We start from the raw sequence: 72,089 nt of genomic DNA, 5'->3' as shown, positions 1-72,089 counted from the left end.
ATTGATTTGGCTCGGGCACTCAGCCCATTTCTATTCCACCATACCGTATGGCCACGCCGGATTTGAAGGAATTGAAGGAACAATTGCAAGATTTGCTTGATAAAGGATTCATTAAACCTAGTGTCTCACCCTGGGGTGCACCTGTGTTGTTTGTGAAGAAGAAACATGGATCAGTGAGGTTGTGCATAGACTATCGGCAGTTGAACAAGGTCACTATCAAACATAAGTATCTGTTGCCGAGGATTGATGACTTATTTGATCAGTTTTAGAGTGTCAAGGTGTTTTCCAAGATTGATTTGAGGTCTAGCTACCATCAGTTGAAGATTAAGGCATCTGATGTCCTTAAGATAGCTTTCTAAACTCGGTATGGGCATTATGACTTCCTAGTGATGTCATTTGGGCTGACAAATGCCCCCGCGATATTTATGGATTTGATGAATCGGGTGTTCAAGCCCTATTTGAATTATTTTGTGGTGGTATTCATTGATGATATCTTGATCTACTCCCGTAGTCGAGAGGAGCACGAGCTACATCTTCGAATTGTACTCCAGACCTTGAGAGATAGCCAGTTATATGCCAAGTTTTCAAAGTGTGAGTTTTGGCTAGACTCGGTTGCCTTTTTGGGGCACGTCGTATCGGCAGAGGGCATAAAAGTGGATCCTAAGAAAATTAAGGTAGTTCAAAACTGGCCTAGACCTACTACAGCTACAGAGATCCGGAGTTTCCTGGGTTTGGCAGGTTATTATCGCCAGTTCGTGGATGGGTTTTCATCCATAGCAGTCCCATTAACCAGATTGACCCAGAAGGGTGCCCCATTTAGATGGTCGAATGAGTGTGAGTTGAGCTTTCAAAAGCTCAAGACTGCTTTGACTACAACGCCAGTGTTGGTATTGCCCACAGGTTCAGGATCTTACACGGTGTATTATAATGCATCTCATATCGGGCTCGGTGCGGTATTGATACAGGATGGCACGGTGATTGCATATGGATCGCGGCAGTTAAGGTTTCATGAGAACAATTACCTGTACATAACATAGAGTTGGTAGCCATTGTTTACGCGCTAAAGATTTGGAGGCACCATCTTTACGGCGTGTCATGTGAGGTGTTTACGGATCATCGGAGTTTGCAGTATTTGTTCAAACAAAAGGATTTCAACTTTAGGTAGAGGAGATGGTTGGAACTGTTGAAAGACAATGATATCACTATTTTGTATCATCCGGGGAAGGCCAACGTGGTGGCCGATGCCTTGAGTAGAAAGGTTGTGAGTATGGGAAGCCATGTGTATATTCTAGTTGGTGAGAGGTCGCTTGCTGCAGATGTTCAGGCTTTGGCCAATCAGTTCGTAAGTTTAGATGTTTCAGAGCCCATTCGTGTTTTAGCTTGCACAGTCGCTCGATCTTCGTTGTATGCGCGCATCAGAGAACGTAAGTATGATGATCCTCATTTGCTTGTCCTTAAGGACACGGTGCGTCACGGTGGTGCCAACCAGGTTACTGTGGGAGATGATGGGATTTTAAGGATGCATGGTCATATTTGTGTGCCCAGTGTGGATGGACTTCATGAGTTGATTCTTGAGGAGTCCCATAGCTCCTGGTATTCTATTCATCTGGGCACCGCGAATATGTATCAGGATTTTCGGCAGCATTATTGGTGGAGGAGGATGAAGAAGGATATAGTTGATATGTAGCTCGGTGCTAAATTGTCAGCAAGTAAAGTACGAGCATCAGAGGCCTGGTGGTTTGCTTCAGAAGTTAGAGATACCTAAGTGGAAGTGGGAGCATATTAATATGGATTTTGTTGTTGGACTCCCACGGACTGAGAAGAAGTTTGACGCGGTATGGGTCATTGTGGACAGGTTGACCAAGTCAGCACACTTCATTCAAGTGGCAGTTACCTATTCTTCAGAGCGGTTAGCTGAGACCTACCACCGCGAGATTGTCCGTCTTCACAGTGTGCCCATGTCTATCATTTCTGATCGAGGTACGCAGTTCACCTTGCACTTTTTGAGAGCCGTACAGCGTGAGTTGGGTACGTAGGTTGAGTTGAGTACATCACTTCATCCCAGACAGACAGACAGTCCGAGCGCACTATTTAGTTATTGAAGGATATGCTTCGCACTTGTGTTATGGATTTAGAAGGTTCTTAACAACCATCAGTCGAGCATTCAGATGGCTCCTTATGAAGCACTATACAGGAGGCGGTGTCGTTCGCCAGTTGGTTGGTTTGAGTCGGGAGAGGCTCGGTTGTTGGGTATAGATTTGGTACAGGATGCCTTGGATAAGGTCAAGATTATTCAGGATCGACTTCGCACAGCTCAGTCTAGGAAAAAGAGTTATGCCGACCGTAGAGTTCGTGATATTGCATTCATGGTTGAAAATAGGGTATTGATCCGGGTTTCACCTATGAACGGTGTGATGAGGTTCGGAAATGAGGGCAAGTTGAGCCCCGGGTACATCAGACCCTTTGAGATTCTTGAGAGAGTGGGTGAGGTAGCCTACAGGCTTGCACTACCACCTAGTTTATCATCAGTTCATCTTATGTTCTATGTGTCCATGCTTCGGAAGTATTATAGTGATCTGTCCCATGTGTTTTAGATTTCAGCTTAGTCCAATTGGACAAGGATTTGACTTATGAGGAGAAGTCAGTAGTTATTCTAGCCCGACAGGTACGACAGTTGAGGTCTAAGAGTTATCCTTAAGTTCGAGTGCAGTGGAGAGGTCAACCGATTGAGGCAGTCACGTGGGAGTCCGAGTCGGACATGCAGAGTAGATATCCACACCTTTTCACCAGTCCAGGTACTTTTTTATTTCTGTTCGAGGACGAATATTTATTTTAGAGATGGAGAATGTGATGACTCGATAGGTCATATTTAATTTTAACCTTCATTTCTGTATTCCAAGACCTCGAATAACTCCATTTAGCCTTCCTCGATTAGCACGCACAGTCCGTGTCTTAATCCGAGAGGTTTTTATGTGAAAAATTGATTAAAAGGTGATATTATGCTTTAAAACTCATTTGAGTTGACTTCAATCAATGTTTTGAGCAAACATGCCCGGATCAGTTTTTTGCCAGTCCCGGTTGGTCCGTATCGTGATTTGGGACTTGGGGGTATACCCGAAATTGAAGTTGGAGGTCCCTAACTTGAATTATTGTCATTTGTCGAAAACTAGAAATTTAAAGGTTTAAAGATTCTAAAGTTTGACCACAAATTGACTTTGTTGATATCGGGTTCGGATTGCGATTTCGAGAGGCTGAATAACTCCGTTATGTCATTTGGAACTTACATGCAAAATTTTAGGTTATTCCGGATTGATTTGACATGTTTCGGCACGAGTTATAGAATTGAAAATTTCATAAATTCTTTAAGTTCGAATCGAGGTGCGATTTGTAGTTTTGGTGTTGTTTGACGTGATTTGAGACCTCAAGTAGGTTCTTGTTACGTTATGAGACTTGTTGGTATATTCGGACGAGTTTCGGCTCATTTTTGGTCAAGAAGGAAGATCTGCTTCTGGTAGCTGCTCCTGCGGAATATTTGGTCGCTTCTGTGATGTAGGCACATGCCTGTTCCTTCGCTCCTGCTGAGATTTTTGGCACAGGTGCGGAATCACATGTGCGAAGGGCGAGACCGCTTCTGCGGTCATTTGGGCGTGTCCGTGATGTTGCAGGTGCGACATTTTCTTGCGCAGGTGTGAAACTCTGTCTGGAAAGTTGGCTTCGCAAATGCGATCTCGCACGCACGCACACTAGTCCACATGTGCGAAAGAACTAGGCAGAATGCTTAAGTTCGGGAGGGGGGGTCGATATTTTTGTTCATTTTAAGAGTTTTAGACCTCAGTTTTGGGTGATTTCAGAGGGATTCTTCATGAGTTTGAGTTGGGTAAGTATTCTTTATCCGAAATTAGTTATATTTCTTGATTTCATACTTATTTACATCATTAATTAGTGAATTGAATGGAAGAAAATGGAATTTTTGAAAAAGCTTCCAAAAATAAAAAATGAGGATTTGAAGGGCGATTCGATATCGGAATTCGATAATTTTTATATGGTTGAACTCATATCAAAACGGTTGTTCGGATTTCGTAATTTATCGGCTCCGAAGTGTGGGCCCTACGTTGACTTTCGGTTGACTTTTGTTAATTTCATTCAATAATGATTTAAATTGAACTCCTTTTATTCGTGAGTAGTTTCTAAAACTTATTTTGAATCGGTTGGTCAATAATTTGCTAGATTTTGTTGATTTGGAGGTTTGTTCGAAAGGCAAGTTCGTGGTTGAATTTTGAGTTGATTGCTGAGTGAAGTAAGTGTTGAGTTTAACCTTGATTTGAGGGAATTAGGAACCCTTGAGCTAGGTGCTATGTGAATTACATGTGTAGCGGCGTATAGGCGAGGTGACGAGTGTCTATACGCCGTCAAATTCTTGTTTCCATGCTTTCCCGTATTTTATTAATTGCTTTATTTCGGGACTTAACTGTTATTTTACGTGTTGCCCCTATCTTCCTTCCTTAATATTATGTCTTGATTCCATGCCTTAATTCCTACATGCTTATTTGGCCTTCATGTCATAATTGCTACTTGTCATTTAGCATTTTCTTGTATTAAATTGCTCATCCCCTCCCTGATTCCATATTTATTTATTACTTGTCCCTATTTGTTTCCCTCATATATCGAAATTGCCGTATGCCTTGTTGCCTTACAGTTTCGTATTAATTGTTGCCTTCATTGAAGTAGTTTCACTTATAAGTATTGTTAATTTATATTGTTTGGGGAACGGGTTGCACGCTGCAACGGAAATTGAAAGAAAATTTATTGAAAAGGCTGAATAAAGATGGATTATGATATTGAGAGACGATTATATGGAGGGGTCCGGTTGCGCGCCGCAATATATTTATTTAAAATTTATATTGTGGGATTGGGTTGCGCGTCGCAACGTATTTATTTAAAGTTTACATTGTGGGATCGGGTTACACGCCGCAACATATTGATAAAAGCAATAATTGATTGTGACTGGTGATTTGGCCTCGATTGTTGTGATGAGTTATATGACTAATTATTCGGGATTCTCTGCTCGCTGATTTGAGCTTCGTTGATATGAGTTACCTGCTTCACCTTTATTCTTGTTTTTCTGTTATTATTATTACTGCGTACAAGTTAATATAAGCGACCTGCCTTAGCCTCGTCACTAATTCGTCGAGGTTAGACTCGGCACTTACAAAGTACATGGGGTCGGTTTTACTCATATTATACTATGCACTTCTTGTGCAGATACCGGAGTTGGTCCCAGCGGCGTATCGTAGACTTGCTCGGATTCAGCTACCCAGAGGAGACTTGAGGTATAGTTGCACGGCGTCCGCAGCTCTAAAGTCCCCTTCTACTTTATCTTAGTTGTGTATTTTCTCTTAGACAACTTTACTTTCATTCAGGCCTTTATCTGTATTATTTTAGTAGCTCTTATACTTGTGACACCAGATTCGAGGATGTATTTAGATATTTCAGTTGTTATGATTTTCCTTACTTTATTTCAGTTTCATCACAGTTATTTCAGTAATTGACATCCGTTTAATGGAATTTGTTTTAAAATGGCTTAAGATTATTCTAACGTTGGTTTGTCTAGCAAGTGAAATGTTAGGCGTCATCACGATCCCGAGGATGGGAATTCCGGATCGTGACAGTTACTATATTATTTGGTTATGATTTTAAATTCAGTATTATTTTATATAATTTTTAGTATAATTTTATACCAACTGCAAGGTGTAATAATAATACAGGTAGTAGATATACCTGGATTAATTTTCATAAATACGAAAATACCCATGATTTAATTAACACATCATATTTCAGACAAATCTTTTCTTAATTTCTTCTCTCGGCTTTCTGTAACCTTCAAACTGGAGCCATATGTTATTCTAATGAGAAAGCTAAACAATGTTAAGATAGTACATCATAATCCTAATTTCATCTTTAAAAAATGTGAGCCATTACGTGTTCTTATTTTATCTGCATGAAATATGAGAAAATAAAGTTATTCACCGTATGTTATCAGGTTGAGAGCTCTCCAAGGAAATATGAAGTATGGACCCCGTGAGGTTCTTTACTTCTGTATGTCTTCATCTTATTAAGCTAACATAGATCTTATTGTGGTTTCAGTGACATATATGAATAATAATAAAGGTTTCGTGGTATTATAAACACTAGAATAGAGGTATTCCTTTATTTTGTCAAAAGCTTTAATTCTGGAGGGCTTCATCCTATTTTTCCTACTAAATTTTTGTTTAAAAATTTGTGTTTCGGCTCACAAGTGGTTATATAAGAGAAAGCTAATCTATATATCGGCTCACACTTGGTTATACAAGAAAAAGCTAATTTAGAAGCTTTCTGAGGATGCATAGACAACAAGGGAGCAACTTCTTGAAAATATCTTAAAATCTTGTGGTACGAGATATGTAAAATTTTAATAAAAAGCATACTCAACCGTTAATAGTATACAGATTCTTCTAAATCTTGTGATGCACTATATCTAAAAAAAAACGATAGACAAACAAAGCTTCAATTTGTGGGGGTATAAAGCCCTAGAGTCTTCAAAATAAAATCCTACATGGTTGTACCATCAACAAGTACTAGAACAACATCAAAAGCACTACAACCTTTAAAGCGCCATATCAACAAGAGTTTTAGATGTAAAACTCAGTACATTACCATCACTTATATATAGCGTGTATTAGTGAATTCAATATGTGAAGAAAATTAATATATCAAAAACTTTTGAAGATTAAGTGTAGGACCAACTCATTGTAATTGATATGAATAAGTGTCCTCGATGGGAAGTTAGGAGCATTGCAAAGGTTTTAAATCAACTCTATCTTGTTAATGATTAAATATAAATTATAAAAATATCATTCAGTAAGAACATAATTTACATAAATTCACCTAGCTATTACGAAACCCAACTTTGATTCGGCTGAACCTATTTCTAAAGAAAGTAATCAAACAACTTGTATGGACTATCACATTGCTGATGGTTTAAGAAGGTTGCACACGATTAAAAAAAGTTTAATCCAATTTCATGTTATGCAAGGTGCATTATTATTCAACTTAAGTGCTGACATTAGAGGAAAACTTTAAATTAAACAAATATTTTGTATCGTTGTAATATAAGTATACATAACATATCGACAAAGAAAGTCAGTCTAATTGAACAATTTTTAAATTAATCTCTTGTTAAGTATGATAAATTTTGCTACTCGACTATAAATTCTACTGGTCCATCAACAAAATGCTTATCAAGTTTTGTCATTTCAAGTTCTTCAATATTAGTTAAATTTCATGTCATGCATGTTAATAATATGCTATTCTGAAATTGATTATGCATATTACTACTCTTACATGTTTTCAAAAGCTATAACTTAGATTGTGGAATCATAATGTTCTAGTGTAAGGGTAAATTGCACAAGAAGATAATATCCAATCAAATATAGGGGTTAAATAGCAAACATATTGTAAAATTGACTTACAATAACGGTCAAATGTTTTACTGATCATATTAAAATGAATGATACATACCTTAATATCACGATATGTTATGTTTGGTATGCAATTTATTTTCTTATTACCTTTATGTTTGATTTGATTACAATCTATATGAAGGATCATCATGTCATTTGAGGGTATTATATACTAATGAATTATGAAACTCGATACTAACAACAATATCTGTTGGGAATAACCCCCCACATAAATAATATTCACGGTAATAAAAGTGGAATAATAACGAAGCACCTAGATACGGTAATTAACAAGAATAAAAGAGTGATAACAACACCAGGATTTTTACGTGAAAAACCCTTTTGAATAAGGGAAAAACCACGACCCCGAGAGGAGCAACTGATATCACTATAGCAAGGAATTTTACACTTTGTAGGTTCGAGTAAAATACTCCAAAGATCACTACAACACTCAAAAGAAATAACTCTCTTTTGATATTCTCACATTACTACAATATCGTTCACTCTCTATTTTTCTCATAAACTATTTTTTTATACCCTGTTTGTGATGCCTCACTCTTTCTTTCACTCTTTGTTAGCATGTAGAAATGAGAGCCGAAACTCTCCTTTTATGGTGTTGAGTGCCTACCATATTTGACAATTTGCAGATTTGCAAATCAAATAAGTCATAATGAATTTGACAATTTTTCTTCCTTTTCTTTTTTTCATTTATGGGGATGGACCCCACAAATCTCTCATTCCATACCCATTCACCTGAATGAGGTAACACTGAACTTCTAGCTTGAGTGCATGCCGACAAGTTCGTTGCACAATTTGAACTTGTCTCTTGGTACCACCTTGGTCAGCATATCTATGGGATTCTCACTTGTAGAAATCTTCAAGACTTTTAGAGATGCATTCTCTACCATCTCTTGAATCCAGTGATATCTCACGTCGATGTGTTTGGTCCTTGCATGGTACATGGAGTTCTTGCTAAGATCTATTTCACTTTGACTGTCACAATAGACGACATACTCCTACTGATGCAATCCAAGCTCTTGAAGGAATCGTTTTAACCATATCATCTTTTTGCCAGCTTCAGCAACGGCAATATACTTCGCTTCAGTTATAGAGAATGCGACACACTTCTGCAACCTTGACTGCCATGATATATCTCTCCCTGAACATGTAAACAAATATCCAGTAGTGAATTTTCTATTATCAATGTCACCTGCCATATCAACATTTGTATAGCACTTCAAGATTAGATTAGATCCTCCAAAGCACAAACAATCTCCCACGGTACCTCTCAGATACCTGAGTATCCACTTGACTTCTTCCTAGTATTCTTTTCTAGGATTTTAAAGAAACCTGCTGACAACACCAACTGCGTGAGCAATATCAAGTCTTGTGCATACCATTGAATACATCAAACTTCCGACGGGAGAGGAATAAGGAACTTTGGTCATGCTCTCCTTTTCCTCCATTGTTGTAGGGCACATATTCTTGCTTAGCTTTAGATGACTAGCAAGAGGCGTGCTGACTGGCTTAACATTGTTCATGTTGAAGCGTTCCAGTACTCGTTCAATGTACTTCTCCTGAGACAGCCATAATTTTCTGCTTGTTTGCTCTCGAACTATCTTCATACCCAGAATTTGTTGTGATGGTCCCAAGTCCTTCATATCAAATGACATGGACAAATCTCCCTTCAATTTTGCGATCAACTCCTTATCTTTTTTTATAATTAAATTGTAATCCACATACAACAACGAAATAATAAAATTATTGTTAGAAAATCTTTTAAAGAATACACATGGATCAAAATATGTATTTATGTAAGTTCGACTTCATGAATTAGTCAAACTTCTTATACCACTGCCTTGATGCCTGCTTCAACTCATATAGACTCTTATTCAGTTTGCACACCATGTGTTTCCTTTCAGCTACTTTAAATCCTTCTAGCTACTCCATATAGATCTCCTATTCCAAATCTCCGTAAAAAAATGTAGTTTTCATGTCCAACTGCTCCACTTCAAGATCTAGGCTAGCTGTTAAGCTCAAGATTGTTCAAATATAAGTCATTTTGACAATATGTGAGAAAATTTCATCAAAATCAATACCTTTATTCTATTCAAAGCCTTTTACCATTAATCGAGCTTTGTATCTGACCAGCTTGCCATTTTTATCTTTCTTGAGTTTAAAGACCCATTTACATTTGAGTGGTCTTTTACCCTTAGGAAGTTCAACCAGCTTGTACGTGCCATTTTTCTACAGATATTTCATCTCTTCTTTCATGGCTTTCATCCACTGGTTATTTTCTAGATGGGATAGCACCTCCTTAAGACTTTCTGGCTCCCCTCATCACTGATAAGGACACACTCTGTGGAAGGGTAACTGCATGACTCTACCCTTGGCCTCTTTGATCTCCTCAGAGGTTGAGGTTGTTCTTCCTCCTAAGTGGGGTACTCCACTTGCTCGACATCATCATCAAGTTGCTCCCCCTGCTTAATAACCTCACCATGTTGCTCCCCTGCTCGGTAACCTCGCCGGTCCTACTTTTTGCACTTGTGGGATTGTTAGAAGTAGAAGTAATGGTAACAAGGTTAGGGATTATACCATTTTGGGCCTTCTCTGACTGGTCATCTACAACTCCAACTTCACTTTCTCGGAAGATTACATCTCTGCTTCTAATGACCTTTTTCTTTATTGGATCCCACAATCTGTACCTGAACTCTCCATCTCCATATCCGATGAATATACAGGGAACGAATTTATCATCCATCTTTGTTCTCTGCTCCTTTGGTACATGTGCAAAAGCTCTGTAACCGAACACTTTTAGATGTGAGTAGGACACCTCCTTGTTGGTCCAAACTCTCTCTAAGATGTCAAACTCCAATGGAAGTGATGGACTCCTATTGATTAGGTAACAGGCTGTCTGAACTGTTTCACCCCAGAATGAATTAGGCAGTTTAGCTATTCTGAGCATGTTTCTCACCTTTTCAACGATGGTACAGTTCATTCTCTCAGTTGCACCTGTGTTGTGGGGTTCCAGGAACTATTTTTTCACGTCTGATCCCATGGTTCGAACAATACTCTTCAAATTCCCTTGAAATGTACTCACCTCTACAGTCACTTTGAAGATGCTTTAGCTTTTGACATGTCTCCCATTCCACCAGAGCATGAAATTTCTAGAAAACTTGAAACACCTAATCTTTGGTTTTCTAAATATAAAACCCACAATTTTCATGAAGCATAATTAATAAAAGTGACAAAATATTTGTTACCGCCCATAGATTCAATTTCTATAGGACCAGAAACATTAGAATACACCAAATCAACTATATTTAATTTTCTTTCTAACGATGTCTAAAATGAGACTCTATGTTGCTTACCAAATAAACAATAATCACAAGGTTTTACTGTTGTACCTTTGGCATAAGAAATAAGTGATTTCCTCGCAAGAATCTGCAATCTCATCCTGCTCATATGACCCATGCTTTTGTGCCACAAATTTATAGAAATTTCATCTTGTGCCACGTTTGACGAGCGCAAAAACACACTTAAATGATGCTCGCTAACCAAAGATAGTATAATAAAATATTGTAACCATAAGAATTGGATTTAAACAGTATTCTCGTAGTTTCTAGCTTGATTGATATCCAGGAGGATCGACAATTAAGATTTATATGGTTAAGAATTGCTATTAACTAAGAATTTAAAGTTATTGACTAGTGACAATCGAGACAAGGAATAAGCAACTAAGGTTATCAGTGGGAGAAGATAGGGTTTTGACAGGATAAGTGCAAGATAATTATTCGAGATCTAACTCTAGATAATTTACTTCCAATGTTCAAGTGAGTATCTCTAATTCACTCTATTATTACTTCAAACGTTCAGCAGAAACTCCTCTCTCGATTAAGTCTTAACCTCACGGGATGAACCAACTTAAGCACTGTGAAGATATGCAAGAATGCGTAGTGGATTGGTCTTTAGGAAAATCTCTTTCGATTATTCTCCTAACTAGGTTTTAATCAATGATTCAACTAGCCTCTTTCGATTACTTAGAAGAATCTATGAACTCAACCAACAATATAAAGCAAAGATATCACAAGTTATGCCGCTCTCGACTACATGAACTAGTGAATATAGATGCATCAATTATATCTTTCAAAACGATTAAATACATAAAACTAGAGTTATAATCCACAAACAATCATCAATACATTATTTCCATCAAACCCTAAAGGGAACTACTCCATAGACATGGAGAAATTCATTACAAATATAATTAAGGTATAGAAAAATATAGATTCGATACAAACTCGGGTCTTGAGTGAGGAAGGAATGATGAAATACTTGTGCTTGTGTTCTTCCAACTCCTCCTTAGCTTCCTTAGGTCGAAACGTCCCCCTAAATCATTTTTTCTGATGTAGTTAAGCCGTCTCCAAAACAAACCCTGATGAAACTACCCTTTCTTAGCTGAAATAGGAAATCACGCTAATATTTTCGTACTACCGCGCCTCGCGCCGCCCCATGTGGCATGATTGTGGGAAATTCCAGAACGTTTGGCAAAATCTTATCTAGCCATCTTTTTCATTGCCGCGTCGCGCTGCGTCGCTCCCCATGTAGCGCGACTGTGTATTTTTCTCACAGTAAATTTGTTTATTCATCTTTTGACATCCGAAATTGTTCCTTGACCCGCGAACATGATCCCAACTTAATTACTTGGGATTATACTAAGACTTCAAAGCTCCAACTTGTTCGATTTAACTCCAAATTACCTTAATAGCTCAGAATTGTTTCCTGTAAAGCCTAAAACACACAATAAGTGCAATACATTAACATACATGCCCAAACACAAGTAAAATATAGTAATTTGAGTGCAAACTGTGACTAAAACACATGATTGTATCCTACCATCAACACCCCACACTTAAATCATTGCTCGTCCTCGAGCAATCAAACTGTACTTCACATAGACACGACCTTTTTAAATAATTCCCCTAACTTATCTGTAACGACCCGGTCGTTCGTTCTGAGAGTTATAGCCCCGTTTCCCCCATCTATCCTTATTTATGTGTTGTTCAGCTGTGTTGAGTTGTATCGGGTTAGTTGGTTTGGGTCCTAAAGGAACTAGGAGTGAAATAAGACACTTAGTCTCATAATTGAGAAATTTAAGTTAGAAAAGTGGACTAGATATGGATCTATGTGTAAACGACCTCGGAATTTAATTTTTATGATTCCAATAGCTCTGTATGATATCTTAGGACTTGTTGGTATATTTGGTTAAGGTCCCGAGGGGCTCGGGATGATTTCGGATGGTTAATGAGAAGTTTGGAAGTTGGAAATTTCATAAGATTAAAGTTTCAAGTGAGTTCGCATAAGACCTAAATTCCATTGAGCATAACTCTCATTATACAGAGTGTTATATGGTTTATTACCTATCAAATGAAATATCTTTGAGTCTAGTTTCTAACGCTTTAAACCGTTCGTCATTTGGATATTCCTACAAGAAGTTATGACCAAATTACCAAAGGCTGGCGGATCGCGTCCGAAAGAGAGGTTGGCAGTGAAGTGCTGCCATAGCGTCCAGGTCCGCATCCAACCTTCAAAGAGGAGTGCAGTGGGGATGCGAAGCATCCAGGGCCGCATCGGAAACCCAGAAATATGGGCCTATAAATACAAGGTCGGGGAAGGGGGATATTTTGAGTATTCGGGGGTTAGGGTTCTTGAGGTGAAGGGACGATTTGGAGCTCAAATCAGAGAAGCAACACAACTTAGAGAGAAGAAACTGCAATGATAGCAGATGAGGCAGCCCGTAGAGCATTTGAGGAGACTGTCAACAATGATGGGGATTAAAGATTCAATCTAAATAGACCCTTGATTGAAGATCAGTTCGAGAATACATTACCCATGTCCGGTAGAGCATTGAGTGATTATGCCATACTAGTATACAATCAGGGTATGTCGAGTGTGAGGTCTCCACCAGTAACAGCGAATAACTTCGTGTTGAAGCAAGGCTTACTTCAAACTATCCAAAGCAACTGTATTTTCAGAGGAAAGGTGAACGAAGATCCTAACACTCACTTGATGGACTTTGAAGAAATCATGAACACATTCCAATACAATGGAGTATCAAAGGATACAGTCTACTTAAGGGTATTCCCCTTTTCACTGAAGGATGACGTGAACCACTGTCTTCGTAGCTTACCAATGGGGTCGATCAGAACATGGGAAGATATGACTAGAAAGTTTCTTGACAAATACTTTTCAGCTGCAAAAGCAGTGAAATTCATATGGGAAATTCACAACATCTGCCAGACGGACACTAAAATAGTTTTCGAGGGTTGGGAAAGATTCAAGGAGATAGTGAAGAAGTGTAAGCATAATGTGATTGAATTGTGGATGCAACTTCAGAACTTTTGGGATGGACTGACACCCCCCTCACGATGAACTCTGAACACTGCAGTTGGAGGTCTTTTAATGAAAAAGACTCCCAGGGAAATTGTGGTAATTCTTGATGAGCTATCTGAAGATGCAAACTAGTGGCCGGCTAAGAGTAATGATAGAAGAAATATAGTCGGGGTTCATCAAGTAGATTCTAATACAGCGGTGTAAGCCCAACTAGACGCCATGGACAAAGAGATAAGAAAGCTGGCCTTAGCCAAGGTCCAGAGACAACCATCAATAATTTGTCCCTTATGTGGAATGGGTCATCCAATGCATGAGTGTCAGGCCGTAGCTACAGATGAAGTGGTATATGTTGTGGGGAGTTTTGATAGAGGCAACTACCAGGGTGGTAATAATTTCAAATCTATGGGACAGAGGCACCCAGGTTTTTCTAGGAATTCACCAAATGGTAGCCTGAACTCATGGCAACAAAGTAACTCTAGACCCCAGGGACAAAGAGCTCCAAGTTTTCAAAATCAACAGAGGTAGCAGTATCGACCTTCACAGTCTAATTAGTCTAGCATGGATGATTTAATGAAGCTCTTCATTATCAAGACAAATGAGAGGCTTGACGCCTATGGTGCAACTATCAAAGAACTGGGCACATATTTTTGAAACCTGGAAAGACAGGTTGGGTAGTTAGCTATTGTAATGCCTGGGAGGGTCCCAGGAATGTTCCAGACTGATACAGAAAGAAATCCCAAAGAAACAGTAAATGTTGTAACTTTGAGAAGTGGGCAAGTGTTGAAAGATCTCACCCCAATCCAAAAAGGTATGAAAAAGAAAGTAGGGAGCAGTTGAAAAGTGAGGTTGATAAGGAGAAGAAAGGCCAGACGGAAGCTGATAAAAAGAAGAAGGAAGAAAACTCGGGAAGGGAGGAACCCGAGGAGAGGAAGCATATTGTCACGACCCGAAAATTTTCACCGACGGGACCGTGAGAGCGCCTAACATTTCACTTGCTAGACAAGCCAACGTTAAAGAATCATTTACCAATTTCTTATTTTCGTTCAGTAATTAACATTTAATTAAGTACAATAAAATATAACAAGTGCGGAATATCATAAATTCTTATTAACTACTACCACCCGGATCTAGAGTCACAATTCACGAGCATTCTAGAACTTACTACAAGTAATAGTCTGAAAGAAATATAACTGTCTGAATGAAAGAAAATAGTATGACATAAAAAGATAGACGGGGACTTCAAGGTCTGTGAACGCCGACAGATATACCTTGAGTCTCCGGACAGTGGACCAATAGCAAATCTCGATCAACCTGAGCCGGTATCAAAATCTGCATAGAAAGTGCAGAGTGTAGCATCAGTACAACCGACCCCATGTACTGGTAAGTGTCGAGCCTAACCTCGACGAAGTAGTGACGAAACTAAGGCAAGGCACCTACAATCAACATATACAATTTAATAGTGTATACGCAAATAACATGAATGATGAACTAAACAGAAATTGTCGGGAGGGGAGACATACTGAGGGGAATACAAGATAAAGAACTACAACAGAATGATCACCGGAGTAGTCAATATACCATGAATCAACATGAATAGTGAATACAGTAAAGAAGAATGCGCGGCATCACCCTTTGTACTTTTACTCTCAACCTCACCATAAAATTAATAGAAATGGCACGACATCACCTTTCATGTTTTTACTCTCATATCATGGTACGACATCACCCTTCGTGCATTAACACTCACAATATGGCACGACATCATCTTTCGTGCATTAACACTCACAATATGGCACGACATCACCCTTCGTGCATTAACACTCACAATACGGCACGACATCACCCTTCGTGCATTAATACTCTCCCTTACCATAATGCAATGCATAAATAACAACATGGAGATAGAATAACAAGTACAAACCTTACTTCAACATTTGGTTCCATAATATCAATCTTAACTTTGAAATAAAAACTCAATTATCACCAGAAAATTCTATAAACATGATAAGAACGATAATTTGAACAACACTAGTATAACATGTTGTAATTTGGCATAGGAATGTGACAATATCAGAAAAATAAAGAAACAGGTAAATTGGCGGCGTATACGTACTCGTCACCTCACATATACATCGCTCATATAAATTTCACTTAGAAACTAATCTAAGGTTCCTAATTCCCTCAAGACAGGGTTAGACACAACATTTACCTCGCTCCGAAGACCACTTAATTCTCAATCACAACCTTTCCTTTGGAATTCACCTCCAAATCACTCGTATCTATTAAAAATCACTCAATAATATCAAATATTGCTAAAGAAATCAATTATATTGCATAAATTAAATTTACCAATTTTTTCTCCAAAAAGTCAAAAAATTGACCCCGGACCCGCTTGGTCAAAACCCGAGGTTCGGACAAAAATCCTTTTACCCATTCACCCCCGAGCCCGAATATGTAATTAGTTTTGGAATCCGACCTCAAATTGAGGTCTAAATTCCCAAATTCCCGAAATTCCTATTTTCTACCCTAACCCTAATTCTACCATGAAACTCTAGATTTCTAGGTTGAATTCTAGTGAAAAGAAGTAAAAGATTGAAAGAAACAAGTAAAGGAACACTTACCTATGATTTGGGGAAGAAAAATGTCTTTGCAAAATCGATCTAGGCCTCATATCCTTTTGAAAACGAGAAGAAAAATGGCTGGAGTTCGAATTTAATGCTCATTGCCCAGCGACCTTCGCACCTGCGCATCCGCATGTGCGGACGGGGTGCGCTTCTGCGGAAAAGGGCTGGGCCAACTGGGGCCGCACCTACGGACAGGGTTCCGCTTCTGCGGTCACGCTCTTGCGGAGAAAAGTCTGCATCTGCGGAAAAATGAAGTCCAGGCCTGGGTCGCACCTGCGACCAAAGGCTCACAGGTGCGGGCACACCAGATTTGGTGCACCAGCAACCTTGTTGAGGTTTGAACTCAACTCGCGCATCACCCGAATGGCACCCGAGCCCTCGGGGCTCCAATCCAAACATGCACGTAAGTCTAAAAATATCATACGGACCTGCTCACGCGATCAAATCACCAAAATAATACCTAAAACTCTAAATTTAGCACCAAATCAAATAAGATTCTCAAGAACACTTTAAAAATTCTATTTTCTCAACTGGACGTCCGAATCATGTCAAATCAACTCCGTTTCTCACCAAATTTCACATACATGTCTTAAATATTATAATGAACCTGTACCGGGCTCCGGAACCAAAATACATACCCGATACTAACAATGCCAAATATCAATCAATTCTTAAAAATAAATAATTTCCAAACTTTTAATTTTCATCAAAAATTCATAACTCAAGTTAGGGACCTCCGTATTTGATTTCGGGCATACGCCCAGGTCCAATAATTCAATACGGACCTACTGGGACTGTCAAATCATGGATTCGGGCCCGGTTAACCAAAAATATTGAACAAAGTCAACTAAAATGAACTTTTAAGACAAAAATTCTTATTTTCATTAATTTTTAACATAAAAGCTTTCCGAAAACCTGTCCGGACTACGCACGCAAATCAAATAGGGTAAAAAGTTTTTGAATACTATATTTTTCTAAACAAGAAGAAAGTTTTTGAATGCTATACTTAGTCACCATATGTTCCACAATATAAAAGAGAAAATAACTGATCTTTGAACTTGTAACTACAACTTGAAATCAATAAGAAATTTAGAAGCACAAAAGCAAGCACACCAATTGATGTAAGAAACTGAATGCATAGAGACCTAGGCCTTACCATCAATAATCATAATGATAAACATAAACGTGGAGAAAAACAATAACAACAACAATAACAACAACAACCCAGTAAAATTCTACTAATGGGGTCTGGGGAGGGTAGTATGTACGCATACCTTACCCCTACCCCGAAAGAGTAGAGAGACTGTTTCCGAAATACCCTCGGCTCAAGAAAATAAAAAGACAAAAGGACAAAAGGAGACAATATTAGTATCACCACAACAATCATAGAAAAAATAAAAACACCATGAAATCCAGAAGAAAGATGCAAAGCAAAAGCGATAGCTAGTAAATAGTACATGCACTGAAAAGCGAAATAGTAAGACACAACATTGCCACTAGCTATCTTAGACAAAAACCCTACATGACTAGTCTCACAATGGTATGAAGTAAGTCAAGACTCAACTACCTCCTAACCTACAACCCTAATGTTCGACCTCCACATCTTCCTATCAAGCGTCATGCCCTCGAAAATCTGGAGCCTCGCCATATCCTGCCTGATCACCTCTCCCTAATATTTCTTAGGCCGCCCTCTACCTCTTCTCGTGCCCTCCATAATCATCCGCTCACACTTCCGTACCGGAGCATCTAGGCTTCTCCTCTGAACATGTCTGAACCATCTAAACCTCGCTTCCCACATCTTATCATCAATGGGAGCTACGTGCACCTTCTCCCGAATATCATCATTCCTAATCTTATCTATCCTAGTGAGGCCTTGACATATAGAAAGAAGGGTACCAAGATAAATAGTTCACAGCCTTTGCCACTTGAAGTGATGGAGGAGGACATTTGAGTACTCTTCCATGACCTTGAAAATAATCTATTTTCTAGGTTCCTGTAATAGTTTTAATTTGCAAAAATTGAAAGTTATCATCATGAAAAAATGTTTTTAATACATACTATATGTATGTTAAAACATAGTGTATGTATGAATGCAATAATATTTCTCATTGATAAATAGAGTTGGACGACATAGGTAGTGGGAAGTGAATAATAGGAGAGAAGGAGGCGATCTTGAAAAAGAATTACAAAAGATATTTTTTATACTTTCCATGTGTTGTGTATCGAGTTGTTATATTCTCCACAACATCGCGTGTGAGATTCACACATTTTATATTACTAAGAGATTGTTAGTTTTTGTGTCTAATAGACACATTTTCATTTGATTTCAGGTGCTCAGCCAAGTATGCAAGATGGCAAGATTCATCTGTTACTTATATTTTCGGACAAAATATCTAAACAAAATACAAACTTAAAGAATACTCAAATAAAATTGCATAAAAGTGAAGAATAATAAGAAAGTATAGGTGAAGATAACATATGTTGATCTAGTACCTAGTTACATGGACATATCATTAGATAATATTATCAATTAGGTTTAAAGATGTGAGAATGAGAATTCCCAATATTACAAAGAACTATAATTTTTTGTTGAAAACACATAGTATTAGCAAATGCCAACAAACAGGGAATAAAAAAATAAATTAATTAAGCTACTTCCTTGGCTCATGTCTCCTTTTATACATGGCTTTACATCTCTATCCATCTTGTCGGTTTCTAAAAGTTGTGGGATATATGTGCTATTTTCTCGTCCTTTTTCTAGACAATTAGTGTCTTGCAACCCCATACAATCTCTATCAATCCTCAATACTCTACTTCCTACTCCTGCATTCCTTTACTTTCAAATCCCATCACCAACAATGAGTCATCATATAAAGCAATCCCATTACATGCCCTTTAACATGCTTTCCGTATTCCATAAATTTTTAGCCAGATAAATGAATATAATTTCAAACCAACAAATATTGCTCGAATACAACTTTTAAGAAGAGTTCCCAAATCATATTAAGCCTTCCTAACACACGATATAATGAATAAAATCTATCAATAGAACTTAATTCATTCAATTTTTGTCAATCTCAACCCACACACCAATTTTAGTGCTTTTTCAAAATTGGGTTATCATGAGTTGTTACTTTTTTCCTCGGTTATAGATAGTGAGGTGTGTGTGAAGAGGCAGTTATGAAGAACCTGAAAACATACTGATTCACAATTCATGGAAATATAACATATACAAAACAAAGTAAAGAAAAGGAAGAACAACATGCATTGGGAGTAAAATTAAATATTCTATTTGTTTTTAAGTTAGCAGAATAATAAATATTAATACATTAAGAAGAAGAAGAAATAGAGTCATATCAGCGAGAAGAAGTCAACATCAACGAAATTGGACGAAGAATAACCCTTAAAATGACCATTTCGCATCGTCTCGGTGGAAAACACAAAATCCAAGAAAATTTATCCATGAAATTGAAAACAATTACACATATCTAAAAGAAGCAAAGAAAGAAAGAAGACAAAGTAAAAACAAAGAAGATGAGAGCAAATATTGAGAGAATGATACGTGAAATCTAACAGATAGATAAGAAGATGAAAAGAGCTACAAGTATTGTTGAAAGCTTGAACAATGAGAACTGAAATACTCCTTCGATCGATTGGAATAGAAGAGAAGGAAGTTGGAAGAGCAGATGTTTCTAGACCCATATCGTGTAAAATGAATAGATGGAACACACTTTTTCCTTTGAGCAAAATTACAAATTTGCCCTTGATCGACCATAATTCCTTTTCTATAAGAGTTAGAGATAGAAAAAGGAAAAAAATTGACTTTTCCTCATGATGGATTTCCTCGGTGTCTGCTTGAGGGATTAAAGTCGAAGAAAAAATATTTTGTTTTTCTTAGGTAGTGTAACAATTTCCTCTTGGTTTTTCTTTGTACCGAAGTTCTTTTTCAAGGGTTTTGTTTGAACTGGTTGTAGTTAATTTTTATTTGTTTTAAGAGTAGGAAACCTTGTGCGATGCTTTGAAATGAAAGCAATATATCTTTACTTTATTATGCCTTGAGAATAGTAAGTGGTCTAGTTGTGACGCTTAGGCTCGGTGTTTGACTTTTGTATAAGTACTTTAAATTATATGATCTTAACTTTGCTTAATTGCTTTAACTTGAGTGTCGTGATGAGTCTGATTTGAAGTGATTTAAGTACCATATGTGTGTGAGGTTTTGTATTATTCTGTGTATTGTATTTGATGTCTAGAACTTGTCGTGTGTGTTTGCAAAGCAAAATAGTAGGTTTATTCAGTCTTGAAAGTGATATAGGCGTTTCTTTGTTTAGCCAGTTATATGCTTTTACCCACCTAATTGTTATGTATCTTAGTTAATCACTTTGAGCATGTAATCTTGTTTCTTTGGTAACCCCATTACAAGCCTTATCCATTTATTTGGATTGACCATCTATTTGAACCTTTTACCTCTCGCGAGTACTTGAATTTTTTATGAATCTTGTAAAAAGTAAAGTGTGGGGTGTTGGTTTGACTTCTGAATGGAACTATTGAAATAGAAGAAATGTGCATTGTTTTGAAAAAGTAAAAGCCACTTGAATTGAAATAGTAGTTGTGTTGTTGTGATACATATTCCTTGATAGTGGTAACTCTTGATGTATTTGTGCTTAAAGAAATTGGGAGTTGCCGTATTTTGACGTGAATGTGGAGTTATGGTTTGACATAAGTGTAGAGTTTGAATTGCTAATGTATATGTATTAAAAGTGCTTAGTGAGGTGTAGTTACTATATATATATATATACACCACCCATCCCACAACCTACATTACAACCAAATAAAGTCCTACTTGATCCTTAACTGAATGATCTATATTAGTAGAATTTACACTACGGGTAAGCCTATGGTACGTCTCTTATGGCATATGAATGTTATTTCTGAGAGTGAGTGAATTCTTTCTATGTTGAGTCCCTAATTGTTCTTAAATTTCATTTTTGTGTGGAACTACTCTCGATTGTTATGTGATGGCACTTGATTCGCGAAGGAAAGGTAATGTCGTTGACTTCTATGTTAGAGTAAGTGAACGGGTTGTGAAAAATACGAGGTGCTTTTGAGTCAAATCTTAAGGCAAGGATGTTATGTTAGAGTACTTAGTTTGTTCCAAATATTCTTAGTATGATGGTGTCACGACCCAAAACTAACCCTGTCGTGATGGCGCCTATTGTGGAACTAGGCAAGCCGACTCATTTCCAAAACAAAACGATGTTTTCATTTCAAAGATAATTTCAAGGCAAAAATCTCCATTTAAAGAGTTCAAATCAAATAAAAACAGAAGTGCGGAAAAGAAAAGCCCGACATCGGGGTGTCACTAGTCATGAGCAACTACTATAATCTGTCTAACAATATCAAGGCTAACTTAGCCTAGAAAATAGCTAAATACAACTAAAGGAAGATAAGAGGGAGAATAGCAGGGGCTGCGATCGCCAAACAACTACCTTACTATCTCCAAGAAAACATGTAACCAGAACACTCAATAACCGTTACCGTGTCCAACTACACCAGAATCTGCATACAAGGTGCAGGGAGTAACGTGAGTACGCCAACTCAGTAAGTAACAACAATAAATAAAGACTGAGCAGTAGTGACGAGCAATAAAGAATATAACGTTCATATCATGAAATCTCAGTAAAGTACAACATGCTTAAAAATCAGTGTTTGAATCAAATCGTCTCGTTTAAACCCGGTTCCAGTAAAAATCATTTAAAGATATTTTTCCAACAGTTTTTCAAACAAAGGCTCAATGCAAAGGTGATCAAAAATTGATGAAATCATAAACAGCCCCTCGGGCAAACCTCACAGTCACTCGTGCCACTCGAGCATACCTCACAATCACTCTTGCCACTCGGGCATACCTCACAATCACTCTTGCCTCCCAGTCACTCAACACTCGACACTCGCACTCAGTAGGTACCTGCGCTCACTGGGGTGTGTGTACAGACTCCGAAGGAGATCCTTCATCCCAAGCGCTATAATCTGCACGGACAACTCATGTGCGATAATAATAAAGTATGTTGCAGGTGGGCAGCCCCGATCCACACTCATCCTCACACATCAGGCCCTCGGCCACACTCAGTCACAAGTATGATGCAGGCGGGCAGCCCCGATCCACACTCATCCTCACAAATCAGGCCCTCGGTCTCATTCAATCACAAGTATGTTGCAGGCGGGCAGCCCCGATCCACACTCATCTTCACAAATAAGGCCCTCGGCCACACTCAGTCTTAAATACTTTAAGCCCTTCGGGCATTTCAGTAAAACAGGGCATTCGACCCAAAACATTTATATGCATCAAAATAGAGTCATAAAAACTGAGTTATGCGGTAATCAAGCATAAACATGACTTAGCATAGATTTTCAATCGAAAACAATGAGAGGATGGTAAGAAATATCCCCTAAGAGTCCATACAGCATTGGCGCAAGGCCCAAACATGGCATTCAACCCAATTTACAGAAATTCTTTCTAAAACATATAAGTATCAAATGGTTTCAACAAAGTATGCAACTTTACAGTTGCCACGGGACGGACCAAGTCACAAATCCCCAACAGTGCACGCCCACACGCCCGTCACCTAGCATGTGCGTCACTTCAAAATAATAGAATGATACAAAATCCGAGGTTTCATACCCTCAGGACTAGATTTACAATCGTTACTTACCTCAACAAGATGAACCCAACGTCGAGCAAGCTAATCAATACTCAAGAAATTTCCACTCCGTGCTTATCCACCTCTGAATGCTTTCTTGTCTCCTCAATTCAATGCCAACGATCCGAAACTGAAATTAACCCCTTAATGATAATACAAAGATCTACTATACTAAGCAACTTTAATATACAATATCAACATCCATTGGGGCCAACATTAGTAACCCATTCCATAGTTTCATTGTATTCATAAATTTCATCGCCAATATTACCATTCACCTTCTCTCTTATTTTCTCAAAAGTACTATTCATGCCATGAACTAGAGTTTTATAACCCAATCTTTCAACCATTAAAACTTGTAAAAAATGCTTCAAATACTTCTAACTACTCATAATAAATGAGTTTGAAGCATTGGAATTACCTCTAGTAGATTAATCTTGAAAAATCACAACTTTGGTGATTTTTGTGTTCTTGAGGATTTGATGATGAAATCTTGTATTTGGACGTAAGAATGATGTTCGAAATCATGTATATTGAGTAATAATCAACCCAAAACATCATTAACAGCTTACCTTGGTTGAATATCAAGTCATACACCAAAGGAGTCAATATGTCGCCTGCACACGGAAGAAGAAACCCGTGAAGAACAAAATAAAATAAAAATAAAAAATAAATTCCCGAATTAGCACCATAAACTATTTTGAACACTATTGATTGCCAATCCCTGGCAATGACGTGCCATGACCCAAATATCACACATGTCGTGATGGTGCCTATCCCGATACTAGGCAAGCCGACAACATCAATAACCCATAATTTCTTTTAAATATTGGAAACATAATAATTAATTTAAGGGGAAAAATCCCACCAATACTGAATATAATTTAGTCCCAAAACCCGGTGTCACTGAGTACATGAGCATCGATACATTACAAGTCTGGAAAACACGATCTATAATAGTCTAAAACCAAACACAATAAACAAGAGGATAGGGAAGGAGAGACAAGGTTTGCGAAACATGACAGCCACCTCTGAATCTCCAAAAAATCGACTATGTGAAATAATCAACATTCACTGTATCTGAGATCACCCGGATCTGCACAGGAAGTGTATGGTGTAGTATGAGTACAACCAACTCAGTAAGTAACAATAATGAATAAAGAACTGAAAGTAGTGACGAGCTTCTCAGCTAAGTCTAATTATAGTACTTTCTAACATAAAAGGGTAGGCATGCTTTCAAGTTCAATATTTAAATCTCCACAGTAATTTCATATCAACTTCGACTGAAACAGAAGAGAATGTCGTTTAGAAAGTTTTTCAAATTAGTGATATATGACAGCTGAAATGTAGTAATAATGAAATCAATGCATCCTCTCAGAGCAACAGCCACTCAGTCCTCCCATTCACTCCAACCTCACAGTCACTATTTCCTCACAGTCACTCATTCCTCACACTCACTCATCACTCGGCACTCGCACTCAGTAGGTACTTGCACTCACTCGGGGTGTGTACAGACTCCGGAGGGGCTCCTTCAGCCCAAGCGCTATATCAAGACAATCATGGCATAAATCAATGAAACATGATACAGCGTGCACCCCGATCCATAAATATCCTCATAATTAGGCCCTCGGCCTCACTCAGTCATCAACCTCTCCAGTCTCTCTGGCTATCATAAATCATGATAAGCAGCCCAACAACAATGATATGATGCATCAATAATAAATGAGAGAGAGTGAGGTAAAAATATACAAATAGAATTGTGACTGAGTGCAAAAACAATAATTTAGCAAATAATTTCACAAGTACACGACCTCTGTGGATCCCAACAGTGTAAACATATGATTTAAACATGATTTGTAGATTAATTTCTCTAATACGGGGAAAAATGTACGGATATCAACAGATTTTTCAACTACACAGTTCCATGAAGTTGACCAAGTCATAATTCCTACAGTGCACACCCACACGCCCGTCACCTCAAAACCAATCACATAATACATATTTCAGGGTTTCATACCCTTAAGATCAAATTTAGAATTGTTACTTACCTCAAACCGTAAAATTCTTTATTATGGTATGCCCTTGCCACGAGAATTGGTCTCTGAAAGCATCGTATCTAGCCACAATTAATTCGATTAAGTCAATACCAATTATTGTAGTTAATTCCATAAGGAAATACTAATTTTCCAATAAAAATATGAAATTAACTCAAAAATCGCGTCTCGAAACCCGACAAAAGTTACAAAATATAAACGCCCAACCAACCACGAGTCCAACCATACAAAGTTTACCAAATTCCAACATCAACTAGACCCTTAAATCTTCAATTAAATTCTTTGAAGATTTCTACAATTTTCAACCCAATCTTTACCCATTTGAACTCAACAATCTTTCCATAAATCTTATTGATACGTATAAATAATACTCTTACACCCAAGAATTATACTCTTAATCACCCATCTTTACCCCCAAAATCGAAATTGAAGAATTGGAGAAAGAAAATCTTACCTATTTGAAGCCCTAGCAAGATCCTTGTGAAATCTTCAAGTCTTGAACAAGAATTGATGAATAATTGACTAAGTCTTCACTTTCTCTCTCTAGAACACTCTCCCCTCTCTCTAAAAATGTGAGATTTGTGCTCCAAAATGAGCTTCAAGGGCTATAAATCGAAGTTGGGTAGGGTCAAAAATTAGAAAGAATTGAAGCCCCGACGCAGATTTGCGAACGCATAACACATATGCGGTCCGCAAACTGACCGCATAATTGAAGCTTCAAAACAAGGGTCACTTGTTTAGGTCTGCGTTGATTATGCGGCCCGCATATCTATTCTGCGGTCGCATAATGCACCGCAGAACAGGTCTGAAGTCGCATAATGCACCGCATATATCCTCAAATCTTGCCTCACATCTGCTGCACTCTGCGGCCATTATGCGGTCCGCAGAAATGCCCTCTTCTGCTGAAAATTTTCCTTTACTCCTCAGTGCATTGTTCAACCTAAAAAATTTGAGTCGCGACGAACCTTTGTATTAATTGATCTACCTCGACACCACAAAACCTTAATTTCCTTTGCAAAAATTCTCCAAGGTCGTTACACATAAGTCCACCTCCGGTCAACCTTTTCAACTTAAATTCTAAATCTTGGAACTAAGTGCTCCAAATCATTACAAAAACTCACGAGACCCGAACCAATTACCCCCGGCAAGCCAAATAACAACCATAAATCACAATTTGAGCAGTAAATGGGGGAACGGGTCCCCTCTTAAACAAACGTTTGTCCTCGAATGGGTTTAGAATTATACCAGAAGTCTCAAACAGGTGTGGATATTTGCTCTATATCTCCCGCTCAGTCTCCCAAGTAGCTTCTCCGACTGGCTGGCCTCTCCACTGCACCTTCACTGAAGTTATGTTATTTGATCTCAACCTCCAAACCTGCCGGTCTAAAATGGCCATCGGCTCCACATCATAAGTCAAATTACCATCCAACTGCACTGTGCTGAAATCCAAAACATGTGACGGATCCCTGACATACTTCAGGAGCATAGATATATGAAACATTGGATGAACATTCGATAGATTAGGCGGCAATGCAAGTTCATATGCCACCTCTCCAATCTTCTTAAGTATTTCAAAAGGCCCAATATACCGATGGCTCAACTTGCCCTTCTTCCCAAACCTCAACACACCCTTCATGGGAGATATCTTGAGCAGAACCTTCTCCTAAACCATGTAAGCAACATCACGGACCTTCCGGTCGGCATAACTCTTCTGTCTAGACTGCGCCATGCGAAGCCGCTCCTGAATCAATTTAACCTTCTCCAAAGCATCCTCAACCAAATCAGTACCCAATAGCCTAGCCTCACCCGGCTCAAACCAACCCACCGGAGGCCGACACTGTCTCCCATATAAAGCCTTATACGGAGCCATCTAAATGCTCGATTGGTAGATGTTATTGTAAGCAAACTCTGCCAGTGGTAGAAATTGATCCCAAGAACCCCCCAAAATCAATGACACAAGCGCGTAGAATATCCTCAAATATCTGAATAGTGTGCTCGGACTGTTCGTCCGTCTGAGGGTGAAATGTTGTACTCAACTGAACCTATGTGCCTAATTCTCACTGCACTGCTCTCCAAAACTGTGTTATAAACTGCATGCCCCGGCCCGAAATGATGGACACTAGCACATCGTGTAGGATAACAATCTCGCGGATATAAATTTCAGCCAACCTTTCCAAAGAATAAGTAGTACCAACTGGAATAAAATATACGGATTTGGTTAATTGATCCACAATCACCTAAATAACATCAAACTTCTTCAAAGTCCGTGGAAGCCCAACTACGAAATCCATGGTAATACGCTTCTATTTCCACTCTGGAATTTCGAGTCTCTGAAGCAATCCGCCCGGTCTCTGATGCTCATACTTCACCTGTTGGCAATTTAAACACCGAGATACAAACCCAACTATATATTTCTTCATTTGCCTCCACCAATAGTGCTGCCTCAAATCCTGATACATCTTCGTAGCACCTGGATGAATGGAGTACCGTGAACTATGAGCTTCCTGGAGAATCAACTCACGCAAACCATCTACATTAGGCACACATAGTCTACCCTACATCCGTAATACACCGTCATCTCCAATAGTGATTTCCTTGGCATCATCATGATGAGCCGTGTCCTTAAGGACAAACAGATGGGGATCATCATACGTGTGCTCTCTAATGCGATCATATAAAGAAGACTGAGAAACCACACAAGCCAAAACTACACTCGGCTTGGAAATATCCAATCTAACAAACTGGTTGGCCAAGGCCTGAATATCAAGGCTAAAGGCCTCTCTGCTACAGGTAAGTATGCTAAGCTGCCCAAACTCTCCGTCTAACGACTCAACCACCATATTGGCCTTTCCGGGAGGATAGAGAATGGTGATATCATAATCCTTAAGCAACTCCAACCACCTCCGCTCCCGCAAATTAAGATCCTTCTGTTTAAACAAATGTTGTAGACTCCGATGATCAGTATATACCTCACAATGGACACCGTACAAGTAATGCCGCCAAAATTTCAAGGCATGAACAATAGCTGCTAACTCAAGGTCGTGGACCGGATAATTCTTCTCATGTACCTTTAATTGTCTGGACGCATAGGCAATCACCCTACCGTCTTGCATCAATACTGTGCCGAGACCAATACACGACGCGTCACAATACACAGTATAAGACCCTGAACCTGTAGGCAACACCAATACTAGAGTTGTAGTCAAAGTTGTCTTGAGCTTCTGAAATCTCTCTTCACATTAATCTGACCACCTGAACGAAGCACCTTTCTGGGTCAATTTAGTCATAGGTGATGCAATAGACGAGAAACCCTCCACGAAGCGACGATAATAACCGGCTAAGTAGAGAAAACTCCGAATCTTGGTAACTGAAGATGGCCTGGGCCAGCTCTGAACTGCCTCTATTTTCTTCTGATTCACCTTAATCCCTTCACTGGACACTATGTATCTCAAGAATGCCACTGAGCTAAGCCATAACTCACACTTAGAGAATTTGGCATAAAGTTTCTCCTCTCTGAGCCTCTTCAACACAATACCCAAGTGTTATGCATGCTCCTCTGGCTACGTGAGTACACAAGGTTATCATCAATAAATACCACGACAAATGAGTCAAGATACGACTGGAATACATTATTCATCAAGTGCATAAATGTTATTGGGGCGTTGGTCAGCCCAAAAGACATCACAAGAAATTCGTAGTGACCATAATGAGTCTTGAATGTCATCTTTAGAATATCCGAATCCTGATTTTTCAACTAGTGATACTCCAATCTCAAATCAATTTTGGAGAACACCCTCGTTCCTTGAAGTTGGTCAAATAAGTCATCAATACGCGACAAGGGATATTTATTCTTAATTGTAACTTTGTTCAACTGCCTGTAATCGATGCACATCCGCATAGTACCATATTTCTTTTTCACAAACAGAACCGGTGCACCCCAAGGTGACACACTAGGCCTAATAAACCCATTTTCAAGGAGTTCCTAAAGTTGCTATTGCAATTCTTTCAGTTCAGCTGATGCCATACGATACAGAGGAATAGAAATGGGCTATGTGCCCGACACCAAGTCAATACCGAAATCAATATTCTTGTCGGGTGGCATACCCGCCAGGTCTGCAGGAAATACATCCGAAAAATCTCGCACTACCGGTACTGAATTAATTGTAGGAGTATCTGCATTAACGTCTCTTATAAAGGCCAAATATGACAAACACTCCTTCCCCACCATACGTTGGGCCTTCAAATAATAAATTATTCTAATGGGAACATAATCTAGAAACCCTTTCCATTCGACCTTTGGCAACCCCGACATTGCCAACATCATGGTTTTTGCGTGACAATCCAGAATAGCATGACATGGAGACAACCAATCCATACCTAAAATTACATAAAAATCAACCATATTGAGCAATAAAAAATCCACTCTACTCTCCAGTCCCCCAATAGTTACCACACACGACTGATACACACGGTCCACAGTAATAGTATCACCTACCGATGTAGATACACAAAAAGGTGAAATTAAGGACTCACTGGACATATCCAGATAATGAGTAAAGTACGATAACACATACAAATAAGTAGAACCAGGGTCAAATAATATAGAAGCCTTACTATGGCACACTGAGACAATACATGTGATCACTGCATCTGAGGCAACAACATTAGACCTAGAAGGAAAAGCATAGAACCAAGCCTGACCGCCACCTGATCGGCCTCCCCCTCTTGGGAGACCCCTAGCTGACTGACCCCCACACCGTGCTGGTTGGGCGGGTGGTGAAGTAACTAGTGCTGAAGTCGTAGTTTGACTCCTCTGCTGCACTGGACCTCCCGAGTGATTAGTACACTATCTCCACATATGCCCAAATTCCCCGCACTCAAAGCAGCTCCCCGGTACCGGTGGTGGTGTGGACTGAATCGGGCCCCAAGAACCAGAATAAATGCTAGAAGCACCCAGTGCAAATGAACCCTGAACTGAAGGGGCACGAGACGAACTCTGGGCTGGAATGGCACTGAGAGATAACTGGCTGTGATGAGAACTATATGAACCCTGGCCGAATGATACACCATGGTGAACAAGATGACCCGTCTGAGCGTGTCTGTAAGGACGACCCATATCGCGGTAAAACTGACCCCCTGAAGGAACGCCGCTGAAAATACCTAGTCCACGAGGCCTCTTGGCCTACCTCTCTCCACGTTCCTGACTACGAACCACCTCTATCTACCGAGCAATGTCAACTACCTTATTAAAAGTAGCACCTGATACTCTCTCCCGAGTCATAAGTAACCGCAACTGATATGTGAGGCCATCAATGAACCTCATAATCCTCTCCCTATTAGAGGGAACCAACCAAACTGCGTGATGAGCCAACTCATAAAATCTCATCTAGTACTGCGTCATAGACATGCCATCCTAACATAACTGCTCAAACTGTCTACGTAGTTCCTCTCTGCGAGACTGCGACACGAATTTCTCCAAAAAGAGAATGGAGAATTCATGCCATGTAAGTGGTACTGCACCAACTAGCATGCGCCTCTCATAAGCCTCCCACCATCTGAAGGCAACCCCAGAAAACTAAAAAGTAGTGAACGAGACCCCATTAGTCTCCAATATACTCGTTGTCCACAGCATCAGCTGGCACTTATCTAGAAATCCCTGAGCATCCTCTGACTCAGCACCGCTAAATGATGGGGGTCGAAGCCTTCCAAATCTCTCAAGTATTTGCTCATCATTTGCCATAACGGGGACTACCAGGGCCTAAGAAGCTGCACCCGACTGGACTGGTAGTGCCCCCAGTATCTGAAATCACTGCACTACCTGCTCTGGAGCACGGGCAACAAGGGTATGAGTACCTCCCCCGGCCTGAGAAGTGGCTGGTGCGACCTGAGCCAAAACCACCTGAGCAAGGCCAGTGCAAACTGTCAATATCTTAGTCAAAGCCTCTTGTAGGCCTGGAATCTCAATGGGGATAATTGGTACCTGAGCGGGTCCCGCCGGCTCAACTACATTTGGAATCTACTCCTAAGCTGGAGCAACTGGTGGTGCTACAGGTGCTGCTCCAATTGTTGTACGAGCGACACCTCGACCTCTACCTCATCCCTGCCCTCTACCATAGCCCCGGCCTCTCGCGGCCCTAACTAGTGACACTGGTGGTTGACCGTCTGATCTGGTAGTACGTGCCCTCACCATCTGTGAGAGAATAAAATAACAAAATTTTTAGTTTTCCAGAATCAACAAGTTCGCACGATAGAATATAAGAAAGTGAAATTTTCCAAAGGGTTCGACAGCCTCTCGAAGATAAGTACGTGCGTTTCTGTACCTATCCGCAATACTCTACTAAATATGCTCATGACTCGTGAGACCTATGTAACCTAGGATCTCATACCAACTTGTCACGACTCAAAAATCACACATGTCGTGATGGCGCCTATCCCGATACTAGGCAAGTCGACAACATCAATAACCCATAATTTTTTTTAAATATTGGAAACATAATAATTAATTTAAGGGGGGGAAATCCCACCAATACTGAATATAATTTACTCCCAAAACCCAGTATCACTGAGTACATGAGCATCTATACATTACAAGTCTGGAAAACACGATCTATAATAGTCTAAGACCAAATACAATAAACAAGAGGATAGGGAAGGAGAGACAAGGTCTGCGAAACATGATAGCTACCTCTAAATCTCCGGAAAATCGACTATGTGAAATACTCAACACCCACAATATACGGGATCGCCCGGATCTGCACAGGAAGTGTAGAGTGTAGTATGAGTACAACCAACTCAGTAAGTAACAATAATGAATAAAGAACTGAAGGTAGGCATGCTTTCAAGTTCAACATTTAAATCTCAACAGTAATTTCATATCAACTTCGACTGAAATAGAAGAGAATGTCTTTTAGAAAATTTTCCAAATTAGTGATATATGACATCTGAAATGTAGCAATAATGAAATCAATGCATCCTCTCAGAGCAACAACCACTCAGTCCTCCCATTCACTCCAACCTCACAGTCACTCTTTCCTCACATTCACTCTTTCCTCACACTCACTCGGCACTCGCACTCAGTAGGTACCTGCGCTCACTCGGGGTGTGTACAGACTCCGGAGGGGCTCCTTCAGCCCAAACGCTATATCAAGCCAATCATGACATAAATCAATGAAACACGCTGTGGCGTGCACCCCGATCCATAAACATCCTCATAATTAGGCCCTCGGCCTCACTCAGTCATCAACCTCTCCAGTTTCTCGGGCTCTCAGAAATCATGATAAGCAGCCCAACAACAATGATATGATGCATCAATAATGAATGAGAGAGACTGAGGTAAAAATGTACAAATAGAACTGTGACTGAGTGCAAAACAATAATTTAGCAAATAATTTCACAAGTACACGACCTCTGTGGATCCCAACAATGTAAACATATGATTTAAACATGATTCGTAGATTAATTTCTCTAATACGGGGAAAAATATATGAATATCAACAGATTTTTCAACTACATAGTTCCATGAAGTTGACCAAGTCATAATTTCTACGGTGCACGCCCACACGCCCGTCACCTCAAAACCAATCATATAATACATATTTCAGGGTTTCATACCCTCAGGATCAAATTTAGAATTGTTACTTACCTCAAACCGTAAAATTCTTTATTATGTTATGCCCTTGCCACGAGAATTGGTCTCCGAAGCCCTCGTATCGAGCCACAATTAATTCGATTAAGTCAATAACAATTATTGTAGTTAATTCCATAAGGAAATACTAATTTTCCAATAAAAATATGAAATTAACTCAAAAATCGCCCGTGGGACCCACGTCTCGGAACCCGTCAAAAGTTACAAAATATGAACGCCCATCCAACCACGAGTCGAACCATACAAAGTTTACCAAATTCCAACATCAACTCGACCATTAAATCTTCAATTAAAGTCTTTGAAGATTTCTACAATTTTTAACCCAATCTTTACCCATTTGAACTCAACAATCTTTCCATAAATCTTATTGATACATATAAATAATACTCTTACACCCAAGAATTATACTCTTAATCACCCATATTTACCCCAAAAATCAAAATTGAAGAATTGGAGAAAGAAAATCTTACCTCTTTGAAGCCCTAGCAAGATCCTTGTGAAATCTTCAAGTCTTGAACAAGAATTGATGAACAATTGACTAAGTCTTCACTTTATCTCTCTAGAACACTCTCCATTCTCTCTAAAAATGTCAGATTTGTGCTCCAAAATGAGCTTCAAGGTTATAAATCGAAGTTGGGTCGGGTCAAAAAGTAGAAAGAATTGAAGCCCTGACGCAGATTTGCGATCGCATAATACGTATGCGGTCCGCATAATTGAATCTCCAAAACGAGGGTCACCTATTTAGGTCTACGGTGATTATGCGGCTCGCATACCTGTTCTACAGTTGCATAATGCACTGCAAAACAGGTGTGCGGTTGCATAATGCACCGCAGATTTCCTCAAATCTTGATTCACATCTGCTTCACTATGCGGCCATTATGCGGTTTGCACAGTGGTTCTGTGACCGCATAGTGGGCCGCAGAAATGCCCTCCTCTGCTGAAAAATTTTCTTTACTCCTTAGTGCATTGTTCAACCCAAAAAGTCCGAGCCGCGGCGAGCAAGCTCGCCGTGAGAAAATTCTATAACCTTTGTACTAATTGATCTATCTCGGCACCACAAAATCTTAATTTCCTTAGCAAAAATTATCCGGGGTCATTATACATAAGTCCACATCCTGTCAACCTTTTCAACTTAAATTCTAAACCTTGGAACTAAGTCTTCCAAATCATTATAAAACTTTACCGAACCCAAACCAATTACCCCCGGCAAGCCAAATAACAACCGTAAATCACAATTTAAGTAGTAAATGAGGGAATGGGGTTGTAATACTCAAAACGACCGGCCGGGTCATTACACAATACCAAAATTTGACGAGCGCAAAATACACACTTAAATGATGCTCTCTAATCAATAATAGAATAATAAAATATCGTATCCACAAGGATTAGATTTAAACAATATTTTCGTAGTTTCTATCTTGATTGCTATCCAGGAGGATCGACAATTGAGATTTATATGGTTAAGAATTGAAACTAACTAAGAATCTAAAGCTATTGACTAGTGACTATCGAGACAAGGAATACACAATTAAGGTTATTAGTGGGAGAAGATAGGGTTTTGACAGGATATGTGCAATATAATTGTTCGAGATCTAACTCTGGATAATTCACTCCCAATGTTCAAGTGAGTCTCTCGAATTCACTATATTATTAGTTCAAACGTTCACCAGAAACTCCTCTATCGATTAAGTCTTAACCTCACGAGATGAATCAACTTAAGCAATGTGAAGATATGCAAGAATGCGTAGTGGATTTGTATTTAGGAAAACCTCTTTTGATTATTCTCCTAACTAGATTTTAATCAATGATTCAACTAGCCTCTTTCGATTACTTAGAAGAATATATGAACTCAACCAAAAATATAAAGCAAAGATATCACAAGTTATGCCTCTCTCGATAACATGAACTAGTGAATATAGATGCAACAATTAAATCTTCCAAAATGATTCAATACATAAAACTAGAGATATAATCCACAAACAATCATCAATACACCATTTCTATCAAAACCTAAAGGAAACTACTCCATAGACTTGGAGAAATTCATCACAAATATAATTAAAGTATAGAAAAATATAGATTCGATACAAACTCGGGTCTTGAGTGAGGAAGGAATGATGAAATCCTTGTGCTTGTGTTCTTCCAACTACTCCTTAGCTTCCTTAGGTTGAAAAGTCCCCCCCCCCAATTCGTGTTTTCTGGTGTATTTAAGTCGTCTCCAAAACATACCCGGATGAAACTACCCTTTCTTAGCCGAATAGGAAATTACTCTAACATTTTCGTACTATCGCGTCTCTCCATGCGACGCACTTGTGGAACATTTGGCATAATCTTATCTGGCTATCTTTTGTACTACCGCGTCGCGCCTCGCAGCGCCCTATGCGACGCGACTGTGTAGTTTTCTCAGAGTAAATTCATTTATTCATTTTTTGACATTCGGACTTGGTCCTCGACCCCCGAACGTGATCCCGACTTAATTGCTTGGGCTTCTACTCAGACTTCAAAGCTCCAACTTGTTCGATTTAGCTCCAAATTACCTTAATAGCTCGGAATCATTTTTTGCAAGGCCTAAAATACACAATAAGTGCAATACGCTAACATTCAAGCTCAAACAAAAGTAAAATACATTAATTTGAGTGCAAACAATTACTAAAACACGTGATTCTAACCTACCATCAACGTTCAATTTACCTTGGCATATTTTTGCATTTGTCCTATGCAATGTGCCACGAGCAACTCCCTTTGCAATCATCAATGATCCCTTGGTGAGTCTCCACTTTTGATTTGCAAAATAGTTCTCATATCCATCTCGGTCTAAAGCAATTTCCAAGATCAAGTTCATCCACAAATGTCACCGATCACATCAATCTTTGAATAACTTGTGTTACTCATTCTCACAGTACCGAAATCACTTGTTACATATCTGCAAAAAAGATCTCTTACTGGTGTGGCATGGTAAGATGCCGATGTGTCAACTACCCATTCCGACTATGGATCTACCAAGTGCATGCATTCTTCTTCCCCATTTATGAAAAAGAACAACATTATCATTATTTTGCACCATGACAGTTAAGTTGTCGTCATTCTTCTGGCCACTAGTTTCACCTTTGCCCTTCCTTGGATTTGGGCAATCTCTTTTGAAGTGACCTGGTTGATCACAATTGTAGCAATTTCTGCCTTTTGATTTGGATCGTTTCTTAGACTTTCCACGAGCTCCAGATCTACCATAGTTGCTCGAACTCTTTTGATAACTCTTGCTTCTACCTTATGTGATGGGAGTTTGTCCTTGATTTTCGTGCTTCTTTCTTACCTTCTCATTAAGTAGAAAAGCCGATGTGACATCTTTCAACTCAATGGTAGTCTTACCGTGCATGATGGTTGCTGCTAAATTATCATACGGAGATGTCACTGAGTTCAATAGCAAGTTGACTTTATCTTCTTCCTCGATTTTCACTTCGAGGTTGGCGAACTGTGCGATTAGTCTGTTAAACACATTTTAATGTGACAAAAATTTCATACTTTCACCCATGTGTAGGGTGTATAGCTGCTTCTTCAGGTATTATTTATTTGTTAGCATTTTGGATACGTATAGGCTTTCCAACCTTGTTCCAATGCCAAATGCGGTGTCTTCATCAATGTTGTTATTTACCACATCATCTGATAAGTGCAACCTGATTGCACTAGCAACCCTTTCATCTAAGCCAGCCCAATCTTCATCTTTCATGGTATCCGACTTTTTGGCATCAACATCGAGTACCTTGTGTAATCCTTATTGGATTAGCAGACCCCTCATCTTTCTTTGCCATGTTTAGAAATCGCTATCTCCGTTAAATTTTGCTACCTCGTACTTTACTCCCGGCGTAATTTTTTTTCTCACCGAATATAGTACTACCGTCAGTGAATAGTACTTATGCGAACGAGCAGAACCTGTGCTCTGATACTAGTTGTTGGGAATAAACTCCCACAGAAATAATATTCACGGTAATAAAAGCGGAATAATGACGTAGTACCGAGATGCGATAATTAACAAAAATAAAAGAGTAACAACGACACCAGAATTTTTACGTGAAAAACCCTTTTGAATGAGGGAAAAACCACGGCCCCGAGATGAGCAATTGATATCACTACAGCAAGAAATTTTATACTTTGTAGGTTCGAGTAGAATATTCCAAAGACCAATACAACACTCAAAAGAAATAACTCTCTTTTGATATTCTCACATTACTACAATATCGTTCATTCTCTATTTTTCTCACATGCTATTTTCTTATACCTTGTATGTGATGCCTCACTTTTTCTTTCTCGTGTGTAGAAATAAAAGTCGATCGAGTGTCTACCATATTTGACAATTTGCAAATCAAATAAGACACAATGAATGTGACACTTTTCCTTCTTTTTCTTTCATTCATTTATTTATGGGTATGGACCTACAATATCTCCCATTCGTAATAAAATATACGATACACAAGATACAAGTACTATTGTTATCAAAAAGCTAAATGGAGTCTTAGCAATCTCGCATCTGAGATGGAGTACCAAAAGGCCCTTTAAAATTATGAGTGATTTTCGAGTACTTTTTGTTATTCTTACCTATAATGGACACCTTCATATAAGGTATACAACTTAATGACTCTTTTACTCGTGAAATCTGTAACTACTAACAACTAAAAAGGTGATTTCGTCAGCTAATTAGCGTCCTAACCAAGTCACCTTAATTAGTTTATGAACATTGCTGCTTTTGAGTTCATAAGTCCCGAGTATATATACAAAAAAATTGAGACAAGATATTAATAAATATTAATGTTAAAGTAGCGAAATAAGACAGATGTAACAAACTATTTGTTATAATTTATTTGAAAAACTAATTTTCAACCAAGGTGTTGTTCGAATCCAATTCAAGTAAAATTTACGAATAACAAAATATGGGATACGACGCGAGGGTTTTGTTTTACTAATAATATCAAACATTAAAAATAAAAGATTTAAAAAATAATTTTTACATACTGATCCTCTGTAAATGAAACGAGCAAGACCTAAAAATAGTTGTTGAGGGAAATAATTACGAGTATCAAGTTGTCAATAATTTATTTATACGAACCGTACATTAGGAAAACAATTAATCAAACAAATAAAAAAATTATATAGAAAGTTTCCTCAAATTTCTAAATTCATGGCGATATCGGACGCAGATAACATATTTTTGTGAAAATAGCATGGATTAGCAGTTTTCAGATTGATAATTGAAAAGTAGTCAACATTTACAAAGTCATTGAAAAATAGCTATTTTATATGGAGATAAAATCTTGACAAGAATTCCCTTAGCAAATATGAAAAAATCCTGCATAATATTCTGGATTATTAAACTCTTGCGTATAAAACTCCAGTACATTGTACTTAAGTTCAAATTTTAAAGACATCTTGTATACGAATTCCAACATATTATGCTGGAGTTTAACTTGTAAAAGTTCAAAGTACATTGTATTATGCTGGAATTACATACATGATATTTTGAACACCAACCCATTATGCTGGAATTATATAGGTAAAAAGTTCGAACTCCAATATTTTATGTTGAATTTTTTTAGATTTTAACTTAGGGTATTTTAGTCTAAATTTTATTACCACATAAAAAGTGAATATATTTCAATTAATTTTAAAACAGTAACTAATTTTCAATTAATAATTATAAATCAGACTAATTTTGAATTTATCCCTTATTTTTTTGCCAAGAGTGGCCGCGGGCCTGAGCCCATTAATCGAACCGTCAATAATCAGCGTCTCTAAAAAGCTATGTTGCTCTCTTTACCTATTTGTATGTTACGGAGGACCTCTGTTTGAGGACCTTTGCCCACCAAAACACACACATACAGAAAAGTTGCAACGAGGGTAATGGTTCGACTCTGAGCGACCTTTTCAGTTGATATTTGGATCGAAATCGCGAAACTATCCGTCGGTCAACACCTTTCCTCTACATCTCAGGTACAGCTATAACCCTAGCTATTACGATTCCGTTTTGATTCCGTTGCTGTTACGATTCCGATTTTCATTTCGTCTCTCGCTCATCTTATCCACCATAAAGTACAAAAAGGTGCTTGTATGTATCATTTGACATATTCAGGTCGTTTTTTTTTTTGCCTTAGTTGATAAGGAGAAATTTAGGTACAGCGTATTGTACTTCTGCGCATAGCTGCAATGTTGTCGTTCAGGCCTCTTTCCTACATTGATTCATGTTGCTTTCTGGTTTATTATCTTAATAATGGATCTTCTTATGGTTTCCTTGTTGTTATTCATGTCACAGTATCATTTATATACCTAATGTATTGGAATTTTTTCACTTGGAGGCATGGAATCCCAATCTCCTTGACTTTAATTTCGTAAAACTTGCTATATACACATCCTTTGACACTCTAACAAGCAATTTTTAATGATATGTGTGTTTACTTTGGACCTCCAGCAGGTACTGTGAAAGATTTGACAAGTAAATCATGTTCGGTTCCACGAATGGTAAGTACTTGCAGCTGTCTTGGCATCTTTTTTATCATTGAGAAAATCGATCCTGCATCTTCCATCCTTCTTTCCCCCATTATTTACTTATTTCTATTGAATTGAAGCAAGTCATGACTAGTATTGTTACTTTTCATATTTCCTTTAAACTGATGCTCCTAAATAAGAAATAACGGATTATAAAGGACCTGCCATTCTTATTTTCAGTATCTCTTTTCCCCGACGTGCATCCTCTCTTGTTTTCCATTTATATGCTTCATTTCGTAGAAAATGTTAGTATTTCTTTTCGACTTATATTATGTTTTCTGAAATTTTCTCGGTTAAGATGCAATTGTTAGCCTTCTTTTTTCTCTTATTTTATACGGTTAGGATGTTCACCGCTGACCTTTTCTTTTCCTTTCAGCTTTCGGGCAGTCATCTACTAGCCCGTTTGGGTCACAATCAGGTTTTGGGCAGACAAGTAATAATCCCTTTGCTCCCAAACCTTTTGGTAGTACAAATCCTTTTGGTTCGCAATCTGGTGGTTCCTTTTTTGGTAGCACTTCCACTGGAGTGTTCGGAACTCCCCAATCTTCTTCACCTCTAGGGTCCACACCAGTCTTTGGTGCATCATCCTCACCTGCATTTGGAAGCACTACACCTGCATTTGGAGCTTCTTCAACTCCTACTTTTGGCAGTTCGTCATCGGCATTTGGGAGTGAGTATTGGTTTCCACAAGCTTCCTTACGAAGTTCTGTTGTACATATCTTTCTCCTGAATGCAGTCAATGCTCTATTCTAAATGTATTCTTTAATACTGCTAAGGCCAATTTCTTAATGCCCATTTCATATATAAGTAACATGATTATGGGTTCAGATCTCAGTGGCTTGGGAGATCGATAGTTAATGAATATTTATTATGCATATTCCAATGACATCAGGGCTAGCTGATGTGAACAGTCTACTTTTACAATGTATTTGAGGGATCTTCTCTTGTCTAGTCATGCCCTTTTCTTTTTGGATAAGTAGTCTACTCTATGCCTATCATTTTTGTTACGTGTTGGCATAGTGTTGACATAGAGGTGCCAATAGGATTCAGTTCCATTTTAAACACCAAGTACCTGTGCCTGCATGGAGCTCGTGTATAATTTGTGTGCTCAGATGAATTTGTGTTGCAATTCTCTTACATCACACTAATGGTATTTCCTATTTAAACCTTGTACGTGAAGATTTTTTTTGATTACCCAGAAATATTCTGTTTCGAGCTTCAAAAGGTGATAAATAGTGAGCGGACACCTCTACCCTTCTCTACTTGAAGACTTTGTATCTGAAGAATATACAATGTGAAATCCTACTTCTCCAACATTTTGAAATTGAAGAAGTTATACTTCTGTTGCCTGAAATCCTTTTCTACTTTTCTTGTATGGGAGGTTATTACTTATTAATACTAATGCAATTTCTTATGGAGGCCAATGAAGGACATTTCTTTCTCTTTTGATGGGAAGTGCTTTCCATCCATTATATCTTTTTCCTTCTTTCCTTGGCCTTCATGTGCCTTTTCTGTCTCCTGTTCTGGTATAACAGCGAATGCATGTTCTTTTTTTTTGATGGGAAGTAACTTTGAAGTAACTGGTGCTATTTTGTTTTTGAAGTTTCTTCTAGTCTTAATGTGATTTGAACAGTATTTGTTTGTTCTTCAGTTCTGAAACTGTCTTAATTGTGAAGGTTCATCTGTATTCGGGCAGAAGCCAGCTTTTGGTGGCTTTGGGTCAAGCAGTGCCCAAACAAGTCCGTTTGGCAGCTCGTTTCAACAATCACAGCCGGCATTTGGGAGTGGTCTATTCGGCTCATCTGCACCTTTTGGTGCATCAAGTCAACCTGCATTTGGTACTCCGAGCACCCCGACGTTTGGTTCATCAAGCACCCCTGCTTTTGGTGCCACGAGTGCACCAGCATTTGGTACATCAAGTACTCCAGCCTTTGGCTCTACACCAAACCCAGCCTTTGGCAGTACAGCCAGCCCATTTGGTGCTTCAAATTCTCCTATATTTGGATCTAGCACCCCGGCCTTTGGTGCCACCAGCACCCCGGCCTTTGGCGCCACCGGTTCTCCTGCCTTTGGTGCCACGACAACTCCTGCTTTTGGCGCTCCGAGTGCTCCTTCATTTAGTTTTGGATCCGCTCCTGCATTTGGCCAATCAACATCTGCTTTTGGCAGTAGCCCATTTGGCACATCAACGTCAACTTTTGGTGCTCAAAGTTCTGCATTTGGTAAGCTGCTTTTACTAATGCAAGACAGACTGATAGCTCCATCCCGCCCAAGTTATGTGATGCTTCCTTTTTTATTTTGTGTCAAAGAGAATCATACCTTTCTACATTTAGAAACAGTTTAATGGTAAACTTCCCATTTTACCCTTAATGTGATTGTTTGTTGGCACCCAAATACCTATGGTTTGTTTTAAACCACAAGTTTCGAAAGTCTTTCGTTTTTTCTTTAACTCCGTACCAAGTCATCATCACATAAATTGGCACGGAGGGAGTATTTTTTTTGATTTATGCCTTGTATTTTCTCTAACAAGAAGTTTGGAATTCAAAAGTATTTTTCATACTATTTGTCTCTGATGCTTGGTCTCTTCATATGGTTTAGGAGCCCAAACTTCTGCAGCAACTTTTGGGAGCCCTGGTTTTGCGCAGTCTGCTGTTGGTGGTCAACGGGGTGGAACACGAGTTGCTGCTTATCAGGCAACACCTGAAGCAGACAGTGGCAGTGGTACCCAGCCAGCTGGGAAACTGGAGTCTATTTCGGCCATGCCAGTTTACAGAGACAAGAGCCATGAAGAACTTAGGTGGGAGGATTACCAATTGGGAGATAAAGGTAAGTTTTAATGTGAATTATAATCTTGACACTAGTTGCTCTTTATGTTATTGATAATCTCAACAATCTCACAATTACAGGAGGTCCTGCTTCTGCGGGTCAGTCAACTAGTGGAATCAATTTTGGAAGCTCAGCCTTTGCGTCATCATCAACTTCCCCATTTGGCCAGTCATCTTCGAATCCATTTTCATCCACTACAACTTCCAATCCATTTGCACCCAAACCACCCGCATTCAGTCCTTCAGGTTTTGGAACCTCAGCTACCCCGACTTTTAGTTCTTCTCCCTTTGCAAGCTCAAATGCATCTAATCCATTTGGCTCTACATCCTCGACTACCCCTTCCTTATTTGGACCATCAGCTCCAGCTTTTGGAACAAATACATCTCCCTCCCTCTTTGGATCATCTAGTGCTTCGGGTTTTGGATCATCAACATCAATTTTTGGCTCCTCTTCAGCTCAGGCTACTGCTCCAGCATTTGGTCCTAGCTTAAGCTTTGGTAATACTCAATCGTCTCCGTTATTCCAGTCAACTACCCCTTCATTTGGACAGACGAGCTCTGCCTTTGGACAAACTGCATCATCTTTTGCCCAGAGCACACCAGCTTTTGGTCAATCCAATTTGTTCAGTACGCCTTCTACTGGCTTTGGTGGGAACTTATTTTCAAGTGCACCATTGCTAAATACAAGCAACCCAATAGGATTTGGCCAAACAACAGTAAGTCGTAAACTGCATTCTATGAATTGTTTCTTATGTCGCTCTCTTTAGATCTCTCTATCATTTGGTTCCGTTGCATTCATGATAGTCAGATGATTTTCACAAATATTTGCTGTATGGATTTTTATGATGAACATGACTATCAGATAAATATTTATTTGTTTGTTTGGGGTAGTAGCTGGCTTGACCTGAAGGTTGGGAGGATGGGCAGTCACTTTCATGGTTAACGCAACACTATTGTCACTTTTCGAAAATGAAGGTGTCTGTTAGCAGAAAAAAATGGAAAGTGCATGCATTCATGCTTGGTTTGTGTTATGCAGTAAGTGAAAGGGCACAACACCTCATATAGAGAAGTTCACAGAGTGATAACAATACACAGACCATTATTGATATGGTTGCAAGTGTGATCAATGCCTGGAAATTATTGAACTGTTGCAATCACACTCTCTTGTTAGTTTGACCGTTGGTGATATATGTAGGGTTATGTTTTGAGCAAGCAAATGACTTAAACTTGTATGAATTTATATTCAATGCTTTATCATTTGGGTTGTTGACATTTCTCTCTTGCGGTTGACTTGCTTGATGTATCTTTTTGATTAATTTTTTGTTCTTTTACTTGCAGTAAAAGTATATCAGATTCTCCCAAGTTACATATTGCTGTTTTTTTACGGCAGAATAGCCTAAATGGCACCTCTACTTGTTGTAGGTTGTCATCCCGGTCCCCGTACTTGCGATTTTGCCAAGTGAACACTTACACTCATTCAAACCCTGTATAATAAACACTTATGACTAGAGGTTGAAGGTGCGTGTAATACCGTCTCCTACACGTTGGACTCCACGTCATTACTAGTGCCACATAGGAAAATAAACGATTAAAAAATAGGACTGACTACCCAAATCTAATATTTTCCGTCATTTTACACTTTGTCTATTATTAAAAGTCATTATTTATTTTCTCAGAAAGTATTTTAAAAAAAAATTGAAGAAACATCCCAAATGCCTCAATAAGAACCACCTCATAGCCACCATTACAACTTCTTTCTTTATCTGACCACTGTGAACCATTCCCTAACCACCGGACCGTCCTTTAAAAATCTCACCCGGCGGCCGGCAGAACCCGTTTTCATACGTAAGGCCATCCTCACACATTGACTTCTCACCACTGCTCTACAATTACTGGTAACCACACAAAAAAGAAAAAAGAGAAATTCAACCGCCACAAAATTTTCTTCACTGTAACCAAACAATCGGAAGTCACCACCTTCCTCTAAAAACCACCAGCCAAAAGCACCATTAAATACCCATCTTTTCCTCATTTCCTTAAAAAAAAACCAAACGGAACCTACTACTTCGAAATTACCTGAAGAGCTGATTAATTGAAATTTTGTTGCCTCCGCCATTTTTTCTAGTAAAGAACTGATTAATTGGTTTTGAGTTAACAGCAAAAAAGGTACTTTTTAGAAGTTCAGTTGAGAAATCATTTGGGTTTTGATTAAACAGAAAAAAGAAACAAGAAATGCAAAAGATTCTTTTGTTAAAAAACAGAGAAAAATAGGATGTTTCTGCCTGATATTGTGATTTTGAAGGCTCATCCATTGTTTACATTGGTGTGGAGGGGGAAAGAGGGATTGGGGCTGAGAAGAAAGGTGGGTGAAACTGAGAAAGAGAAGAAAATGGGGGGGGGGTAATTTCGATTAACTTATTAACTTTACCTTTTTATGATTTTAATCCGTTTTTAATCAAAATCACTAGTATCACTCTCTTTACACGCGCGTGTGACACATAATTTGTCCACCTCAGCTATGTCAATGCCACATAAGCTCGGTCAATTTTCAGAGGGGTTTAGAAAATTTGTTTTGAACAAGTTGAGGTGTCTGGATGAAAATCTGTAAAGTATGAGGACCGGGATGTCAAAACGAACAAGTACGAGTGTCTATTAGGCTATTGTGCCTTTTTAAAAATATTTTTATTATCCAGATCTGCCTAATTTGCCCCTTTCTTTGGATTTGAAGCCCTCTCTTTCAACTCCTTTTCAACTCACTCAGCCTTCTCAGAGTACTGCTTTTGGGTTCAGTAACTATGGTCAGGCACAAGGAGGTAATTAAAATGTGATAGTTCCTCTTATAGTTGGTAAGATTGGTGATGCGACTACTAAATCTGTGTCTTTTGTTCTACTGTACAGGTGGTGCAAGTGGTTTTGGTGGCACACCCAGCCTTTTCAGTCAACCGTATGTAACAGCTCTTTAAATGATCCTTACATTTCTTTTGTCCTGTAAGTGCATGCATATGCGCAACATTATAGGAAGTTGTCATTTGGATTTGGTCTGACTTGTGAATATAGTCATGTTGTCAGTAACAGCCCCTCTATCAGTCTATCTGTAGCCTTACTTCCACTTAGCTTGTATTTATCATACTTACCTCCAATTCAGGTATTATGTCGGAAATCCTTTAAAATTTGTCAATTTTCTTTCAATTGATCCCCACTCCTAAAAAAGGAATGAAGAAAAAGGACCAAAGGGTGGATTGTTTCTTCAGGTGTCTTTCCTTCCGAGATCATTTTTCTGTTCATTCTATAGCCTTCCAAACAGTGAGTTCTATACCACCATAGTAAATCTGTGGTATCATAGAAATATGACACCGATAAGAGTTTATGTTATCAAGGATAAAGGCGTACACATGAGCTGTGGATTCGTGAAGAGTAGACCTTCATGAGTACTTTCAGAGGACATATTCAATTCTTGTTCTAATCTTGATCCTTTTTATTTCGGTTTTCTGCCCTTGTGCTTCTCTTCTTTTCATGACTTTTTGTATGAAACTGATGAACACCTGGTGCTGCAGGTCAGCTAACCAAAGCTCAGTTGTAGCACAACCAGCGGTTGTTACTAATCCATTTGGAACTTTACCGGCGATGCCTCAGATGTCAATTGGTCGTACTGGCACTTCGTCTTCTATACAGTATGGGATTTCTAGTTTACCGGTAAGTATGCATGACCTGTCTTCTTTACTTTGGGTTTTGGGGGGGGGGGAGCTTTTCTCCCTGTATGGTTTTCTCTATGCTTTCTTATTTTGGTTTACTGATGGGGTTATGTCTTTTTTACTTTTACTCCACTTATTTTTTTTCAATTATTAGTATAAACGAAAGCAGATCCACAATTTGGTGCTCTTACATGTTTTTCACTTTATTGTTTAACAGGTGGTTGACAAACCTGTTCCTGTCAGGATATCATCATTACTGACTTCTCGACACCTTTCTCAAAGACGGGTTAGGTTGCCGGCAAGGAAATATCACCCTAAAACTGAGGGTGCTAAGGTGAAAATGATGTTTTATTTATCTTAAATGAATCTCGGAATCTATTTTAAGTGCAACAAATTGACCGGCTTTGGTTGACTTGTGTTTCTTTGTAGGTGCCGTTCTTTAGTGACGATGAGGAGACGCCAAGCACACCTAAGGCAGATGCGTTGTTTGTTCCTAGAGAGAATCCAAGAGCTTTAGTAATTCGTCCATTGGACCAGTGGCCTTCTAGAGGTGGTTTCGAGAAAGTATCCCCATCAAAGCACACGTCCCCAGCGCATGAGAATGGTAGGTTATAAATTTTGTTTTACTTATATCATATGTAGTTCCAAAGCCAACACCAATCCTCTCGGCAAGGAGAACATTCTTCCTTAATGATAAAACAGTTACCCGGTTTTTCTGCAAAATTTAGGGCGGTTACCAACCTCATCTTGAATCATATCCCTAATATGCAATAGCTATAGATTTAAGGTTATGCTTGTGGCTGTCTTTTCTGTTGATTTTAACTATCATTGGGGGAGTTTCGACCAGTCCTGACATTCTTAATTAGGCATCTTCTTTCTATCAAGGACTTCAGGAGTGCTAGTATCTGTAGCAAGAAAGATAGTTTGAGCTTGTGGAAAGTTACCACGCCTCAAACCCAAGTTACACCCCAATAGACAATAGACATGTGGTAGGGTCTCGATGTTTCTGTTCATTTTGATTTTGACCCATCCAACATGATACCATGCTCAACCCAAATTACACTCCAATATACAATGGACATAGGGTAGGGTCTCAATGTTGTCTTTCGTTGTGATTTTGACTCATCCAGCATGTGAGAAACATTGTGCTTTATTTATCTATTACTAAATTTTGATTTTCTGTACTTGGTTAAATTGCATGTTGCATTTGAACTGATAGCAACTCCTAGTGACTTCTGCATCTTGGTGGTTGAAATTAACAGTTCTGAATGAAAGAGCTTGTAATTTGGATCTTGGATGGCAGTTCCTCTTTTGTGAATATAGTTTCTAGGTCATATCTTTCTAATGGTATTGATTCTCACTAATAATTTAAGGCACTTCCATAAGTTCTGAAGTGCAAAATTTGGTCATTTGATCATTTTATTTTGGCTAGATACCTGGTACACTCTTAAGCTTTGCGCAATTTGTCAGTTAGACACTTCAACTTTGCCAGTGATCATTTTGACACCTTTTCTTTGCAGAAGTGTCTCCTAATCACCTCAACTTTCAATTCATTATTCCCTGGGAAATAGGAGAAAACTTTAGGCCACATAATCTATAGCATAACTAGCAAAATCAAGAAATTCCTAAACAAGCAGCACTATAACAACTACACTATAGTAAGCAATCACGTACATCTCAGACCTGCACACACAAATTAACTAAAAAATATAACAAAGCATCCAAAAACTTCTAGAACGCTAATAAGAGAAATCAAGATAGTTAGACGATGCAGAAATCCTTAGAGATTTGAACCTTGCCATATGTCACAACAATCCGCAAAATAGCCGATCATCGTCGTAATGTTGGGCATGATTCTGAGCATCCTTGAGAGTGGTTGAACCTAAACGAGCAAGCATGAGATAGCTAGGCTCATTTTCCGACGTCTGAGTCCCTAAAATCACCTTCTGCACGAAATAATCTTTTACCCGCCGGTCCTTCCTGGTCCGGTCAACGGTGAGCCTGTGAAGGCCATTCAGTTGCGTGGATAATAACTCCTCGCTTATCTACCTCTTCTCAGTTTTACCTCATTTCGTCCTCGTCTTTCACCTTTGCACAAATTTTAGCACTGCCTTGGATTTTTCCTTCTCTTTGAGTGTGTGGGTTTTGTGGAGTTCGGGGATTTTCCTATCCTCTTCAGAAAAATAAGAATAATGGAGACGAATAAGAATAAAGGGGGTGATTGGTATGGAGTGGGGTGAGGAGGGGGAATATTGTTTTTTATCTTCTAATGACATGTATCTAATTTTTAGACATATCTTTATTTCTTTCGTCTTTAGACACCTTATCAACATGTAATTTTCACGCGCTCAATTTTACTGAGCCGTTTGTTTAAGAGACCTTTTTGTTGTTGTTGTTGTTTGTTTGTTTAAGAGACCTTTTTGTTGATTTCAAGTGTTTATCTGGTCTAGCTAAGTTGGAGTGTCTAATTGATAAATTGTGTCAAGTTTATGGGGCTATCTAGGTATTTAGCCTTGTAATTTCTAGAGTAAACAAAATTGTGTCATTTCTTAATTCTAATAAAAGAAAGAAAAAACTGTTGGATTATCGTGCTAACAGGAATGTTGTAAAGTTAGAATATCCTGTCCAACGAAGAATAAGGTATTACCCTTCCTCTATGTATGATGGGAAAAGAAAGCAGTCTTTCTTGTGCACAAAACAATCTGTTTTTTTTTAATGTAAGATATACAATAATATGCTTCAAAGTCTAAGTCAAAATTAAGAGTTCTTCAACTGTTTGGCATGCTACACTTAAATAGACCAAATTGGAATGGAGTGCAAAAGCAATTTAAATGTCAAAACATTTAGTCATTTAGATTGGACTCTCCCAAATCATCTGTAACATTGGTATCTTAACAATTTGATCAACATTTGAGGCCATTTTTTGAGGTGGTGGTTTGGACCCAAACATAAAGTGCCAAGAGTGATGGCCTAGGACCCGCTGGAATGGTGTTAAGGTGGCGGCCTGGATCCAGGAAGGGGTGGTGGCCATTGACAATGAGGTTGTTGGTCCAAGTGCAATTGTAATGAACCAATTGAATGTTCGTGTCCCGCATGAATTGCAATGAGAGTTGGTAATTATAAATTTGAATGTGCTTTTTAACCTAATAGATGTTAAACACGTGTAAGAGGAAGTGTGTTTCATTTATAGACGGGCAAAGCTACTTTTTGCTGATCGGAATAAATAACAGGGAAAAGGGTAGAAGGGATTCCCCTATATTAGATGAAATTGATCAAGTTTACCGTCTGTTACACTTTGTGTCTATTAAAACTCCCACCGTTTGGCGGAGGGTAGATTTGCAAGTTTTTCCTGACGGCGGGAATCAGATTAGACCGAAAATATAACGGGCGAAGTTGCTCAATTTCTAACGGTACATGAGTATTTTTGGCCGTTTTACCATAAAATAATTGAGTGAACCTTAGATTATATTGGTCATCCTCTTGCGTACTGACAAGGAAAATTGTATTGGTCTTGCCTTAATATGGTTGTTACAGGCAAAGATGAATGGATCAGAAGTTTCACCTGGACTAAACATTTATGTCTGCCTCATTATTTTTATTTCTGGTCAGCCCACCTCAAATAATATAGTACAATTATTTGATCTCTTGTTGGTGTGTTTTGTCAGTGCCTTTTTCCAACTCAAGAGTCCTGCAAAACTTGAAAGTGAAATGGGCGCAATGAAAGGGGTACTTTTGTCTATCTTTTCTAAGTAACGGAATTAAAGCTCTGTCCTGTAATTTCCCCCGACTTCTTACCGACAATATGATATGTGAGTAACTGTTGGGTCTCTAAGGTCCAAGTTTCCAACATATACATCTTGAGAGTAGGAAAATATGTGCATTATAAGATCAATGTGTGAGCATGCACCGACTGGACAAGACTAGAAAAGACCACGGGGTTGTTTGGTTGTGAAACAAGTTATTCCAGGATTACTTTTTCCCGGGAATGTTATCCCACCCTCTCATAGGGATAAAATAACACTACAGTCCCGGGATAACTAATCCCGGGATTAGATATATTGCGTTTTTGTCTCTATTAAATGTGGGATAAACTCATCTCAAAATTAATCCTAGGATTAATTAGCCCTTATCCCTCGTACCAAACGAGTCCTACGTGTACAAGTAGCACCCAGAAAATAAAATGAGTGTCTTGTAGATGGCCAGTCATGTCCTACATAGACATCCAAGTGCATCGATGTGTAGGTTTTATACTATGATGGAGTGCTTAGGAGACTAGGTAAATCTAAAATCACAAGGAAGCAAGTTATCTCAAAGGCTTTTGAGTAATAAAATAAAACATGGAAGAAAAGGAGCCTTACAAATAACAATAAGTTGGGGTAAGGTTTACTCATTTTTGTTACTTGTCATACTTGCATTAGGTCTCATGTTTGCCTGGGATCATGTTAGTTCAGTTTGGTTAGAGATTTTCATGTTAGTTTAGATAATAAGCATGAGATTTGAATAATCTGGAGCTTTGACTTTGTTTTAAAAGATACATTATTGAGTATTTTGAAAGAAATGAACCCTAATAGAGGGGGCATATATAGAAGATTCATACAGCTGACTTTAACTAATTGTGATGAGGCGTAGTTTATTGGTTGATCTTGCCGTACAAATAGCAATGCTGTGGCAAATTTTTAAATGTCTGAACCCGGCCTATCATAACAGGTATATAGTTGAATATCTTCATATCCATGTCTTCAGGCTACAAGTTGGTTCCTATTCCACAAATGTAGAATGCACATCCTTTCTTTGCTTGTGCTTATCTTTCTCTTTGTAGTTTTAGTCTTTACTATATCGAGTCTTGCTTTCAGAACTATGTCGTTCTTGTTGTATATTGGTCTTATTTTGCTGAAGAACGCACTTCATATTCAGGTAAAATCCCTGAAGTTGTTTTTGCTCCAGTTACTGAGACCAGTGCAAAAGATAAAAACAGTAAGTAATTTTTGGAATTATGCAATGGGTTATTTCTTTTTTCATATCTAGCTTGAACTTTTCAATAAACGAAAATATTTCGAAGTATTATTTTGTCAGGAGAATTTTGGTTCTGAGAACTTGAAGCTAACATTTTGCTTAGAATACAAAGTTTATCAGTAGTGAATGTTACTTCTATCTGTCTTATAGCATGTTTGGCCAAGCTTCTCAAGAGGCCAAAAGTGTTTTTCTCAAAAGCACTTTTCCCCCAACTTGAGGTGTATGACCAAGTTTTTTTTGGGAAAAAAAAGTGTTTTTGGGAAGAAGCAGAAGCAGTAGCAGAAAAAAGTAGCTTCTTCCCAAAAGCAGAAGCAATTTTGACTTTTCTTCTTACCAAATATACCCTTAACAAAATATAATATATACCAAAATAACCGTTAAACCTAATACTTAGGATATAATATATAAATATTTCTTATTATTTTTAGGATAGCTTTCTAATATATAGTTACTTTAGCGGTGAATGCTTTTATATTTGTTAAATGATTTTTAATATATTTAACTTATATTAAAAGAATTAAGTACTTTTAAATTTTATTTTCATATTTTACTTAAATAAAATGAAAAGATTTAATTATTGCCTGTAATAATAAATTTTTAAGATTATTTATTCACTTATAATATTAACTATTATAAGTAAATCTATTCATGTCCTTATTCGTAATTTGATACTTAAAAGCATTTTCTGAAAAATTTGGCCAACCACAAATTATTGTTCAAAAGTGCTTTTCAGAGTGATTAGCCAAACACAAACTGTTTCTTTCCAAAAGTACTTTTTTCAAAAGCACTTCTCAAAATAAGCTGATTTCTCCAGCTTGGCCAAACAGGCTATTACAGTGTCAGTTACTCAGCTGTCACTAGAAGTTAAATTTCTGTACAGTAATTTGGCCTCATTAGCTGTATTTCATCTGTTCCTGCAGAAGATTTGGTTGAGAATGGCCTTGATAAAGAGGGTCTCCATAGTGCCAAACTGAACCAGAAACCCAATGGTCTCCATGAAAGGCATCACCTCCAAAAAGGAGCGGGGTCTTCCATTACCCTTACTGGCCATCGAGCTGGTGAGGCAGCAATTGTTTACGAACATGGGGCTGACATTGAGGCTCTGATGCCAAAGCTCCGCCATTCTGATTATTACACAGAGCCACGGGTTCAGGAATTGGCAGCAAAGGAAAGGGCTGAGCCTGGGTTCTGTCGCCATGTGAAGGATTTTGTGGTTGGTAGACATGAATATGGAAGCATCAAGTTCATCGGGGAAACAGATGTTCGACGACTTGATCTGGAGTCTTTGATTCAGTTTAACAATCGGGAGGTGATAGTATATATGGATGAGAGTAAGAAACCTCCTGTTGGACAAGGTCTTAACAAGCCTGCTGAGGTGACACTTCTCAACATAAAATGTTTTGATAAGAAGACTGGACAACACTATACAGAGGGTCCTAGAATCGATAAATATAAGGATATGCTTAAGAGGAAGGCAGGAGATCAAGGTGCTGAATTTGTGTCCTATGATCCGGTTAAAGGAGAATGGAAGTTCAGGGTGCAGCATTTCAGCAAATATAGGCTTCAAGAGGACAATGAAGATGAATGTGGAGAATATTGCTTTGGCAATTTTGTGATGCCAAGTGGCAAGAAGAATGTTAGATAGTTCAATTTTCTGGTACATGCAGTTTTTGTAAAGAACCCGCTAGCAAATTTGTGGAATATGGGTTGTGCATTTTCCTTTTTTAGCTTTTGTTGTGGATTGTGTATTTGTATGCTTTTGCTGTTTTTTTACTGGCGTTACGACCTGTTATACGAAATGCAGTTTTTTGCGTTTGCCTTATTTGTTAGATCGTTAGTTTTGGAACGATGGATGCTCATTTTTATAATGCTTAATTGAACAACTTCCAGTTTTGTTATTCTCTTATGTATTCATGAAAATAAGCGCTTACCAGAAATAACCGGTGAGAGCTCGGAAAGTTTATTTATGTCGAGGTCTCAAGGTGCACATTAAGCTTCAAACGCTTGTTCTAACCAAGAAAAAACCGATTTGCTTTTGGCCAGTGTAACCGGTTAAAATAAAGAATTTTGATTGATCATCCAAGAGATCTATTTTGTCTTACTCCAGCCAAACACAGAACAACCCCTAAGCTAGGTTTCATCTTCCTTAGTGAATATTTCTTCCATTTGCTTTTACTTGTCCACTAGTAACGTGAGACGGTCATTGTACGAAAATTGCACTCCCATAGCACCCGTGGTTGAAGAACCAGAGTCAAATGTCAGAGAAGTAGGCTAGCCACGTTCTCATTAAATCTGCTACTGAACACAGGGTCATCAAAGAATGCAAAATAGGAGCATTCTTGGTCCGCCTTCCACTCAATTTGATCTACACATTATTTACTAATCACTATTTTCCCAGCAAAATAAACAGCGTTTTCCAGCGAACATAAAATCCACCTCACTCCATTGTCAGTCTTAACAGATTACCAGGGTCAGTCATAAGGATAAGGTTTGACATTATACCGTAATAAGCGATTTCATGTATAATTTTATTACCTGCTACATGGATTTGATTAATTAACAATACATCAAATTCCATAGTGGATCATGTTGCATTAGCCCAAATTCAACTTCTACTCCCCAAAATGCCTATTTTATTCATAGTATATCTTAGAGCAACGTACCTAAGATTTCAGAAAAATCTAGAACAGGTCTAGCCATGACTTGCAGACATGTTTGTCACCCACAAACGGTAGCCTTACTGAAAAATAACAAGGGCTTATCAATGAGGATGTTTACCATGCCGAATGCATAAAATCCAGTTGGAAAATTCCAATCACATGTCCCCACAACTAAGAGGGATTAATCAAACCCATGGGAGATAATCCAGTAGCATAAGGTCCCATTACAAAAGACCAGAAGATACAAGCGAGTACAAAGAGTGTCATCAAGCCTGATTCGAAGGAGATCACAAGCTTGAAATTTCTTCACTGTGAAAGCTTATCCAGCATCATATTCCCTCGACTTTCTCCCAATATTTGCAGGGAAAACATAATTATGTGAGGCTTTTACCTTTGACTTGAGGCTTTTCCATATTAATCTTCACTTCCAGTGAGTTATTCGCCTGGTTGATCTGCGTTTCTTCAGGTAGGGCAGAAAGAAGGAATTTCTTGCTAGAACCAACGCGGTGGCAGAACTGCTTGAGCATATTTCGACCCCTCATCCATTTGAGCATTAGCTTCATGTGTGATTTGCTGTTTAATCCACTAACATTAGCTTCCTGAAAGGAAAAACAAGTCAAAATTGTAACTTATCTAGTCAAATAATCATATTGACAATGTTAAGAATCTCAAGGCTGACTTATTAAAAAAAATCTCAACATTGGCCAAACTATCGAAGCCCCTGTATTTTTAAAGCGAGAAGTGCAAAAAAGCGACAAGGGCCCCTAGGGCTTTAAGCGAGAAGCGAAACGCATGCTCCATTGAAGTGAAGTGCAATTTTAAAAGAATATCAAAATGAACACCACACGAAATAAATAAAATAACTAAATAAACAAGAACTCAACAAAAATAACATCTATAATGCAAATCTTCCAATTGAAAAGGTAAAGAACTAACAATCCTCCGACAAGCAAAATAAAAATAAAAGAAGATTGCAATTATAAGTTGTGTTTTACTATTAACCAGGAGAGTGGCAGAAATAGAGAAAGCACTAAATACCAATTTGCTACTAATAGTTTTTTTTTTTGCTTATACAAACTCAAAAAAAAAAAAACCAAACAAGGAAAATAAAACCTAAAGAATTAGCAAAACAGAAGAAGGAAAAAAAGCAGCCGCAACAACTCCCTTTCAGAAACAGCGGAGCAGTGAAGAAAAGCAGCCAGCAGCGAGAACAAAGCAGCAGCCAGCAGTGAATAAGCTACCCCTTATTTTTTGTCTAAAAAGGTCCCCTCCCTTCTTCTTTTTTTCATTTCTAAAAAGGTCATTTTTTTAAAATTAAGAAAAAACAAAGTGAGCCCTTCAGTGCTTCGTTGCTTCACAGCGGCCGCTTCTTTCAACTTGCTTCACCTCACACCCAAAAAACATCATACCCTCGCTTCGCTTAAGAGCTTTAAGAGACGAAGCACTCGCTTCTAGCAATTCTGCAAAGTATTGGTTCGGTTGCTTTAAGTTCGACTTCGGATTAATTGGTTTGGTTATTCTGAATTTTTTTGTTTTGAGCCTATAAGTTGGGCTTCTTCTTTGTACAAAAATGAACATCTGAATAATTGTTAAATTGCAACTATAATTCCTCATTTCCACCACAATCATTTAAACAAAGTATTCGTGTCAAAATCATCCAAAGAAAAGTTTGCTTATAAACACATGGCTTATTAGTGGCTCATGCAAGCAATGCAACCATTATCCGGGAAATTCCTATCAACAGAAGCATTAAGGCTCCGAGAATCAACAAAACAAAGACCAACCAAATTCCAGCCGCTTACAAACATGTGACAAGCAGACAACTCAATGGAATCACTTTCCACAGTTTAAGAAAGTACTCTGACAGACAAAATCATTTAAAAAGCAGTCACCTTGAAAATTAACAAGTCTAAACATAGTAAAACCATGTCCAAACAGATCATACTACTAAGAGTTCAGGTTCAAATGTGCTAATAGGTTATTTTGACTGAATTATAAGGGTATTGGATTTGGTACCGGGCAAATGTCTAATAGGTAGGGCTAAATGTATGGTATAAAAAAAATCAGATTTTCGATACGGATATCTAAAAATTCCATGTCCCAAATCCGAATTTCTAATATTTCAAAAATAAGATCCGAAATGCGAACCATAATCAAAACATCCGAATAAGAAATCCGAAAATTTTCCAGTTTCGGGACCGAAACTATGCCCACTACATCCATGGTGGTGAAAAATGAAAATTACCCTTACCTGAATAGGTTATTGTATGAATACTACTTGGTGTACAACGCTTCTACATTAGTTCACTGAACAAATCACTTGGGTTGGGCGTTCGGTCGGTTCGGTTTGAAGAAATTCGGTTCGGTTATTTGGTTTTCGGTTTTGTAAAGGTAGTAACCGAAACCGAACTAAAATAAGTTCGGTTCAGTTTTCTAATTTCGGTTTGGTCGGTTTTCTAATTCGGTTCTTTAAGATTGGGAAGCTGATAGACTTACTTAATTGGGTTGGGTCTCTAATGGATTGGACCTAATAGTATTAATTTATTACCTATGGGCTTAGCCTATATATAACTTAAAAAATTTATATGCTAATAATTCGATTTTTCGGTTAACCGAACTAAAAAAATTAATAACCGAAAAACTGAAATTTTAAAATTTTAAATCGAAACCGACCGAAAAAACCGAATAACTGAAACCGAAATAAAAAAAATTTGGTTCGGTCGGTTTGTTCGGTTTTGACCGAAATATGCCCACCCCTACAAATCACCCTTTCCTGATCATGTTTTGGAGCTCTTTATGCATCAAATACCCTGATATTTAAGAAGTTTAATCCTAAATCTTTAATTTCTAACGATCTAGGTTTAGTCATATTTTTTTAATCCTTAAGTGCCTTTGCTTCTTTACGCCTTCATCCATTTGCTAGAATTAGTTTAAAGAAAAATGCTGTAAAATTTGTTTTAATAAAATAAACTTCCATTCTCAAAAAACATATCACTTGTGCATCGTCAATTTTCGAGGAGGGGAGTGGCATCAGAGGGGAGCCCAAGATTTAAAGGTGGCGCGGACACAACTTGTAGTGCCTTGCTGGCTAAACTTCTGGCAAGAATTATCTGGTGGCGATAGGCATGCTGCTTATTGGAGTTGTTGAGTTAAGTAAGGAGGGTTTTGAGAATTGGAGAAGGGGATTTTCTATCGTGGAGAGAGGGGGGGGGGGGGCTTTTTAAAAAAATAGAATCCAAGTATTTATCACCAAACAGTGGCTTCGACGAGTGCCTCCAGAGAGCCTTTGTGTTTAGGGGTCCCAGGAAAATATGTAGACGTTTTTCAAGGTATATACACAAATACATAGAGAGTTTTTCTAATGTTAACAGGTGCCAGTGACCCCTCTACACCTGTAATGGTTCCAATCTCCACAACCAAATACAGAAATAACAATTGATATATTGATACTGAACAAAGGAATTACACTGAAGAGTAATAGTAAGTAAGGATAGTGACACAGAAAGGAGATGGGAAGACAGAGTCCCAGAGAGAAACAGACGATGGAGAGAGATTAGGAGAGGGGAATTTTCAAATAACAATTTGCATAACCGTATACTTGCACGAACTGGTAATTATAGTAACTACATTCCTTCTATTGTCCATTAATTCCTTGACACATGTACCTCTAACCTAGGTCCCAGTTGTAGTCCAATAACCTCTTGGTGGGCTGTTTCACATCCTGACTCGTGCGCAACCCATTCTTAGGCCCAAGTACTTTACTTTGGTTTATCCTATTCATAACAATACTCCCGTCCTCGAAAAGAACCTTGTCCCCAAGGTTCGAGTACGGGATAGTAATAATAGCATAGTCGCCACAAATTGTCGCCATACCGAAATGTTCATAATGGCCTAGGAAGAATATGTGACCCAATGTACTTGTTGCAGCAACAACAAGCACGTCAACAATATCAATTTGGCTCTGCTCAACATTGAAACTCCATAAGACAAACAAGTGTTTGCTCAGCTCAATGACAACAAAGGCATCAGCTAGACCTTCAGGCATATATGCTACAAGCTTTCTGTACAGTATGATCTCAAGTATAGTGATAGCAAATGATGCAGGTTCTTGATCCTTAAAGCCAATTGGATCCAGCAACCATCATAGTCGTAATGCACTTGTGTCCATAATGACCAGCAACACTTGACTCTCAATTGGGTCATAAAATCTTTCCAGCAGCAATGCAACTATACTTTCTCCTAAGCCATTTCCACCTATGACGGCGACTATCTTTGTGAAGGTCACTTTTTGGAAACTAGTGTTCCCATATGCAAGCAAATCAAGCTTCAATGATTTCAAAGCTAGCGGAGCAAGCATTGAATGATGAAAGCGCAAGCGCATATTATAAATAGCATTCATCCTTTTCTCCACATAACAAAGCACACCTCCAGGAGAAATGAAATTTCCTTGTCTATTTACTGGTAGAACCTTAGTGAATGCCCGGATAAACCCATACAAAAGTGCAGCAAGAAGTGTCCTAATAAACTCTACAAAATATTCCTTACTTGACTCCCTTGTTGGTCTACCATGTAAGAATTTAATCAGATGCATCAATCGTATCCCATATTTTATCCAGATGTAACTCCCTTCCCACAGTGATTCAAACACTTCAGGTTCAACCAAAAGCTTGGAACTATCCAATATAACAGTTATGGGCAATTTTGCATTTGAAATCTGATATTTGGCCAGCAATTGCCTATTTTGCAATTGAAATTGATAAAGAAAGTCAAAGTAGGAATGGACAAGGGTTTTAACAAGGAAAGAATCAAATAGCACACCAAGAGTGATTCAAAGAGGAAACCATCAGGAATGTTTTCAAGGCAGTGTTTCTGAAATAGAACAAGAGCTCATTTAGCTTGGGAATAATACGAGATATCCTAGGAAGTTCCAACATAACATAAAAGTAAATATCTTCATTATGAAAGATGCATAATAACCCTCCAAAGTTTCTGGCCATTTCTAGCCTCGCATTCTCCTGAGCGTCAGCCTCCTTAACACGGCACCAAATAGTAGAGACAGAATATATCGCATCGCGAAGACCGTTGGCTGGCATAGGTGCACCTCCATAGCACTCAACTGCTTAACCAACTTGTCTATGCCTACACCAACACTTCCATGGAATATAGCTTGAAAGATGTAGGCAAGTACCGTTGCAGCAGATTTAATAAAAAATACAAGTGATTGTGTTAATAGTGTCCCTCTTCTTCTCATTAGTCTGTTCCATAATGTTGACACCATAAGCATATCAGACGTCAAATTGCCCAACGCATCACCAGATATATATTTTCTTGTACTTCCAAAGTATGTGGTAAGATACCTTGAACCAGGATCAAACGGAAAGTGTAATCCGAAGTGATCAGGTGGAAATCGACACAAGGATTTAGCACGATAAAGTTCACTTAAGTAATCAATTATATCCCTGCCTATAGGTTGGCCGTGACTGGAAGCGATAAGCATACATGGCAGTGCTAGTTGATCATCAAATATGATAAGGTGACTGTAAGCATACTTAACTGCGGAAAATGGTTGAAACATTTCATTGGACACCTGGGTTTCAGGATTTACTGAATTGTTCCTCATGGAATTTGCAACTTCCATGTCAATTTCCCTATCGGGCACAACTTCTTGAATTGTCCTCCTCGGAATTGTGCACAGTGTTGGAGAGTCCTTTATCCAAATCAGAATCAATCTTTGCTTTTGCAATAACAAGAGGTGCTGAGAATTCCTCTGCTTCGTACTTATCGTGCAAAGACACAACCACGTCTGAGTGCTGTGGAGCGTGGGGGTCGTCTTGGAGGAGGCGGGCAGCATGTTCTCTATGTTGTCGAGGTGTCTGAGCATACGGGCGTTATTATCCATCATTACCATTAGTAAATCCTGGATGACATTGAGGTGATAATGGATAATGGCAGAAGAGTAGAGATCCATGGAATACGAATCGATGAAAGCACCAATGTAATGGTTCCAATCTCCACAACCAAATACATAAATAACAATTGATATATTGATACTGAACAAAGGAATTACATTGAAGAGTAATAGTAAGTAAGGATAGTGACACAAAGAAAGGAGATGGGAAGACCGAGTCCCAGCGAGAAACAGACGAGGGAGAGAGATCAAGAGAGGGGAATTTCCAAATAACAATTTGCATAACCGTATACTTGCACGAACTGGTAATTATAGTAACTACATTCCTTCTATTGTCCATTAGTTCCTTGACATATGTATCTCTAACCTAGGTCCCAGTTGTAGTCCAATAACCTCTTGGTGGGCTGTTTCACATCCTGACTCGTGCGCAACCCATTCTCAGGCCCAAGCACTTTACTTTGGTTTATCCTATTCATAACAACACCCGACGTAGGTCCACCTCTGAGTGGCATAGAATATGGTTCATAGATAAATGAAGAAGTTGCAAATTTATGGACGTGGTTTTAGCTTTTCACCACTTCTAGATATACTTCGCTGTGTAACTTTTCCCATAAGGTAAATACTTAATATACTCCATAGATGCCATTACTCATACTGAATCAATGTCAATATTCATGCATATGTTTAATCTGATACACAAATACAACCTTAAGGAAAGGGCGACCAACAAGAGACCTTTGAAAAAAAATGTTACAGAAAAGAAATTCTACTGCATCAAAAGAGTGATCTGAAACATAAAGGAACCGAGGACTATCTTGTGGTAAATTCATTACAGTAATAAAGGTTTCATAGGTATGACTGCTAGACAACGTAGTCATGAAAAAATTTAAGAAATAAACTCAAATAGGAAACTATTGTGTTAGGTTAGACATGGTTGCTTGCTTTTCGCCTCTAACACCAAGTGTATGTCTTAAATTTGTTGCATCATTTGTCATATGCTAATTGTCTATCCTCATTTCATTCTCTGAACAGGTCCTCAATTGTCAGACACTAAATGCAAAACTTTTAAGATTTCAAATAGGTATCAGGACAAGAGCAAAGGGCAGAAATCAATATTGTATTATTCTTGAGCTAGTATCTTCTTCGTGCATTTTCGGAGGGTATGGGCCTTGTTGTATTGGGAAAAAAATAATTCACGGAATATATATATATATAATATTTACTCAATGATGTAAGTAGGTCAGAAAGTGTCACCTTGGCGAGGTTCCAAGTATTGGGGAGGGTGAGGGGACCGTGCTGCTGGATAACATGGTAAAGAGATTCTGCAATTTCAGCAGCTTCTTGGGGTGGAACCTTGGGGTTGATCTTCCTAAGATTTGGTGCCCTTTTCCGCGAGAAATGCCTGAGAAATACAGTTGCTACGCCATTTCCAGCACTCAGACCGCGCCACATATCTTCTCAACTCTCACCTCTCTCTGCTACTTCCTGTTGCTATTCCCCGCCGTATCTACCTAGAGAATCCTGCCTCTCCCTCTTCCTTGCTCCTATCCCCTAGCTTCAAGGAAACAAAACCCCCCTTACGTCCTTTCCCTGGACTTCCTCTTTTAACTTTGGGCCGAGTTAGGTCGCCTTCCGCCCAAAAGCAGTAGTAACTTTTAGAGGGTGTTTGGATAAAAAATTTAAGATGGTCAAATCAAACTTTTCAAGTGATTTTTAGCCTTTTTTCGATGTTTGATAAAGCTATAAAGTACTTAAAATAAATTTAAAACGACTTAAAATATGTCAAAAGTAATAAGTTGGGCAATCCCAACTTATTGCTAAAAGGCTTAAAAACTATTTCTTCTGAAAAATCACTTTTTAAGTTAATCCAAACGGGCTCTTAAATGTGTTAAGTTATAGGAAATTTTGCATGATATAGCTAAATAATGCACCATATTTATTATAAGCCAAAACACTTCAAAAATATTATTATTTATAGTTATTTTTTATATTTTATAGCAAAATACAAATATATACAATTGATCCCTCAACTTTTCCCTCAGCCCCTTCTGTCTTCTCCCTCAACTCTCTTTCCTTTTTCCCTCAATCTTCTCTCTCTTTTCCCTATATTTTTTTTTGCCACCGTCCAGCTCTACCCGTGATGGGTCCATTATCGACGGCGAAAATAATGGAGGAGGAAGATCAGAGGGGTCACCAGATCTGGATCTAACGGAGATGCCAGAATCCATGGCTCTCTTTCTCTCTCCTCTCTCTTTCTGAAATCCTAGATCTGCTTCGTCGGGGAAGGCCCACTAACTCCGTTGACCGATATTCTGATTTACTCAAAACAAAGCCTTTTTTCATCTTGTTTTGCCGCTCAAAATCCATTTTTGGTACTTGGGTTCTCCTTCTTTGGAATCCATGACTTCTTATCCTTCTTTGTTCATCTACATTTTTAGTTTTAATACAATGTATACAGTGTTTAGCCTGGCTGAAAGACGCCATCTCTGACGAACTTTCTTCTCTTCTTTGCTATTGAGTCACATACAATAATACAAATACATTATATTTTGTACAAATACACTCAAATTTGAGTGTATTCTGTATTTTTAATGAAAATATTTTTTTTTTGGTATTTTTCCCTATATTTATGTATTCCGAAGGTTATTTTGTGGCAGATCGATGTATATATTATTTGAAATTTTGTTGTTTGAATACAACCGAATTAAATACATTAAATTAAATCTAGTGTAAAAGCAGCTACAAATGAATACAATAAATTGAATACAATCGAATATCACTGTATTTATGATTTTTTGTTGTTTAAATATAGCCAAATTGAATACAGTGAAATTGAATACAATGTAAAATAGTTAAAAATGAATATAGCCGAATTGAGTATAATGTATACAACTGAATTGAATATAGCGGTAAATACCCTATTTCTTAATTTTTTATTGTTTGAATAGCGGTAAATACCCTATTTCTTAATTTTTTATTGTTTGAATACAACTGAATTCAATACGGTGAAATTGAATACAATGTAAAATATATAAGAATGAATACATCCGAATTGAATACAATATATACAACTGAATTGAATACAATGACATACATCCAATGGCAAGCAATTAGTAGCTATAAAATATAAGTAGCTAATAACTACGTCCGACAATAAGCTTCCAAACAATAGTCATTTCTAAAAGTTCCCCTAAGTTGTACTAGCTGAATTGTGAACTATTTTTATTCGATCAAATACATAGTCCCTAAATTTATCAGGTCTTATTAGACACCCCAATTGATATTGTTACCAATTACACACTAATTTATCCATTATCCCATGTTCTCCATGATTTCATAACTTAATTTCACTCACTACTAAAAAATGGAAAAAAACCGACCAATGTTGGTCGGTAATTGGCAAAAATCGATCGAAAACCGACCGATTCATGACAGATGTTAATCATATGGCCGGTATAGCCAACCGACCGACTTCGATCGGTATTTTCTGACCAATTTCAGTTGGTCAATTAATTTTCAAAAAAGAAAAAATTTACCGAATTCGATCGGTATTTTTAATTATGTAATTGAAAAATGCACCATTTTGAAAATTGAACCCGGGTCTGTACCGTGGCAGGATACTATTCTACCACTTTATTTTATTTATACTCTTTAATTGTATTTTCGAGCGAAAATAACCGACCGATGTTGGTCGATTTTATTAAAAAATAAAATTACCGACCGAAATCGATTATTTTTTAAAATCCGGCCGAAGATCGATCGTGTTTTTGAATTTTAATTTTAATTTAGTTTAAATGAAAATCCGACCAAAGGTGGTCGGTTTCTTGAAAAATAAATTTTGCGGGACGCAAAAATAGGGTTCCGTCTTTTTGCGCTAAAAAATGACCAAAGTTGGTTGGTTTCGTAAAAAAAATTGAAAAATAAAATATTTTGAAAAACTGACCGACTTTGGTCAGTTTTTCGGCCGATTTTTTGACCTACCGAAGTGGGTCAATCAATCGCAACCGATTTTGGCCGAATTTTTAGTAGTGACTTTCTTCCAATTTAATTCAAGGAAGAATTCCTACACCTATAAATAGAAGTTTTTCTTCCATAATGTGGTATGAAAAATAATTGTAGGGTGTTTAAAAAAGTGAGGTTAAAGTTGTGAAAAAAGAAGAAGAGAGTTTTTACTTTTATTGAAGGAAGGTGTTCATCTTGTGGAGCTCTAGACTCAACAACTTGTCTAGAGTTTGTTCGAGTCATACGACGTGATCGGAGTGTTGTATCCAGGGAGAAACAAGTCAAGAAGATTATTGCTGGACTAGTGAAAACTTTGCTGCAGTGGGCTTGACTCTCCTTAAAGAGAGCGAGATATCTGTGTCTCAGCCTGAAGATATTTTATTTTTCTTCATTTTATGTTTCAACCGTAATTATATTTTCACCGACACTATTTTAATTTTAAGCAAAGATAATTTTCAGTCGCATTATATTTGCTCACATGCATGTCCTTTAAATAACGTCAAGGCAAATCATCATTTCACGTCCGACTATTTCTAAAATTACATGTGTTTACACTTGGCCAATATTGTTATGTTGCTCTATTTAGAGTGACAAGTAGAGATGGATTTAACGACGGTGATCAAATATTAAATGAAATAAAAAATATAGTGTATAAAGAAGTTTTTCGGAAGTTAATTTGAGAAATTATTAAGTATATATTCAATTACTATAGATTCTTTTTGTTTGAAATCATGTAATATTTCCAGTTGTTTTTATCACAAACTACATAGTAGTTATGATAGTAGTTCCAAAACTTACTTGTCTATGTATGTAATTTCTTCTCAAAAAATGAACTAAGTGTCACAAGTAACAGGAAAAATGCCATAGTTAGCCTTACGATAGAATAGGCAAGCTGCAAGTGGCTGAGAATTGTATAAGTTTTCATTTCATACATATTTTTGCATGTATACCTTACAACTTTTCTATTAATTTGTAAAAGTAGTTATTATTGTATTAGTGGAAAGAATGCATGATACATGGACTATAAATGAGGTGACAGGGCATGGTACGTGGACCATCAATATAGTGATAAGTGGTGTTCTTAATTAGATGAGTAAAAGAATGCGGAAAAGGCACTGGAGGAACACCCGCGGAGTTATACTGAGAAAAGAACCGGACCTGACAGCTGTAAAAGGAAAAACAGGAATGGAGAAAATAAAGGCTATTAAGAAGGGAAGATGCACGAACCTGTCATAAATAAGGAAGGGAGATCGATACGGTTACAAGAAATCTTTAGCCACAAATATTTCCGTTATAATTGTATATGGTAACGGGCAATCAAGGCAATTAATACCATTAGTGAACCCGAATTAAGTAAGGGAATCGTTATAATTGTATGCTCCTTTATAAGGACTAAGACTTCATTTGTAATGGCATCATATACTTATTGGAATTTATGCAAACATTCTTTATTTTATTCTCAAAGTTCTAAACCGTAATTTTGGGAGTGATTATAAATTTGTTTCTTATTTGCTTTGTCAATTATTTTCATTCCTTGATTTATTCTTCAAATTATTAGGAAAGTGAAGTAAATCTTGGTTATCAGTAACCCGATTTCTGACTTTGACCGAGAAATCTATTTTTGGGTTAAACAAATTGGTTCCATTACCGGGAACATGATAATCTGTTCACTTTCCAAACTTCATTTTTAACGACTAAGTATGTCAACCATTAACGAGAACAACCAGCTAAACCAACAAGGTGGAACTCCACCACACCACACACCTATGGGATCCCCTCAGCAATCCCGTGGAAGTTCACTGGAAAGGTCTGCTTCGTGCACTGATGATCAGCAGGGAGATGACCAAACCGTGGAGCAAGATGCTCTAAAGCAATTGATTGCAGAACACATGAACAATGCACTGCAGGCTTTTGTCAGAGGACTACCCAATGCAGCGCAAACGCCTCCACCAGTTAATACAACAACTTTGGAGAACTCGCGTTTAGAGCTTGATAACTCTGGAAGTGGAAAAATTCCCAATGAATCTCGTGATGGAGCACCAAATAATTCTAATTTACAAAGTTTAGTGCTAATTTTGCAGAAACAATTGAAGGAGCAAAATGATCGTATAGAGCAAATACTTGACGTGCCTCCCGTAATCAAAGGTGTGATATTGACAATTATTCACAACAACCTTGGAAGCCAAGTGCAACACCTTTACCAATTTCCAAAAAATTTAAAATGCCTGATATTCCCAAATATGATGGAACAACTGACTCTCGAGATCATGTAACCACGTTCACTACTTGCGTGAAAGGCAATTATTTAACCAAGCAAGAAATTCAATCAGTTTTGATTAAAAAGTTTGGCGAAACACTCACAAAAGAAGCGTTAACGTGGTATTCTCTTTTACTTGAATATTCTATTGATTCTTTTGCTGAGATTTCAGATTCATTTACAAAAGCACATTCGGGAGCTCAAAAAATTAAAAAAAGGATGAAAGACATCTTTAAGGTTAAACAAGGAAGTACAGAATTGCTCAGGGAATTCGAAGATAGATTCCAACGGGAGAGGATGATGTTGCCTCAAGTACCTGATAACTGGGCCGCTATGGCATTCACGAGCAACTTGAACGAGAAAAGTTCAGAATCTAGGAGGAGGTTGAAATAAAGGTTGTGAGAATTTCGTACAACAACTTGAACGATGTGTACAATAGACACACTACGAAAGTTGCGGATAGAAGAAGATACGGTCGCACAACCAAGGGCCGATGAAAGACCAGGTTTGAGACACTCAGAATCAGAAAGGAGGTCCGATAAAAAAAGTTATGAGCCATGCATGGGACATGCAGGGTGAACCTCTCGATCTAAATAGGAGAATGCACGATTTGACTCAAGATCAAGGCAAAAAATGCGAGTTCTTCATCCAGGTTAAAAAAGGAGCGGTATGCCCGAAGCAATGATTCCAGTACGCAAGAAAGAATAGGGAATTACAACTTAACATTAGTACCTCTGAATCAGTGGCTGTTTTAAGAGGTATGGGAGATAAGGTGTGATGGCCAAAAGAAATGAGATCAGATCCGAACAAAAGAAACCCAGATTTCTGGTGCGAGTTTCATAATGATCGTGGCCATAGAACAATAGACTATAGGATTTTGCAAGGAGACGTCAAACATTTATTGAAGCAAGGCTATCTTACTGATCGGTTCAGTGAGAAAAGGAGAAAATCATACATGAAGAACAGACAGGAACCCCAAAACCTCCATCACCAAAGAACAGTCAACGTCATAATTGGAGGAGATGAGGTCAATGGAGTAACGTATACAACCGCGAAAAAGACCTCAAAAGTCACTGTAACTCACGGAAAGTGAGTCCGCCAAGTCTTGGATGGCGACAGTATAACATTCGATGATGAAGACGCGAACGACTTGATGATTCCTCACAACGATGCACTGGTAATATCTTTACGTGTACATGATACTAATGTAAAATAAGTTTTGATTGATCCAGGTAGCTCAGTGAACATAATTTTACTAAGGGTGGTAAAGGAAATGCAAGCTAATGATAAGGTCATACCAAAAATACGATCCTTGTCTAAGTTTGATAATTTAAGTGTTGTTATGAAAGGGGAAGTTGTACTTACCATATTTGCGGAATGGGTCATCAAGGATACAAAGTTCCAAGTTATAGACGTGGACATGGCCTATAATATAATTCTGGGAAGACCATGGATTCATGATATGGATGATTTCCCATCCACATTGCATCAAGTTATCAAATTTCCTTCCCAATGGGGAATCCGTCGAATCCGCGGAGATCAACAAGCTCCACAAAGTATCAACTCGGTGGTGATTGCAAGCACAATAGCCAATGATGCAGATGCGAAATAGCAATTACAGAATTCAGTTGAGGACACTGCTATTAAAACCTCAACTAAAGACATGCAAGGACAGACTGATGTCGACTCGAGACTCGATGTGATTCAAGAGCCAGAGGAAAATGAGAACATTAAAACAACCACCGAGGATCTTGAAGCTGTAATATTATTTGTCCACTGGCCAAATAGAAAAGTTTACATCAGAGCAAATTTGAGCCCAGAGATGAAAGGTAAGTTAATTAAATTTTTACGAGCTAATGTAGATTGCTTGCTTGGTCCCACTCAGATATAATGGGTATACCACCGCCCTGGAAGCCAAGTGCGACTCCTTTGCCAATTCCTAATTTTTTAAAAATGAATGATATTCCAAAATATGATGGAAAACCGACCCTCGAGATCATGTAACTGCGTTTACAACTGGCATGAAGGGCAATGATTTAAGCAAGCAGGAAATCGAATCAGTTTTGATTAAAAAACTTGGTGAAACACTCACAAAATGGGTATTAACGTGGTATTCTCTTTTACCTGAAAACTCTATTGATTCTTTTGCTGAGCTTGCAGATTCATTCATAAAAGCACATTCGAGAGCTCAGAAGGTTGAAAATAGGATGGAAGACATCTTTAATATAAAATAAGGAGATACAGAATTACTCAGGGAATTTGTGGATAGATTCCAACGGGAGAGGATGATGCTACCACGAGTACCTGACAATTGTGCACCTATGGCATTCACGATCAATTTAAACGATAAAAGTTCAGAAGCCACGAGGATACTGAAGGAAAGTTTGCGAGAGTTTCGTACAACAACGTGGAATGATGTGTACAACATGTACATCACGAAGCTGCGGATAGAAGAAGATACAATTTCCCAGCCAAGGGTTGACGAAAGAGCAGGATCGAGACGTTCAGAATCCTAAAAAAAGTCCTGGCAAAATAGATATGAACCTTACATGGGACCTGCAGGGCGAGATTCACGGTCTAAACATGAAAATATACGATCTGAATCCAGATCAAGGCAAAAAGATGCGGTTCATCATCTAGATTCAGAAAGGAACGGGATGCGCGAGACAGTGATTCCAATACACATACGAGGATCGGAGATTACAGCTTTAATGTCAGTACCTCCGAGTTAGTAGCTATTTTAAGAGGTATGGGAGATATGGTGAGGTGGCCTAAGGAAATGAGATCAAACCCGAGCCTCCGAGAAGGGTTATTTAACTGACATGTTCAGCGAGAAAGGTAAACAATCGTATATGAAGAATAGACAAGAGCCTCTGAAACCCCCGTCTCCAAAGAGAATAGTCAATGTGATAACCGGGGGAGATGAGGTCAATGGTGTGACATATACAGCTGCAAAAAAAATGTCAAAAGTCACGGTCACTCATGGAAAGCGAGTTCGCCAAGTTTTGGATGAAGACAATATAACATTTGATGATGAAGATGCGGACGGCTTGTTAATTCCTCATAATGATGCGCTGGTAATATCTTTACTTGTACACGATACTAATGTTAAATGAGTTTTGATTGATTCAGGTAGCTCCGTAAATATCATTATACTAAGGGTGGTGAATGAAATTTAAGCTAGTGATAAGGTGGTACCAAAGGCATGATCTTTGTCTGGATTTAATAATTCAAGCGTTATCACAAAATGGGAGATAATGCTTACCACATTTATAGAGGGAGTTATCAAGGATATAAAGTTCCAGGTGATAGATGCAGACATGGATTATAATATGATTCTAGGAAGATTGTGGATTCACGATATGGATATTGTACCGTCCACATTGTATCAAGTTATTAAATTCCTTCACAATGGGGGATTCGACAAATCCGTGGATATCAATAGGCTTCTAAAAATATCAATTTAGTGGTGGTTACAAGCACAACGAACGATGTTGCATATGAGAAATAACAACTACAAAATTCAGTTGAGGATATAGTAGTACAAACCTCAATTGAAGGCATTTCAGGACAAACAGATGTAGATTCAAGACCCGATGTTATTCAAGATCCATAAGAAAATGAAAACATCAAAACAACTGCTGAAGAACTCAAAGCTATAATGCTATTTAAACACTAGCCATACAGAAAAGTTTACATCAGAGCAAATCTGAGCCCTGAAATGAAAGGTAAATTAATTAAATTTTTAAAAGCTAACACATATTGCTTTACTTGGCTGCATTCAGATATGACAGGTATACCACTGGAGGTGATGACCCACAAACTGAATAAAGATCCATCATACCCACTAGTCAAGCAGAAGAAAAGGGAGGCAAGGATCGTTCAAAAATCAAGTGATCCAAGATGAGGTACAAAAGCTTTTGAAAATTGGGTCAATACGAGAGGTAAATTACCCAGACTGGTTATCTAATACTGTGGTAGTTCCAAAAAAGATGGGAAATGGTGAGTTTGCGTAGATTATACTGATCTAAATAAAACTTGTCCTAAAAACTCATTTCCTTTGCTGCATATAGATCAACTAATCGATTTTACCACAGGTCATGAGCTGTTAAGCTTTTTAGATGCATATTCAGGTTATAATCAAATAAAGATGGATTCTCTAGATGAAGAAAAAACTTTACTTGTTATAGACAGGGGGACTTACTGCTACAAAGTCATGCCATTTAGTTTAAAAAACGCTGGAGCTACGTACCAAAGATTGGTGACTAAGATATTCCAAGAACATGTGGGAAATACTATGGAAGTCTATATTGATGATTTGTTAGTCAAATCAGCACAAGCGGGTGATCATTTTCAACACATGTCAAGCACTTTCGAAATTCTCCGCAAATATAATATGAAACTAAATCCAGAAAAATGTATTTTTGGCATGACTTCAAGTAAGTTTTTAGGTTTTCTTGTTTCTAACAGGGGTATTGAAGTGAATCCTGCACAAATCAAAGCTATTGAAGAAATACCAGATGTACTCACAAGCAAAAAGAAGTGCAGAGATTAACAGGAAGAATAGCAGCCTTGGGGAGATTTATTTCAAAATCATCAGAAAAGAGTTTTAATTTTTTTTCAGTATTGAGAAAGCAAAACCAATTTGAGTGGACTGACGAATGCCAACAAGCCCTCAAGGATCTAAAATCATATTTGTCAAATCTTCCCCTGCTAGCCAAACTGAAAATGGAGAAAGGCTGCTTATTTATCTCCGTATCGGAAGCGGCGGTAAGCGCGATGTTGGTACGAGAGGATAGAGATAAATAATCTCCAATTTATTATGTTAGTAAATCTTTGTTAGATACTAAGACTCGATATTCTCACTTAGAAAAACTTGCTTTAGCATTAATTATGGCATCTAGAAAATTGAAACCTTATTTTCAATATCATTCTATCTCTGTAATGACTGCTTTTCCTCTAAGGAATATATTGCATAAACAAGAACTATCCGGTAGGTTATCTAAGTGGGTAATAGAACTCAGCGAGTATGATATCATATATCAGCCTAGAACTGCAATAAAATTGCAGGTTTTAACAGACTTTGTAGCAGATTTCAGCACGAATTTAGTTCCTGAAACAGAAAAGGAACTACAGGTATTTACCGGATCTATTCTAGGGACTTGGATTCTATTTACCGATGGTTCCTAGAATGTTAAAGGAGCGGGTTTAGGTATTGTACTAATTCTGCCTTCAGGGGAAATCATAAGACAACAATAAAATATTATCCCATCACTAACAATGAAGCGGAGTACGAAGCTGTGATTGCAGGTTTGGAACTAGCACGAGAACTTGGTATAGAATAGATTGTAATCAAAAGTGATTCGCAACTAGTGGTTAACCAGATGCAGGGGACTTACATAGAAATAGAAGCACGAATGCAACAATATCTAGAAAAGGCACGGGAATTAGTTAGACAATTTCAGTCGTGGAAGGTCGTACAAATACCAGGGAGGAGAATGCAGATCAGATGCGTTAGCTAGTCTCGCGTCTATTACGGAAATTAAAAATGCAAAAACTACTATTGTAATACATTTGTTTCATTCGGCGCTTGACCAAGACAAGAATAAGGTAAATTTTAATAATCTGACTTGGGATTGGAGAAACGAATTTGTTAATTTTTTGCAGTATGGAATTTTACCCGAAGACAAGAAAAAGTCTCAATTACTCCGCCAAAAAGCCGCCCGGTATTGCTTGATTCATGAAAACTTATACCAAAAGATGTTCGGTGGACCTTTAGCACGGTGTCTCGGACTTTCACAAATGGAATATGTGATGGGAGAAGTACATGAGGGGCACTGTGGCAATCACGCTGGGGGAAGATAGTTGGTAAAATACTAATAAGACCAGGATATTATTGGCTAAAAATGGAAGAAGAGACGGAAAGCTTTGTAGCCAAGTGCGATAAGTGTCAACGATATGGCAATAACATGCATCGCTCAGCAGAACTGTTACATTCAGTTGTTTCTCCGTGGCCTTTCATGAAATAGGGCATTGATATCATAGGCCCGTTACCTCAAGCTAAAGGAAAGGTACTATTTCTATTAGTTTTAATAGATTACTTTTCAAAATGGGTAGAAGCATGAGCTTTTAAACAGGTGCGAGAAAAGGAGATCAGGGACTTTATTTGGCGAAACATATCTGCCAGTTTGGAGTTCCAAAATAAATTGTGTGTGACAATGGCCCACAATTCATAGGCACAAAAATCACAGAATTCTTTCAGAGTTGGCAGATTAAACGGATTACATCTGC

The 72,089-nt window shown here is 38.2% G+C and overlaps 3 protein-coding genes and 1 long non-coding RNA gene across 9 annotated transcripts; 1 reads left to right on the top strand and 3 right to left on the bottom strand.

Moving 5' to 3' along the window:
• Positions 1-19,059: 19,059 nt before the first annotated feature.
• LOC117277081 (uncharacterized) lies at positions 19,060-20,301 on the bottom strand. Its single transcript, XR_004507357.2, has 2 exons — positions 20,079-20,301; positions 19,060-19,942 (listed from the first exon to the last, which is right to left on the bottom strand). It is a non-coding gene; the product is annotated as an uncharacterized lncRNA (long non-coding RNA).
• Positions 20,302-38,720: 18,419 nt separating this feature from the next.
• LOC104092907 (nuclear pore complex protein NUP98A) lies at positions 38,721-52,793 on the top strand. Of its 5 annotated transcripts, none has more exons than XM_009598602.4 (13): positions 38,721-38,889; positions 39,368-39,414; positions 39,818-40,111; positions 41,118-41,663; positions 42,040-42,267; positions 42,348-42,982; positions 44,995-45,079; positions 45,165-45,210; positions 45,821-45,959; positions 46,176-46,292; positions 46,388-46,562; positions 50,873-50,932; positions 51,892-52,793. In XM_009598602.4, exons 2-13 carry the CDS (start codon positions 39,396-39,398, stop codon positions 52,614-52,616), a joined length of 3,069 nt encoding a protein of 1,022 aa, XP_009596897.1. In that variant the 5' UTR covers positions 38,721-38,889; positions 39,368-39,395; the 3' UTR covers positions 52,617-52,793. The 5 variants fall into 5 exon arrangements, with proteins under 5 accessions (XP_009596897.1, XP_009596898.1, XP_070039053.1 ...); XM_009598603.4 differs by having other exon boundaries at positions 39,365-39,414; XM_070182952.1 differs by lacking the exon at positions 39,818-40,111.
• A 936-nt stretch (positions 52,794-53,729) lies between these two features.
• LOC104092906 (uncharacterized) lies at positions 53,730-61,158 on the bottom strand. The gene is made up of 2 exons (XM_009598601.4): positions 60,794-61,158; positions 53,730-54,230 (listed from the first exon to the last, which is right to left on the bottom strand). Exons 1-2 carry the CDS (start codon positions 60,989-60,991, stop codon positions 54,006-54,008), a joined length of 423 nt encoding a protein of 140 aa, XP_009596896.1. The 5' UTR covers positions 60,992-61,158; the 3' UTR covers positions 53,730-54,005.
• LOC117275948 (uncharacterized) lies at positions 54,177-60,742 on the bottom strand. Of its 2 annotated transcripts, none has more exons than XM_070182949.1 (3): positions 57,815-60,742; positions 56,386-57,745; positions 54,177-55,938 (listed from the first exon to the last, which is right to left on the bottom strand). In XM_070182949.1, exon 1 carries the CDS (start codon positions 59,597-59,599, stop codon positions 58,631-58,633), a length of 969 nt encoding a protein of 322 aa, XP_070039050.1. In that variant the 5' UTR covers positions 59,600-60,742; the 3' UTR covers positions 54,177-55,938; positions 56,386-57,745; positions 57,815-58,630. Both variants share the same exon structure in this region, with proteins under 2 accessions (XP_070039050.1, XP_070039051.1).
• Positions 61,159-72,089: the final 10,931 nt, after the last annotated feature.

Source organism: Nicotiana tomentosiformis, chromosome 8 (assembly GCF_000390325.3).
Source record: "Nicotiana tomentosiformis chromosome 8, ASM39032v3, whole genome shotgun sequence".
Classification (NCBI taxonomy): Eukaryota; Viridiplantae; Streptophyta; class Magnoliopsida; order Solanales; family Solanaceae; genus Nicotiana; species Nicotiana tomentosiformis.
The sequence above is the reverse complement of the archived record's forward strand: the minus strand, read 5'-3'. Positions and strand labels throughout refer to the sequence as shown.

Excerpts from the sequence above, each read along its gene's own strand:
- LOC104092907 (XM_009598602.4), top strand. Across the intron at positions 42,983-44,994 it reads TAGGATTTGGCCAAACAACA|CCCTCTCTTTCAACTCCTTT; the intron begins GTAAGTCGTAAA and ends TTGGATTTGAAG. Across the intron at positions 45,960-46,175 it reads ATGGGATTTCTAGTTTACCG|GTGGTTGACAAACCTGTTCC; the intron begins GTAAGTATGCAT and ends ATTGTTTAACAG.
- LOC117275948 (XM_070182949.1), bottom strand. The coding sequence starts at position 59,599 with ATGGATCTCTACTCTTCTGCCATTATCCATTATCACCTCAATGTCATC.
- LOC104092906 (XM_009598601.4), bottom strand. The coding sequence starts at position 60,991 with ATGTGGCGCGGTCTGAGTGCTGGAAATGGCGTAGCAACTGTATTTCTC. Across the intron at positions 54,231-60,793 it reads ATACTTGGAACCTCGCCAAG|GAAGCTAATGTTAGTGGATT; the intron begins GTGACACTTTCT and ends TTTTCCTTTCAG.